Source organism: Centroberyx affinis, unplaced genomic scaffold (assembly GCF_046629955.1).
Source record: "Centroberyx affinis isolate AG114_WGS23_722 - 3 ecotype Tasmania unplaced genomic scaffold, CSIRO-AGI_Caff_v1 ptg006330l_1, whole genome shotgun sequence".
Taxonomy (NCBI): Eukaryota; Metazoa; Chordata; class Actinopteri; order Beryciformes; family Berycidae; genus Centroberyx; species Centroberyx affinis.
The window spans coordinates 15,970-87,504 of NW_027283217.1; the positions used below are offsets into that span (position 1 = coordinate 15,970).

Here is a 71,535-nt window from a genome sequence, read left to right on the forward strand (position 1 = left end):
AAAATATTCTCAGATTCGGATTCGAGACAAAATATCACCAAATTGGGGTCTGTTGTAGCTCTAATGTGGACTAAATTAGGGCTCCATGATATGAAAAAGGTTGAGAATCACTGAATTAAGGCACAGTGAGCGACACCTTACTCAGTATTTTAATCCAAATCTATTGTTGTCATATGCAGGTTCTATTCAGCGTGTGTCCTGCTGGGTTTAGAGTTCCTGCATCTGAATAAAATCATTTATCGGTAAGTTGTGCCTGCGTGTCCGGTGACCTCACACTGCTGCAGACGGTCCCAAATACTAATAACTACATGTCAACCATGTGTGTGTGTCTTATACAGAGATTTGAAGTTGGACAACCTGCTGATGGATGCGGACGGATTCGTGAAAATCACAGACTTTGGACTTTGTAAAGAAGGTAAAATCACATCTCATCACATTTAATTCATGATGTCTAATTATTTTTTGATGTGTGTATATATATATACACATATACACATATACATATAACTTGTTCTTTTTCCCCGTATTGTTTTTCATGTATTTCTTTGTTTTTATTGGATTGTTGTCTACTGATTGGTTAATTTTTCTGCTCAGTTTGTGTGCTTCTTGTTGTCATTTATTTTTTGTTGCATTTTTCTAAATTATGTTAGCTTAGTTTTTTTCTTTCCCCCCCCCCCTTTTTTGTTATTGTTTGTTTTTCTCCTTAAGTTGAGGGGAGGTCTGTTGTATAAGCCTGTGGCTTCTTGACCTCTCCTGTCACATCTTTTATTTTTTTTCATTATCTGGATTTTATGCAGTTTTATGCGTGTGCAAATAAAACAAAATAAAATAAAAATAATAATAATAATACAGCAGATAATACTGGAGAGGGGGTTCTTTTCAAAATACACATAATCACAGTAAAACAATGCTTTCTCACGTACAGTTAATAAGGCGTTTGTATTGTCTTAAAAGTCTTAAAACAGGAGTGAAGAAGTAAATAATGGTTGGAATAGCAGCCAATAAATGGGAATTATCAGCACAACTGGAACACTTTTTGACCTGACAATTTTTTGTCTGAGGCTATTACGATTCTTCATATATAAACTCTATTGAACTCTACTCTCATGTTGATCTGTGAAAGAAACATCAGGTGAATGAACATGTAACGTCAGTGAACATGAAGCAGAGGTTTCGTCTCCTTTCCCTCGGCAGGGATGGGGCACGGAGACCGGACCTCCACTTTCTGCGGCACTCCGGAGTTTCTGGCCCCTGAAGTCCTGACAGATGATAATTACACCCGGGCCGTGGACTGGTGGGGGATGGGGGTCCTCATCTTCGAGATGCTCGTGGGAGAGGTCAGAGACTAGTTAACCTACACTACCAGTCAACACACCTGACTGAATGCATCCCATAACACCCATCTATTACACAAGTATAAAGAATCAGTCATAGTCATAACACACACACACACACACACACACACACACACACACACCAAGAATACTCATTCATAATACATGCAAGTATACACAAACACTATCATTAACAGACTAAGAGACACTCATGTGATATGGCTTAGAGTTTTGATAAGACAAGAAAGATAAAGAAGAATATACACACAAATAATGTTATGACAAGGAAAATATTGGTTGGACCCAGCTTATATAGGCAGCCCATATGGAAAATATTGGTTAGTTAGGAGAAGTGATTTCAGGGCTCTTTTGAACTGCTGTGAAGACAAATTCAAAAAATGTAATGGCATTAACCTAAAAGTGAGAAAATTAGAAGTTGTAGCAGCTCTAAAGCTGTTGGTTCCTTCATTTTAATGACAGGCAAGAAAGTCGGTGTCATCCTTTAACCAGCCACAGTCAAAGTCCCCCAGGCTGCTGGGTGCTGTGCTGGTTTTCCAGAATAAAGAATAAAGAACTTGCCCGCTCAACTCAAATTCAACTCAACTCAACTCAATTACAAATGTTTATTATAACTTGATGAAGGCACTGATGAAGGCCTACGGCTAAAATGCGTTTTCTTCTATGTCTGCTACTATAATAAATATTTGTAACTTATTTGGTAGTGTTAGTTTTCCACCCTGGCTTTAACGCTCCCAAAAAGTGTTTTTACCACATTGATCAGCATTCATTAGATTCCCTAAGTCAATCATCAGTGCAAAACTCATACATAACTACATAACTAACACTGTATCCTTCATCCTGCCGGCTAGTCCCCGTTCCCCGGTGAGGATGAGGAGGAAGTGTTCGACAGCATCGTGAACGACGATGTGCAGTATCCAGGCTCTCTTCCCCCAGACGCCACCGCCATCATCCAGAAGGTGAAGTGCATTGTGAAGAATAGATTGCACGTTATATACTGTATACACGGAATGTACAAAATATTAGGGACACTCACGCTTTTCATGATGTCCACTGATGAGGTGAATGCAGGAAAAAGCCATTATCCCTTATTGATTTCCCTTATTAAATCTGTACCAATCACGAAGGAGGAGATGTAGATAAAGAGAAGCAGACGAGTTGGAGAAGGATTTTTAAAGAGTAACTAAACCCCAAACCCAAATCTGTGGTGAAGCCTGACACCTAATGGTGAAAAGTAGGGTACTGACCTGGCCTTCTCCTATTGGCTGGACTTTGTGCCAGGTGATGTCACCACCTGTTGTACTCTATAGAGGGTCTTGCTTGCGGCTATATTATATATTTACTTTTTATTTAGTTCCAGATTGGTTCTGTTAAGTATAACCCCTTGTGTTTTTGCATTGTGTGTATTGATGCAGCGATAATAACACTCAAGAAGGCATTTTTTTATTGTGATTATGGGTACAACGGTGATGCAACAGATATGAGGATAAACCAAATAGCATTGGCATCTTGGGTGTCAAAGGAAAGGAAATGAAAGGAAAGGAAAGGAAGGGAATCTGATGAATTTTATGGGGAAGTAAGGGAATATCAGGGAATTTTACATGGGAATTTTACTTGAATTACTTGACATTTTACTGGAATTTCACTTGCATTAGATGGTTTTCAGCCCAACAGGAGTGGAAACCAGACTGTTCACCCCTTTAGAACTCCTCTGAGCTGAAAAACAACATTAACAAACCAGGAAGGAAGAGAATTTTTAGGTGGGGAACCCAGAGTCACTGTTTTCTCATGCAGTTCAGCTCTTGAATACTCAGTGTAAACGTCTTTTGGTCATCACTCCGCAGCTGCTGAAGAAGAACCCGGTGAAAAGGCTCGGAGCCGGAGAGAGGGACGCAAACGAGGTCAAAGGAGAGAAATTCTTCGAGGTAGATCGGTTCCCTCGCTTTCTGGAAACATCATATACACTCATCTTGATCCAAATGTAACTTTAAGCCCCAGCAGAGAAAGCTAAAATCGGGGCAGTGGTTAAAAAAATGACAAAATGCATTGATAACAGCTAAGGGCAATAAGTTCAAATAGTCCTGATGCAGATAATGTTAATGAGATCATTGGTAAAGTGAAATGATGGTAGTGAGTGGGAGAGTCTTTTGTGTGTGTGTGTGTGTGTGTGTGTGTGTGTGTGTGTGTGTGTGTGTGTGTGTGTGTGTGTGTGTGTGTGTGTGTCATATAACTTGGACTCGAGTTGCATGAAGAGAAGACTTGAGACTTGACTTGACTTGGGTTCTGGTGACTTGGGACTCGACTCTGACTTGTACTCTGATGACTTGAAAAGGTTTCTAAAGTCTTGACTTGAGATCTTGTGTTTGTGTAAATGACTTAGATTGAAAGTGATGAGATTTGTTCCAGCAGACGACTGAATTTAAATTCTGTTTTCTGAATTTGTATGGAATGATTGAATTTATTGAAGTTGAAACTGATTATAGAAATCAAACTCATGATGCTCTTACCAAGTTTTTATCCAATTAAAACCATATTGCATTCAAAAGTCCTAGATATTTAGTTTTCTTTAAGATATTAAATTGATACTGGACTCTTGATTTGTTCTGACTTGACTTGCTGTTCTACATTTAGACTTGAGACTTGACATTAATGACATGGACTTGACTTGGTAATCTACGTTTAGACCTGAGACTTGACTTGAGACTTGTGCCTCAAGACTTGAGACTGACATGGGACTTGAGCAAAGTTGACTTGGTCACAGCTCTGGGTTTTGGACGTTTGGGAATTGTATAGAAAATTCGGAAAATATGGAAAATATTGCTGTGGTCAGGAGGAGCCTTATCCTTATCCATATGCATGAGACTTGGGACTTGACTTGAGACTGACTCGGGACTTGAGCAAAGTTGACTTGGTCACACACATGGTGGGGATTCAGTTTCACCTTTCTCCCGTGTTCATCTCTCCGCTGGGTGTTTCTCCTGCAGACGATCGACTGGGAAGCCCTGCTGGCCAAGAAAGTGAAGCCGCCGTTCCTGCCGTCCATCAAGGAGTCGGTGGACGTCAGCAACTTCGACAGCGAGTTCACTCGTCTGCAGCCGGTCCTGTCGCCGCCCGCCAAGCCCTTCAGCCTCTCCCCCGAGCAGCAGCAGGCCTTCGCCGACTTCGACTTCTCCGCCTTGCACGGATGAGACGGACTGTGAAAACACCGAAAAGACCCAGGGTGGGAAAACCACAAAACCACCAACCAGACGCTGGTGGATTTGTTCTGTGGCTGGGAGGTTCGTCCGCTCCATCAGACACTTTGGCAGGAAACCAACCAACATTTGGAGATCCTGTTCTGTTCCAAACCTCCTATTGGCTGACATAGTGAAAGTGTTTTTTATTTATTTTTTTATTTACCAGCCACTATGACCGGTGGATAAAGAAGTTAAAGGGGCATTAAGTAATCTATGAGTCGTATTGATCTCTATCAGTGACCAGCAGGAATTGGCAAGTGTCTAGCACAGTGGTTCTCAACCTGAGGGTCGGGACCCCCCCCCCAAGGTCAAGGTCAAGGTCAAGGTTTCTTTATTAGTACCCAAGGGTAAATTTGTTGTGCACACGGGAGATTCAACAATCCAAAGTTAAAAACAAGATTCACAGCAATACAGATTCAGACATCAAAACAAATACTTTAAAACAAGTATCATTATAATTTCAAAATAGTATTAAAATATAAAAACTCCTAAGAAGGTCATGACAAAGTGCTTCTACACACACACACACACACACTCACTCACCCACTCCCTCAAAAGCTTAAAGTGCCATGCATGGGTAAAGTGCATCACAAGAGGGGTCACAAGATAATTTTGGGGGGTCGCAATATGATTTATGGAGTAGGAAAAAAAAAGAAATTCTACTATACAAATGTATTATCATGTCTGTTTTTATCAAATTTTTCTCTAATTTTTGCTTTTTTTTCTTGTGAAATACTGACCAGTTTTCAGATTAATCAAATGAGATCATCGTAGAAAAGGAAAAAATCAGTCTTTGGTTGAACAGTTGAATTGTTTGGATGAACCGCTCTGCATATGCAGCCGGTGATGGGGGTCATGAGTAGACATCACTTTGTTTTAAGGGGTCACAAGCCTAAAAGGTTGAGAACTGCTGATCTAGCACAGCGAGGGTCTGGAAACTCTGGTGGGTCGGGGGGTTTTGGTCCAAAATAGTACGGTTTTCCAGGCCTGGAGAAGTTATGAAAAATGATAAAAGGGAGAAAAGTTTTGGAAAAGAAATGAAATTTTATTTGAAGTTTGGGAATACTGTTAAATGTCACAAAAAGCTGTGACTGGCCCCGAAACAGTCCAGACCGTCCTATTGGAAGAAAATGTTGTTGGTTGCTGACTGTTTTTTTTTGACAGAGATAAAATAATATAATCCTTGATTTTAATGTGAAAAACAAACTAGTACTTAAAGTTAGTTTAGCTGACCGATACTTTTTTAATTTGGTCATGGAAATTTGAAAAGGGGTCCTGGAAAAGTCATGAAAAAGTTTTTGAATTTCATCAGTGAAAAGGTGTGTGAACCCTGCAGTCAGGTCACTGGTCCTGATCAAGGTTATTATAGTTTTGCATTTTTCATTAGTTTTTATTTTTATTTCGTTTTGACTTCTTGTTTTCAATTTCAGCTTAGTTTTAATTAGTTTTTAAAGCAGGTTTGCTAGTTTAGCTTTTTGAAAATGCTTAGTTTTAGTTTAGTTTTTATTGGTTTCAGTGTTAGTTTTAGTCTTTTTTGTAATGTGGGGTATTTGTAAGGGGTGAGATTCAAAAAGGTAAAAGAAATTTAAAAAAAAAAAATTGGAAGATAGATTTCATATCCACCCAAAATACTAGGCTTATGTATGAAATAAATTAAAGACATTTTCTCTATAATTTTAGTTTATTTTAGTTAGCTTTGTAAACACACAATACAGTTTCAGTTATCGTTTTTTTGTAAAAGCTCGTTTTTATTTTTATTTCAGTTAACGAAAATGTTTTTTCACACCTAGTTTCCGTTATTTCGTTAGTTGTCGTTAAAGATAATAACCTTGGTCCTGATCAACCCTCACACATATATTATGGTCATGTTGTGCTAGAGGGCCGTATCTTACTTGACCGCCCCTTTAAGTTTCCCGCCCTGGTCTCCACCTGCAGGACCAGGACCAGGACCAGACAGCTTCCCTGGACGGCTCTGTCGCTCCACCATGTTCCAAACAGACACTGCATATCAATCCATGGCTGATTAACGCTGACTGTTCTCACCGTCATCCTGAAGCCAGTCGTCCGACCACTAACCAGGCAGCGTCTTTTTTCAAGAAGCAGAGAAAAGTGATTGTAGCCCTTTATATTCTCTGTGGAGAGTGGAGCCTTGTTCCAGTATACTGTCCATCCACAGCCACATACAACACTACCTGCTCCTGCTCTCGCAAAATACATTTTATTTAACTTGGTCGGGTGCCATAATGTATAATGATGTGACAGAGCTGATGGAGGCCTGCTGCAGAATGCTTGGAGAGTTTGTAACGTCATCACCTCTTCCTCCCTGATCTTTATCCCTTTTATGTTGTATAATCTGAATAACTTTACCAATGTAAAGGCTTTGCAGTCGTATCACAAATCTCCTGGCAACCACATCTGGAGCCATCATGGAGGTCCGAGAGACACCTGAAACGTGTGTTGTGGTGTGGGTGAAGATACATCTGATAACATTCTCAGTAAAAGTGAATAGTATGATAAGGTGGATTTGTTTCCAAATGTAGGTTACTGTGACACAGTAAACTGTCTTGTCTTTAGCCCTAGTCTACGGTGGCCGAGACGTGTCGAACGAACTGCATATCCAAAACGCTTTGCAAATTCGAAAAACACAAGCGCATTAACGGAAAACACAAATGCAAAAATCACAACACAAATGCAAAAACCACAACATAACAACAGAAGTGAGCAACAACGGATGTTGACAATGAAACGGGCCGACTATTATTGCCGGCGGACTATTATTGCCTGCATATGTGGAAGAGGAAAGTTCTTGCCTGTTTGAGAAGTGAAACGTTGTTCGCTAGCTAACTATGATTACTATCACTATGTGATTGTCACAAATGAGCAATGTTGTTCAATGTGCAGGCAATAACAGTCCGCCAGCAATAACAGTCGGCCCGTTTCATTGTCCGTTGTTGCTCACTTCCGTTGTTATGTTGTGGCTTTTGTATTTGTGTTGTGGCTTTTGCATTTATGTTGTCCGTTAATGCGCTTGTGTTTTTCGAATTTGCAAACCGTTTTGGATATGCAGTTTGTTCGACACGTCTCGGTCTCAGTTGTAGCTTGAGAAGAGTCAGCTCAGTTAACCTGAACAAACTGTTAGCTAGCTAACTAGCCAGCAAAGACACTGATGTTAATGTGAACATGCTAACGCTAGCTGCTACTAGATACGTTAGCTAGTGTGCTAATCAGATGTGTTAACAAGACAGTGATGGTTAGCTGACCAGATACTATGGTTAGCTAGCTAACAAGCTGACATTATCTAAACACTAAATCAATGAGATGGATCAGTGATGAAGTGATCAGTTCAGTCAAAAACAGACAGAAATTAACAATGTTTATTGAATTCTGTTGAAACAGAACAGGTACATATAGAAAAAACAATCAGCTGTTCACAGCCAGTTGCCCACGAGCTGAGGACCTCCAACATGGCCGCCAGAGGGTGCTTACATCACGTGAAAGCCCTCCATATGAAAATTTGCCGTTTTCAGGGAAGAAGAGGCGATAATGTTACAATCTTTTATTTTGTTGTCACTCTTCCAACATGGCGGAGAGTTTCTCCTCCCACCTGTGCTGGAGAGTGTGAGCATGCTTTGTGGCCTTTGCTTATTATGTTGAGGCGTTTATCCTTCAGTACAGTATGTGCTGCCGTTTCTATGCATCACTGTGAGAGGCTTTGCCCACTGCCTTGACCAAACAAACGAAACAAGCTAACCCTATTTCTGACGACAAGCCTTTTTTAAAAGATGTTAAGTCAACATGAAAATGTTAAATGTATTTGTCAAGTCATTCCCTTGTTGCAAAGATGTGCGCATTCACATATCAGTCTCCTGATCACCTGTTTTCTGCTCCGACAGTAGAAGTGCATGGCACTGTGGTGAACTTGTGCACTAGGAACCATGTAATCGCTAGCAGTATAAAAGAAGCCATAGAGAATCCAATATAGCCATAATAGTGAAAAATGTCTGTACTTTGAATTTAGCAAATTGTAACCTGTGGGACTGAGCTCTAATGATGTCAGTGCAATAAGAGAAGTACTGTGAAGGCGGAGTGGCAGGTGGTGTAGTGGATAGAAACACCGTCCTGTAAACGGAAGGTCACAGGGTTCGATCCCCGCAACGACCAGCGTGTCCATCGACACCCGTGTGTCCCGTCAAACACATCGACCCCCGACCTGCTCACTCACTGTGCGTCGCTCTGGAGAAGAGTGCCAGCTAAATTAGTCAAATATAAATGTAATAGGAAAACTAACAGGCGTTGATTTAGCTACTGTAGCACTTTAAGTTTATGCTGCTGAATATTACATGTTACTAATGTGTGAATGTATATGTGGAGCATCCTGACCAGGAATGTCACCTGTACTTATGTACTGTATATTCATGAATATCATTAGTGTTTTAATGTTGTCAATAAATACAAAAAGAAAAGACACAGTACAAAATATTACTTTTGTAAAATAAGTGGCTCTGAAAGTGAATAGAAAATCTAATAACACATACAAGGCAACCAATTCATTTTAGAGTTAACTCACTCTTCAACCATAAAAAAAAATGACTGACATCAAAATGTAATCAACTGTATCAAAACAAAAACACAGTGCATTAATTGCAGCAGATATAAAGGCCACTGGTGTTGTAGTTTAGTGTCTCCACTCTCCCGCTAGGCAACAACAAACAGATTTACAGATGATGGGGAGTGCTGACCAGACCTGGCTGCAAATTATTATTGGTGTTTGTTTAAATTAGGGATGGAGACTCGACTCAAAAAGAATCAAAAGTTACAAGAAAAGTTACGAGAAAATTTAGACCATCACAAGGAAACATTTGAATCAGAATTTTTACGCATTTCTGTGACTGAAAAAAAAAAACCCAAAACTTAATAGACCCTTTTCATAAACATGGCAGACGTGCTTCCTCTTCGTCTTAGCAGGTTATAGATCTATAGAACTTTCTGTCTCCTCCAACTCTGTGTCTCAACAGACAGTCGGATATGGCTATGTTGAGACATACACTGTGTGTTGTCACTGACAGATCTTTCTGTCCCTCGATCAAATAAAAAATTATTTGATCGAGGGTCACAAAATGACAGGAAGTTGTCTTTTTAACATTGGTGCCAATGGTGAGAACCGAAACCTGACGCGCCAGATGGGTTTATCACGGGCTAACTTGAACCAATCAGATCAACGAACCATATAAACAAACTCTTGCCGAAGCCAGTCAGGAGAAGAGCGAAAACATCTTTTCCATCCAGAAAAGCCTTCAGTGCCGTTCTTTGCTCTTCTTTCAATGAAGAAATACTCTCCAGTTCAGAAATAACTGATGTTATAGCAGCATCTACGCTAGCCTCTTTAGGAGCCGCCATTGTTGTGAACGAATAGTCGCTTCTCGCTGTCGTCACACCTAAACCACGCCCCCAGCTGCCCTCAGAGGACACTGATTGGTCCGAACCACTGTGGTTCAGCTACAAACGCATAATTTGAAGCCTGGCGAGATGGATTCTCGCGTGATCGTGATCTCGCGAAGAGAACCGATCTATACCCTGTGGAAGTACATCTGCCATGTTTGTGAAAAAGGTCTATTGACACTGAATAGTGTTGATGGAGCGACCCCATCAGGTCCAAGCAGGGTAAAATAAATAAACAGGAATCATCTGCAAATACTCGGAGTGGGAAATCCCTACCATCACTACGCCTCATGGTCTGTTGGTGTCAGCAGTCAAGAGGAGTCCTGAGTTTGTATGAACCCGGTCTAGAGGCCGCCACGCCGTCTGGTCGGAGGTTAGACGTGGTTGTGGTTGTTTCTGTGGTACGCCTGTTCCCACACCACCGTCCGGCAGAGGCAGAAGAACTCCCGCAGGTTGCAGACGACTCCGCGGTCGAAAGGGTTCTCCTCGTCTCCGCAGTTCTTCAGGTACGAGATCCTGTGGCGCGACATGAACTCCCAGGTGGTGCAGTTGATGGAGACCAGGTAGAGGTGGCAGCCCAGCAGCAGCAGCACCACCGCGGAGAACACGCCGACCACGCCCAGCGCCGCCAGCAGGAACCCGTTCGCTCTGAACCACAGCTGCCACGTGCCGCCAGACGAAACGCCCGACCTGGAAGACACGGAAACAAGGGTTCAGACTCAGTGGGCGGAGCCAAAGAACTGCAGAGTAACATTAAACTGAAGCTCAGTGAAAAAGGCAAGAGGGAAGAGAGGAGGAAGCTAATATTCTGAAGCCTGTGGGTTCATTGGCTCCACCCATTGAGATTATTTCTGCCTCACTTAGTATGCCACATACAACTAGAACAGACTTCCAAATGATCTTACACATGCTCCAACTGTAACCACTTTTAAAACTAGGCTTAAAACTTTTATGTTCTCCATCGCCTATAATTAAACTCTTAGCACTTTAACTCCAAATATATGTAAATATATGTAAATATATGTGCGCGGTTTATGTATGTATTTACTTGTATCAACAGAACTTAGATTTTTATACTGTAACACTCTTACTGATTTTATAATGTTGTCCTTACTCAAACTTTCAGTGTTAAGAAACTCTTTTCTTGTTTTTAATTTTCTTACTTTTACTTATTTACTTTTATCTTGTCCATCTCTGTTTTTATTTCTCTCTTTTAATCATGTAAAGCACTTTGAGTTGCCCTGTGTACGAATTGTGCTATATAAATACACTTGACTTGACTCTAAAAGTTTGCAGGTTTGATCCCTGAAATGTGGCTCCATCAGTGGTCATGTGTACTGTCAAGGTGTAGTGGAACAAGACATGACACCCCTATCAGCGTCAACAAAATATCTAAAATATAAAAATGTAAACAGCAGTAGCTCTCAACTGATTCAGCTCATGACCGCCCAAAACTGAAGAGCTGCCTACTTGCAATCTCATATTCTAGTGAACTTGGTAACACTTTACAATAAGGGTCACTAAGTTAAGGGTTAGCTAATGCTTAATAATGTTAAAGTTAACATTAATGTTAAAGTTAAAGTTAACTGTTAATTAAGGGTTAGTTAATGCTTATTAAGCATTAACTAACCCTTAATTAACAGTTAACTAATGTGTAATTTACTAATGGTGTTCATGTTAACTAAGGTATTCATTTATACATTATTTAATAGTTTATAAAGATGACTATTAAATAATGTATAAATTAATACCTTAGTTAACATGAACACCATTAGTAAATGATTACCAGACACATTAGTTAACTGTTAATTAAGGGTTAGTTATTGTGTATTAAGCATTAACTAACCCTTAACTTATTGTAAAGTGTTACTGTGAACTTTGTTTCCCTTTTCAGGCTGCTTTACTGATTTATTGGAAGACATCTCGAGGCTGCAAAAGAGCATAGACATGATAATGAATTTGTATGTCACTGTAAATCATGTCAGGACCGTCCAAATTCATCATTCATCATGTTGAGAAGAGGGTTCAGCGGACGTACAGAGCGATCTGCAGGGCCCAGAGCAGAGCGACCAGCTGGACCACCAGGTAGACGATGAACCAGCGGTGGTTTCTCTCTCCCACGCAGTTCTCTATCCAGGGGCAGTGATGGTCGAAGCGACGTACGCAGCGTTTACACGTCTGACAGTGCTTCGCTCTCATTGGCTGCTGCTTGACAGACAGAGGAGAGAGGAGAGAGAGAGACACAATGTTTGGTTTAACTGGGGAAGAGTTCAACTGTTAATGCTGTTGTCCCCAGGTCTGGTCTGGTGGAGACAGGAGTCCACAGTGATGACGACAGTGACGACGACGGTGACCGAGCTGCTTGTTTACGTTCCTTTTCTTATCAACATTCAGTCTTTGTTTGCTTTGCATTGCGTGACCGGCCGTCCTGGAGGAGGGGTTCCTCTCTGTGACGCGTGAGGAGGTTTTGTGAATTCATGTGCTATCAAATATATATATAAAAAAAACATATTTCCTACGTGGAAATTTAATATGAACGCCCTCTTCAGTCGGAAACTCTGAGAAAATGAGTTTTTGAGTTATGCTACAATGGTGACATTTAACCTTCTCAATATGGCAAAAAAATAAAGTTTTGTGTCATTCAATTGTAAGAAAACACATGCATATGAACCTTTGTTGGAAGTTTCTAATTAGCCAGACTGACCTAACATTTGTTTGAATGAAGTTCATCTAATTAGCTTGTTAAGCTGCAGGACGTCCGTGTTTGTTTATCGTTTTGATTTTCTGACAAAATATCACATGAATGCAACGCTGCTTTGCAGCCGACTTGGAAGTCCTGGATGTCGGACTTTCCCATCAGCACCTGAACGCACACTGAGTCCTTGTTCTTACTGAGGTTGGGATGAATCGTTTTCACTTATTGCTTCATAATGTTGGCAGTATGAAACCTTGTGAGACTGTAACTGTGATTAGTGGATAAACAAATAAACCTGACTTGACCAGGAGTCTGTTACGCACTAAAACAGGCAGAGTGCAGTTGGGGCAACAAGAGCGTGTCGGTCAGGCATCTGGGTCATTTAGTATTTGCAAATGATTTTTTTTTGGTTGAATGCCCGAATGTTTCAACAATCACAGACTACGTTTACATACACAGAGTCACCCGGCTATTGGTCATTTTTTGGTTAAGATCTTATTCAGGTAAAGCTGTTCACATGAACCTTTGATAGCCTGCGATTGCGTTTCCCTGTTGTTCCCTGCTGTCATGACTAAAGCTAAATCTTCCTCAACACAGTATGAAAAGATGCTACTTCCAGCTAGCGCCTCCAGCTAGCGCCTCCAGCTAGCTGTAGCAGGTTACCTCCAATACAGGGAAAGAAAAGAAATGATGGTCCCAATAGTAATATACTGTAAGTGCCACATGCCGCCATGTTTTTTATTGATATCGAATCGTACCCATGATGCCGTCTGGGTTTGCAACGAAAACACAAAGTGAAAACAAAAGTGAAAGTCTGATGTTTCCATGCTACAGTAAAATGTTTAATATGGGAGTAAGCCAGGCATTCTAACCGGGTTTCTCATAATCGGAGTATGTGCTTGGCATTATTATGATGTTTTTGATGAGCATTGACCCAAAACTGGGTTAGGTTTATCTGAACTGTCCTGATGCAGTAAACCCCACCCATCTGGCACTCCAGGCAGGTTGAAACAAACGTTAAAAGTCATTATCAGCTACTGTTTGACCCAGGTCTGGGTTATGTGGCTCAATCTCCTACCAACAGTATTCAGGGTTTGCACACATCAAACTCAAAAGATTTTCAGAGTCTTATTTGGTGACATTCAAGGACTTAAAGTTGGTGAGGTTTGGGGTAAGACATGACACTGGTCAGAATTAAATATCACAGAGGTTTCATGTTTTACTCATGATCTTAAAGAGTCTATATGGAGTAGTAGTTTGCGCTCTTTATAAATAGGGTTATGCTTCAGGTGCGTAGGTTCCAAAAAGCATATAGGCTGAAAGAGGATGAAAAGAACTCGCACACTGACTATAATAAAAGAAATAATCCAAAATAGAGACTTACTGATGCAAAAAAAAATAGAAAAATATGTATTTACATGATATAAGCCAAGAAAAAAACAGACTATTAACAGGTATAAATATGTGACTGCACAGCCAGAACAAAGCCGTAAAGAAAGTATGCTGTTCATTTTCAGAGCCACATTTGGTTCTGTATTAACTATTTTACTTTATTTTTACTGACATCAAGGACTTATTGCATTTATTATTTCCATGTATTTGCATCATTTGCACTATCTCTATTGTATCTATTGTTCTATATTATGTTCATTACCTTTACTCTATGTTAGTAGCTATTTCCTTTATTTCTTTATTCCCTAGTACTTGACATGTACTTCTTTGGCAGTGTCCATCAATTGCTGCTGTGGCACCTGAATTTCCCCATGGGGATCAATAAAGTGCTGTCTGTCTTATCTTATCTTATCTTATTAAACACAGATGGTGACGAGCAGCGGCTGGTTACCTGCAGCAGACAGTGTCCACAGCGACGCAGCCGGGGGGTCGAGGACTGAGGGATCATCGACTCCAGCTCCTCACTCGACCCCTGAAGGCCCTGAGCAAAACACACTGATGTGGGTCACACTTGTTTTCCATCGTGGTAAATAAAGTCAAAGTTCATTTTCTCTAAGTGGTGAGACCAGACATCTTGTTTGAAAAGTAATTGATGCCATCTTTAAAGCTTTTAAACAAACCGTGTACACAGAATACATGCAGGGGGACTTCACATTGCATTTTGAAAACCTTAGTTGCAGAGGTGTGACCAAGTCAACTTTGCTCGAGTCCCAAGTCAGTCTCAAGTCTTGAAGCACAAGTCTCAAGTCATGTCCCAAGTGTAAATGTAGATTAAGTCAAGTCCGAGTCGAGTATCAATTTAATATCTTAAAGAAAACTAAATATCTAGGACTTTTCAATGCAATATAGTTTTAATAGGATAAAAACTTGGTAAGAGCATCATGAGTTTGATTTCTATAATCGGTTTCAACTTCAATAAATTCAATCATTCCATACAAATTCAGAAAACAGAATTTAAATTCAGTCGTCTGCTGGAACAAATCTCATCACTTTCAATCTAAGTCATTTACACAAACACAAGATCTCAAGTCAAGACTTTAGAAACCTTTTCAAGTCATCAAAGTACAAGTCAGAGTCAAGTCCCAAGTCACCAGAACCCAAGTCAAGTCTCAAGTCTTCTCTTCATGCATCAAGTCAAGTCTCAAGCAATTAAAACTGGGACTCGAGTCCAAGTCATGTGACTCGAGTCCCCTCCTCTGCTGTTAGTTGACCTTTACCTGGACGGTGTCAGACAGGATGAAGCCCGGGTCCATCAGAGACACGGTGAAGTACAACATGACTGACAGCAGAACCAGCAGGGAGAACAGGACCGGCAGCATCAGCTCTCCTTTCTCCTCACACCTCCGCAAATCTGCACATACACACATTTGTTAAAACAACCCAAAGAAGACAGAATACAGGTTAAAAAAAAGAAAGAAGAAAAGAAAGAAAAAAGCAAAATTAATAAAAAATGACATAATAGAGTAGAAAACACTCATAAAAAATGACAGACTAGAGGAAAAAATATAAAGAACAGAATAGAGGGGAAATTCCAAAAAACGACTGGAAAAAATGACAACATATAGGTAAAGTAAAAACAAAAAAAAAATGACAGAATAGAGGAACAAATATATAAAACATAACAAAATACAGTAAAAAACTCAAAAAAAACCCCGACAGAATACAGGGAAAACAAAACCAACAGAATAGAAGGACGACAAACGACAAAATATTGGGGAATAATAAATAAAAAAACGACAGAATATAGGAAGAAATATGAAAAACAACAGAATAGAGGGGGAAAATAAAAATATGACAAAATAGTTGAAATGCTTAGCTAGATCGCCTAGTACTATTGTTTTGCTTTGCTCCTGACTCCTGACATGACTGTAGAGTTTACGAACCAGTACTCCCTTAAAATAACCTTACATTTACATTAATTCATCCCTTAATTCATGCAAAATCCCCTTAAAATTAATTAAGGGAGTTATTAATGGAGGAGATCCCATCGAAACCTCCTTAAACACCTCTGAATCTTAATTTCTAGTGTCTCTGTGAATCAACACGTGAATAAATCCCTTATAAACCCATGATACTAACCTTACTGTTTTAAAGCTGTCAGCTAAATATTTTTAAAAGAAAGCTAAAAACTTATCTCTTCACTTTAGCCTTTAACTAGCTCTGACTTTCCTGATACAGGCCTGAAACTCTTTTTTTGCACTTTGCTTCGCACTTATGCATTCTATGTACTCTATTTTTTCTTTTTACTTTTATTTATTATTATTATTATTATCAAGTGGGTTTTATTCTCCATTTTATTTTACATTAATTATGACATTCTATCCCTGTTTTTATGCTCATTCTATGTCTATTCTAATGTGAAGTTGCATTCTATGTATTCTATTCTCATCTTTATCTTATTTTCGCTATTATTATCAAGTTTTATGTGAAGCACTTGGTGCATGTAATTTCTTTGTTGTAAAGCACTTTGAGCTGCATTTCTTGTATGAAAGGTGCTATACAAATAAAGTTTATTATTATTATTATTATTATTATTATTATTATTAAATAGATAATTAATGTTTATGTAATGGAGGACATTTCAGGGATAAAATGAAGGGGTTTGGATCTTAGTGTAACTCTGGAGTCTGTCATGAGTCTGGAGGACTTACCGGTGTTGTGTAGGAACAGGATCAGAGTTATGACCCAGGTCAGGACGGTGTGGGCGGTTCTGACCAGGAACCCGGAGCGGAACATGTTCTGCAGCATTTTATTCTCCACATCCACTGCTAGCTAGCCAGCTAACTGTTTAGCCTCGTTAGCTTTTCTTAAACAACACAGTCATTATGGGCGGATAACATAATATAAATGCCAAGAAAATTCATAATAGATGTTTAATATACTGGGAAACAAACGTGTAAACAGTTTTGAATCATGTACAATAGTAAATTTGTCTTATTTGTTATCTGGTTCATTTCCTTTTCTCTGTGCAAACCATCCTCGTCGCGTCTTCCTTGTTTTGGTACGGAAGCTGCTTGGGACAAACTGTGCGGACTGACGCTACTGGAATAAGCGCTCGGTGTTTGCAGCCTCCTGTGTGTGTCATTGTTCTCTGCACCCTAAAGAAGGCCTGGTGGGGCCGCAACGCCTTGGTGCATTTTAACATGAAATAGCCAAGGTCAATAAAGGCTTTTTCACTTGAGGAGAGTGCCTTGGATTTTCTCTTCTCTTTCCTTCCTTCACATATGGAGGATGACATGTCCAGTGAGCACCTCCAGTGAACACGTTTAAAGCCCATGGAGCGTTCCTCTTCTGATCAACATTACTGTAGTATATTTATAGCACCCTGCATTCTTAGCAAACTTAATAAGACATTTAACGTTTTACTGACTCATAATCTTAATTTTTTTTTAAATCTGCCAATAATGTGCGATAATTTCACTTGCTGCCAATGCAAAACAATTTGTTTCAAGACTTTTCTTGCTTAATTATTATTATTTTTTGGGCGATGTTCCTTCTTCTGTCTTGTTTCAAGACACAGACACGGAAAAGTCCTGAAACATCCCGAATCTGCATTGTAAACAAATTGACTCATCTCACTCCATTAGACTGGGTAGGCCTATTTTGTTTAAGAAAGACACATTTTAAAACAGAGTATGGCACTAAATGAGTAGGACGGACATGTTTGCACTGCAATCCGTTATTCACCACATGTTATCCATTACTATCTGTACCTCAATGAGGCAAGTTCTTTATAACTGCTGAAAAAAACCCCCCCAAAAACCAAACTAATTTTCCTCTGCTCTTAATGTGGGATATAATTGTTAAAATAACTTGTAATAACTTCTCTCCCCTCCAGTTTGTACATGTGTCTGCCTGCTGGGGGCGCTGTTGCTGCAGCTGTAACTTCATTAATCCTGTTCTGATCAGGTTGTTGATCAGCACCAGTGACCTGGCTGCAGGGTCACACACCTTTTCACTGATGAAATTAAAAAAACTTTTCCATGACTTCTATATTTTAGGCATTTCAAAAACCTGTCTGCTTCATTGCTATCTCCAAGGCTTTGTTTAACGTCTTAACTAGGCTTGTTACGGTTTCTGGTAAATTTTTAGCTCATATTGAGGAACTTTTCCCTCCATATGTGCATAGGCATCGTCTTAGAGCTACAGGTAAATCTCTTTTGACTGGTTTGATCATAGTTTCTCTGTTATCTCTCTACCTACAATACAGATAGTCATGGAATTCTGGACAAAATCATATCTGACAATAAAAATATTCTCAGATTCGGATTTGAGACAAAATCTCACCAAATGGGGGCCTGTAGCTCTAATGTGGACTAAATTAGGGGTCCATGATATGAAAAAGGTTGAGAATCACTGATATAGACTATTGATAAAGACAACTGATCTGCTATCCATCCTGTACTCCATGGGGTTTTGAAGTCCAATATTTTTAAACTCTATTCAGAAAATTTAAATTTGACCATTTTCATGCCCAAAAATTACAAGTATTCAGTGTTTTTCCCAGAATTGTATTATTGTCAAGGTGGAAAAAGCCTCTGGAACGGCATTTAGACCGTCACAGGACACTAAAACTCTCCACTGAATTCAGACTCCATCCTGTATTCATAAGCTTGCATGAGTGTCACCTATAAAACAAACATGCATGTGCCAACCGCAGACCTACAGCTACAGCTACGGTCTAGTTCATCCTATTTATTATTACCCAGACTTGTTTGCTGAACCTTGCACTACTTAATAATGTCTGCAGTCTGTGTACATCGCAGTAGTTTGGCCTCAGGATACAGGCTACACAGCAGTATTTCATGTGATGTTTTTACAGTGTCGATTTCAAAGTTCCAGACCTTAGTTAGTGGTATGTAGATGGGGACAGTACAATGTCCTACTTTTTTGGGTTTTTTTTACTTTTTTACTTTTACTTCTGTCCTCTGGCTCAGTTGTAGTATCTGTGAATCTGTGAAGTCCTGGTTCAAATTCCCCCCTCTCTCTCTCTCTCCTAATCTTCCCTGTCTCTCTCTACTTTCAGCTATAAAGCCAAAATACAAAAAAAAAGCACCTTAAAAAATAAAAAAAACAAGACAAGACAAAAACAAACAAACATGGAAATTACCAAATGTATGTTTTCCATACAGACGTTTCCAGACTTTCCAGATCTGCTGCTCTGTCAACACAAATATCCATCACAGGGTTTTCTTCAGGATGTTAAGTAATGATCCTTGGATAGAGAGCCACATATTAATGGATTTGGGTGCTGTATATTAAAAATATATATATCTTAAAATCAGCTATATATTGAAACCAGCTGCTGTGGTTTTTGGTTGGATAAAAATCAAGTACTTGTTTTCTCAAATCTACAAACTTACAAGATTGTCGGGAAGTGTCACCAACACAAATTATTTTACATTTACTGCTTAAAGTGATTCTGACTCTGTGCTAAATGAACATCTGCAGTTATTGGGGAACACCTAGTGGTCACAGGAAGAACTACAATAACAGATCATTGTATAGCAGTATCACTGTACAGTCTACTCCAGCGTATAAAAGCCTGTCTTACAGCATGGGAGCTCCAACAGTCCGTCTTACTGCTCAGACTGCAGCAGGACGGGGTTTAAAACGTTCAGCCTGGGACCCAAAATCTGACATTCAGTCAGTCAGCCTGAGTCCTGGTTAAATGCAGACTATATTTAGTTATTTAGGGGAAAAGCTATTTAATAACAATTTAAAAACTCTGACAAAATGAGGTATGAAACATGTTAAGGAATATTATTTTAAATCAGTGATTCTCAACCTTTTTCATATCATGGACCACTAGTCCACATTAGCCCACATTAGTCCACATTAGAGCTACAGACCCCCATTTGGTGAGATATTGTCTCGAATCCGAATCTGAGAATATTTTTGTCAGATATGATTTTGTCCAGAATCCCATGAGTATCTGTATCGTAGGTAGAGAGATAACAGAGACACTATGATCAAAACAGTCATTTTTTCTACATTCTCTAATTGTGTTAATTTCTTGTAAATGAAATAATGGTGAAGTTTAACAATAGATCAATTTGCTGGGGACCCCCTGGAACACCCTCAAGGACCCCTGGTGGTCCCCGGACCCTGCATTGAGAACCACTGTTTTAAATGTTCAGTTTTGTTTGGCATCACACCTAACATTACTGCTTGGTTCAATGGGATGATCATTCATTTGATCATTTAACATGGAATTTTGCAGACGTGAGGCATATCGATATTAAAAAAATCCTTACACATCAAGGACTGATTTACACCTGGGACAGCAGATGGAAATGATTAACTGTAATTAACTAGCTGGAGGGACAGAAACCCAGCAGTACTGAACTGAAATCCACTGCTTCAGTGAACTTAGTGAATAACAAAACTGTATGTAACTGAATACAAGCAGCTTCAATTTAATAATTTAAAATACCATCCTGTTACCAGACCTTAATTTCCTGATCTGAAGATTTTGGTCTTCAACAGTTTATGAAGATTATTCTTCTCAGTGACAAATACAAGAACATTTGAGATGACAGCGGTCTAAAACCACAGAAAATGTGCAGTTGCATGTAAATCAGTACATTCTAACATTTACTTTTTTGTGCAATTTCCAAATTTTTCTAGACTAGGCTGTGTCAAAGGGAACTCTTTTGGATACGCACACTAGGCTCCTTATATCCTATGGGTTTAAATGTTGATTTTGACATGAGTGTCATGTTATAATGTGGAGTTTTGTGAGATTTCTCATTTCTGAGTTTATCTGATAACCTCGGGCTTTAAGAACTGCACTTTATGACGGCCTTCCTGATGTCTGTGCAGTTCCTTTACCCCTTAAATATATATGTTAAGTATTTTTTCTTTTCCATTTTCTGGTTGTTTGTCATTTTTTTTGCACTGTGCTTGTTGAGTGTTCGCACTTGTGATGCAGATTATACCTCCTCTTGTGCTCCATCTAGTTAATGTATGTTCTTGTGTGCATCTGGAGAGGACTACACACTAAGTATCTGCTGAACTACACTTCCCATCTGAGCAAGAGCAATACAGCACAGGTGTTATCTATACAGCTGATTGCATTGATGATCATATATGGACCTAGTTCATTGTGAAGGCTGCTTTGCCCTGATGGTCTTGTGACCGAAAGCTTGGCACTAGATTTATTAAAGAAACTAGCAGAACCTTCTTCCTTAATACTTAGACCTGAAAATATAAAATTTTTCCAGACCTGTGTAGGAATCCGGTACAAGTCTGAATGCTAAAATACAAAAATCACATGCTAATAACCATCCATCTCATTCATCCCATTCTCCATTTTGAGTCTATGGAAATGAAGACTTGACACTCAGCTCTACAAGAACTTGCATTTATTTGCATCAAAATGGTCCATTAAAACAATAATACTAAAATCATTCTTTACAAAAGAATTATCTCCTCACCACACCGGGGTTGATATCTGACATTCAGAGTCTTCCTAACAGTGTTGATTAAAGTGCATTATGTCGCTCATCTTTTCAAGCCCTTGTTTCTCAAAGCATAAAATGTTCTGAAAGAAAAAAAAAACACCCCAAGTGCTCTTCACTGAATTATAAGTAAACCTGAGAGGTGGACATTTAGCCTTTGAGGGCAAAAACATCTACTTGCATTACTTCAGTAGACATAATCTAAAAAGGTAGTTCGACAACAAAAATATTTTTTTAAGTATCTCCAACAGATAACATGATAACAGATATAACGAGGGAAGGAAACTTTGTCCAGCAGCCACAGCGACTCACGGATCCAAAATTCACAAGCCCCCTTTTCACTGTTTTACCAGCCGACTACATTTAGAAACACAACAGAACTTCCACATGACGGCTGCTTGGTTGCTAAAGTGTCTGGTGGAGCAGACAGACTTACCAGCCAGCAGCCAAATACTGAGCCGGATCTGGCTGCTGGCTGGTGTAACTTCCCCCCCCCGCCTTGAATGCAATCACACAACAACTCACTGCATTTACAGCTGAACTCTTGCACATTTGGCTCTTCTAAACTGGAAGCAGTGCGACAGGCAACGTGTAGCACGCACGACACCACCACTCCTAAACAATAAAAATAATAAATACACGGTGGATGGAAATAAATACTCATTCAGAAAAACCTTGCATTCATTCGGGACGGGGTGGAGAGCGATCGTAAACTCGCATGTGCAAATACTTTCATTTAGGAACAAAATAACTCGTGGCAGGCAGAACCATTAAAGAATAAAAAATAACTTGACGCTGCATCTGCCACATGAAGGTACTTTGAACGGGCACAATAGAGTTGCTTTAGTAAGAGTTACCTTAAAGGGCTTTGGTGCATGTCTGACTGACGCCGACTCATCACAGTTTACGAGGTGACACCAACGTGAAAATACAAAAAGAACATTTGCTCAGGCACTAAAACACAAAACGGCAGGAAGAGCATGACAACATTTGGTCCTTAGCTTAACAGTCACTCCGTCAGTCCACGTGTTCTGGCTCTCCGCTCTCAAAATAATTTCTCTTTAAAACATAAATAGCAGCGATCCGGACACAGCGTCCCCTTTTCCCTCCGCTTGAGCTCACAGAGTCGATATCCATCCTCTCCCTCCTCGGCATTTTCATGTTTAGTGTCCTTTCTCCTCTTTCGTCAGCTGACATTCACAGAATGAGATGGCTTCCACGAACCTCCAGGCGGGCCTCCAGCGAGGTCCCCGGGATTCTCCAGCCCCGAGCCCTGTGTGTGTGTGTGTGTGTGTGTGTGTGTGTGGGGTGTGTGGGGTCAGGGAGGGTGAGCGGGGGTTAGGGGGGGGGGGGTCACGTCCCAACCTTGAAAAAGTCAAAACCACTCTGGGGGGGGGGAGAGACCTTCAGCGTGAGGTCACTCCCAGCGATGCCTTCAGGTGCTCGTAAACCACGTAGCTGATGCTGACGGCCGGAATGACTTTCATGAAGTTGGGAGCGAGGCCCCTGTAGAGCCCCGTCGGGCCCTCCGTCTGCAGGATCTGCCTGAACAGACCCGTCATCGACACCTGCTGGCCGCCCTCCAGTGTAGCTGCAAGGGGGGGGGGGGGGGGGGAGAACAAACACGGGTTACGCTTAGGAGACACCGGGCCAAGAGTAGTCACGTGCATTTTAATTATTCATTTAAAAAAAGGCAGTAATGTATCCCAGAGTTTCCCCTTCTTTTAAGAAGCTGCCAACCCACCTAAATTAATTTCTGGGTTTCAGTGGAGAGTTTTAGGGGCCATTCCAGAGGCTTTTTCCACTTTGACAATAATAAAATTCTGGGAAAAACACTGAATACTTATAATTTTTGGGCATGAAAATGGTCAAATTTAAATTTCCTGAATAGAGTTTGGAAATAGGGTTCGACTGATATGGGGGTTTTGAAGTCTAATATTTTTAAAGACGTGGAAGTTATCAGATCCAAAAGCGCTGAGATGTTAATAAAAAGGTTTAGTGGTTGTATTTCAGGAGTTTGTGTCTCACCTTGTGCCTGCATGCGGGTTCGGACCAGAGCCAGCGGGTAACTGGCCAGCTGGCCACAGGTGCTGGACACGGTGCCGCAGGCCAGCAGCACGAACACGCCGGGGTCCGTGCTGTTGGTGCCGTACTGCTGCAGCCAGCTGTTCTTCAGAGTCTGAGGAGGAGGGAGAAAGACAAAACGATGAGAACCGGAGACATTAACACAGGCCACAGTTTGCCTTACTCTGCCATTCACTTCTGTGCTTTTGGCTGTTTTCCCCATCATATTGCGGTATTTAGATTCTGTTATGTAACCCTTCACTTTTTATTTGTTCATGTTTCTATAAGCCCCTTTGGCTTTTTAAATATCACCTGCACAAATAATCGTTTTCCATTTCCTGTCACCAGCAGGTCTCTAAGGTCTTCTGATCAGGGTTTGCTGGCTGTTCCTCGATCTCGGCTAAAAACTAAAGGAGACTGTGCTTTTGAGGTTGTGGCTCCTAAACTTTGGAACTCTCTCCCTCTGGACTTAAGATCTGCGGACACTGTGGGCACCTTTAAAAAGCATCTCAAGACCCATTTGTTTAGACTTGCCTTTGTGTCATTTTCTATTTACTTTTGTTTTTATTATGTTTTTTTTGGTCTGTTTTTATTGTGTTTTGTGTCTGTATGTATGTTTATGCTTTATTTCCTCTGTGAAGCACTTTATGATGTCTCTGCTCTCGAAAGGTGCTATATAAATAAAGTTACTTACTTAACATTGGGTTTTATCACTGTGGTTTTAACACTTCTATGTTTTATCACTGTGCAGAGTAAAAACACTGGCAGGTAAAATAGTGTAAATGTGGTGAATTTTGTAATCCGGCCACCACTGGCCGGAAAAGTCAAACTTTCCTTCTCTGATTAGAAGTGAGAAACACAATAAGCAAAAGCCTGTATTGAGTTTAAGTTTGTTGGCACAGTGATAAAACATGGAAGCACAGAGATAAAAATGGATAATACCATGATAAAAAAACAAACAAACAGCAAAAATAAAAGTTAAAGCATCAGAGTTTGCATAATGCGGACTGCTCACCTCGTACACGGCCAGGTCGATGCCTGCGTAGGGGATGATGCCCAGCATGTTCGGGACGTAGCCTTTGTAAAACGCTCCCAGACCTTCTCGCCTGAAGATCTGCTTCGCACAGTCTGAGATACCAGCGTACTGTCCGGTCTTTCTCAGAGCAAGACGTGTTTTCAGGACCTGGGGGGCAGATTAAATAACAAGAAATTAATGCATTGATATTGGAAATACATACAACTTTTTTTTTACACCCCGAAAACTAGGCGATAATGTAATTTTCCCTTAATAAATATCCCTAAAAAACGCTTCATGAAAGTCCCGTCAAGGTATTACAAGGAACCTTCTATGGTTACAATCTGAAGAACTAAAAAGCCGAACCTAAAAGGTTTTTTTGTGTAGATCTAATCATAAAAAGATAATCACCTCCATGGGGTAGATGGAGCTCTGGGCGATGACTCCCGCCATGGAGCCGGCGGCGAAACGCTCCAGGATGCTCAGTGTCTCCTTATCGCTGCCAATCAGACGCTTGATCTGGATAAAATCAAATTGAGAAAAAAGAGGAGAAAGACAGCTGTTAGCAAAAGTGACATCAGGAGCTGAGAGCACAGTTATCAACTATAGAGTTCTGTGTCCTGTCAGTATTGACTGAAAACATTTCTAATATAGAGATATATGTGTACTCTATATCCGTGATTCTCAACCTTTTTCATACCCTAATTTAGTCCATATTAGAGCCATGGACCCCCATTTGATGAGATATGAAAATATTTTTATTGTTACATATGATTTTGTCCAGAATCCCATGACTATCTGGTTTGTAGGTAGAGCGATAACAGAGAAACTATGTTCAGAACAGTCATTCTAATACATTCTCTAATTGTGTTAACTTCTTGTAAATGAAATAATGGTGAAGTTTAACAATTCATCAATTTGCTGGGGACCCCCTGGAACCCTGTCAAGGACCCCTAGTGGTCCCCGGACCCCACATTGAGAACCATTGCTCTATATAGTACTGGTGTCAAAAAGGTAGAGAACCACTGCAGGATGAGGTACAGTTTGGGGGGTGGTGGGGTGGGGTGTAACAGTACCTGCTCATAAGCCATGAACTTCAGGGCCGTCTCGGGGGCGATTTTAATGATGTTGACCCCGTTGCCTCGCCACAGCGACCTCATGCCGCCCTCTTTGACCATCTGCGTCAGTCCGCTCATGATGCACATGTTGTTGCTTCGGGTTCCGTGAACCTGAGGAAAAACAAGACGATTTATATGAATATGATGATAATATTTAACCAAAAAACAGCAAAATGCCAGCTCTGGCTGTGACTGGCGAGTTTGTCCACTCAGCCACTTTGGCAGGTAAAACATTATTTGGAAATCCTGCACCCATTTCAAAACACTAGTCGGCTGGTGAAGTTTGGGACAAACCAGCCATCGTGCCAAAAACATCTTGAATTATACTAGGGCTGCAACTAACGATTATTTTCATTGTCAATTAATCTGTCGATTATTTTCTCGATTAATCGATTAGTTGTTTGATCTATAAAATGTCAGAAAATGGTGAAAAATGTGGATCAGTGTTTCCCAAAGCCCTAGATGACGTCCTCAAATGTCTTGTTTTGTCCACAACCCAAAGATATTCAGTTTACTGTCATAGAGGAGGAAAGAAACCAGAAAATATTCACATTTAAGAAGCTGGAATCAGAGAATTTTGACTTATTCTTCTTACCAAATTACTCAAACCGATTAATCGATTATCAAAATAGTTGGCGATTAATTTAATAGTTGACAACTAATCGATTAATCGTTGCAGCTCTAAATTATACTGCCAACTAGGTTACTACTGTTTAATTAATCGTTAAGAAAATAGACCCTTCAGCCAAAACATATAATCCAAGATCAATAGGGCACACGGGCCAAAGTCAATGGGATGGTCTGTCCGACGCGTTATCGTTTCAAAGTCGACTTTCCACACATCTATTGACGCAAATCGGGGCCATTGACGCCGATCCTCAATCAGCACACGATTAGACCTTCAGTCTATCGATGACTCAGTGGATTCAGTCCAAGATTTCTCAGCAGAGGGTGTGACAGCCGGTTGTGAGCCGCCATTGGTTAGAAAGGTGAACCGAGTTTGAAAGTCCTGGACTCTGGCCCCTCGCTCCCACACACTGTCCCGTACACATTAACCCGTTTATGGCCATTAGAAATTGCTCAAGAGCGAGTTACCTAACTCCTTAATCTTGAGCCAGGGATTGAGCCACCTGTACTTATTACAGCAGCCCAGTCATGGCCTACAAACAACGTTCCTTCACAGTTTCAAGTTCTGGATGTTCTCCAGATTATTTATTAACTGGACTTGAAGATTTTGGTTAATGTTCAATATGATGCATGCCAACATGGCTCAGCAAAACAACTGTCAACTTGGCCATATCACTCCGGCTGAAGACTATTCTTCACTAGAGCAAATAATACAAGAATAACAGCGGGCTCATAAATAAAATGGAGAGTTATTTGTGTTATTGGACTGCAACAACCTTCTCCAAACTTTCTGTCCAATTCCCAAACTCCTGAATGCCTGGAAACTCTCACATTCATTCTCCATACTTTTCCATCTGTGTTGGAACCCTGTACAAATCGACCAGCTATTTAAGCTTCAGGTTAACGTTGATTTAGGGGGAGGGGGGTTTGTCTCTGAAGACTTCTCTTACCTGCATCATCACTTTGAGTCTGTCCAAGGGGGCGGTGCAGGTCCTGGAAACCGCTCCAGCCCCTCCGCCCGCCACCAGATGCCTCCACCACATCCCGGTCAGTTTCTCCTCTGTAGTGAACTCATCAGGCACCATCAGGTTCTCACCCACATCGAATATCTGCAAGGAGCACAGAGATAACCAAGAGTTAGATGCATGCCAATTTGGCGACTATCCCATGTTTGGAAGACCCATTCAACTCTTAAAAAATATTGGTGTACGATACATTTTTGAACCCTTCAGCCACTGTCTAGTGAACAAAAAATGTTTAATGTCCCAACTAAACACTGAGGACGGCTTGACAAAAGGTGACCGATACCACACATTGAATCAAGTGGACAATTTTGGGATTGGGGCACTTAATTTTTATTCCAAGATAAATTGGAAGGGATGGTTTCATGTGGACAATGCTGATCAATTCTGTCCAGTTGTGGACTTTTGCCCTCACCACCAGTCACTTCAACCCTCCAGACCCCTCAGGTCTTCAGGTGCTGGTCTGCTTACTGTTCCCAGGGTCAGAACAAAGTATGGAGAAGCAGCTTTTAGTTTTTATACTCTTTGCACTTTGAATTGCCTCAGTGTATGAAATGTGCTATACAAATAAAGCTGCCTTCAACTGCCTAGATGTCCTATTCTGTTCCAAACATCTCTAGTTAGTTGGCAAAATATCAAAAAGGGGCAGTGATCACTAGAGCGCTGCATGTGGAACCAACATGCTCCTCGTTAGCGCCATGTGAGAACGGCCTCGGTTGGAACAGAACCTGCGTCAGTGGGTTCGTTTTCCCCAAGCGAAGGTCAAGTCACGTGACCATTGTTCAAGTTACATGTCTGTTTGTTTTCTCAGGTCCAGCGGTGTGGCTCGGGATCCGGTTGATTTGATCAGATCAAAGCACGGAGGACTGTTACCGCTGTGTAAATCGAGCCATGCAAATTTTATGACGATGTTCCGTGAGCAAAGGCCGATGGGCGTGACTCCGAAACGAGACAAGACATGCCGTTCTGCAATACTCTTGATCTAGGTCGGGACCAGGGGGCCCCGAGACATACATGGCTTAACCGGTTCCATCTAGACTTTGTGGATTGCTTGTGAGTCAAGTCTGCAGCTCTGTCCCCCCCCCCCACACTCAGAAAAAGAAAACTAACAAGAGCAGTTTTGTATTTCTGGCTTCTAGTTGACGCTTAAGCAAGTTCGGTGTCTTGCTCAAGCTCACTGTGGTGGGACAGATCGGCTGTTGTGGGGATTGAGCCGGTGACCTTTCGGTTACAGAAAGCCTCTTTTACCCTCTTTACTGCAATTTCCTCAGACAGAAGGCCTTAAACATTAGATTTCCCAAGCGATCCAGCACCGAATGTTTCATGAAAATACCATGTGGCATTTTGCTCAGGCTCTGTCTGGCTGTCATTAGTGTGTGAGGGATCCCTGGCTGCTCTATTCTTAGCCTCAGTTCAGCCTGTGGATGCCTTTGCCATCTAGAGCCAAGGTTGCTCGACTCATTAGACCACACAGCATCCAAATTACTTTTTACGGCGCCAAAGATCGCGCCGTTCCCCCTGTGGGACTTCTGAGATATAACGTTAGTCTCCGCCTGCTTTGACTGCCATTCAGCTTTTACATAAGAGCTGAGACAAACTGGTAAATCCTTCCGGCGTAATCCTCCCTGACTGAGACCAATACCTTTCATAGCCTAATAGCGCTTAATTGCTGACGCACGACCTGTGCTGATCGAAAGCTTTTCAAGGGGATTTGCATTTTCAATTGACCCGTTTATTCCAGACAGAAGAAGGCGTGACACTGAACTTCCACCGCTATGAATAGTTTGTTACTGTCGGGTGGTGCAGTGACACCATTATCGGATGCACAGATACGTTATCGGCTCTCAGGCTAAGACGGGGCGAAAATAGGGCGTTGGAAAATTTACGTAACGCTAAATGTCCGATAACAAGAAGTAAGACGTCGGAAATCAAAGAGACTTGTTTTTCTGGCTACTCACATTAATGTTAGACCAGTTAAATGACGCCAAACTAAAGCTTCAAGTCTGTAATGTGGTTCTGGCGCAGGTTGCAAAGCCAAACCTCTGGGTACTTAGGATTGTGCATTAGTGGGAAATTTGGTCAGATTACAGCCAGCCATTTAAATTTCCTAATTTTTCCTGACAGTGGCCATTACTGAATAATATGAAAAACTGATAAGATTTTTTTTTGTCGTGTTCCCTCGCTCACCGTGGAGTGTTTCCAGTAGAGGATGATCTCAGGAATGCTCTCCGTCTTCTCCACCATTGGGTAGTTGCTCCATTCGTTCCAGCTGATCGTCATCGTTCCGTTCTTGTCCATGCTTTGTAAAAAAAACAAGAAATAAAGTCCCATTAGGCAACAATCAAGATGGTCATGAATGAAATGTGGTCAACAGAGGCCTGTCACTGAATGTGTGGTTAAAAAGAGATGTGCCACCGTGTTGGAAGAATGACAAAATAAAAAAAAAAAGATGGCAAGATTTTTGACTCTTCCTCCCCGATAAAGAAAATGAAAATTACCTCTTAAGGACTTTCTCTGCGTGCTGCTGGGAAATGTGCACACCAAGGTCCCGAAGAGACTGCATGAACTCCTTAGAATCAATGCGGCCTTAAAGAGAAAAACAAACAAAAACAAGAGTCACAAGACAAATAAATTCTGAGCTGAAGAAAAGTCAAGACAGCTGACACTGCAGCAGTGTGTGTGAAGTCACTGATATCACAAAGCGAGCATCATCTACATATCTGCAACAACAACAAGTTTCAGTGACAGCGGTATCATACCTGCATTCTTCCTGTCGAGGGTCTTAACTACGAGTTTCAGGTCTTTCTCATAATCTTGCAGATAGTGAACAAATTCCTCAAAGTCCAGTTGTCCATCTGGGCCCTTCTCTTCTCTTTTCAAAGTTTTCTGCAAGAAACAAAAAAAAGAGGGTTGTGAGACAATGATATTCTTGCTGTGAAAATTAGACAATGAACACAATAATATACATCAGTATGTTTTCAGGCCAAAATTCAGTATTCAGTGCTTCCCAGGATTTTATTGTCAGGGTCTGAAACAGCATTCAGACCATCATGGGACCCAGACTGATGAAATTATTTAGTGTCAGAGTGACCCACCACACCTATTCAGTGGTAGAGAAACTCTGGGAGACATTAGGCCTTCAAAACTAATAATTTCCAAATAACATTTTTTAAACAATTAAAATGGTAATGTGCAAAGAAAATACAATTTCATTGCAGGTTTTACAGATTTTTTTATTTTTTATGTAGCTCTGGTCAGGGAGAAATTACCATATCAGCAGTGATATGACAATTGGCCAACATGCAATATTTTTAAGAGCGTAAAAATGACAGACCTCACAGCCTTGTTTTTGAGCTTTTAGACTTATGTAAGCAAACAGTGGTATGCAGAGACGCCAAATAATTAGATGACATATCATCTGTACTGTGCAAACCAAATTAGTACTGTCACTTATAAAACCAGTACGGCCAGTTCTGAAATGAACACTATGTCTGAAACTCAGATCTAAAAGCCAGATGTCTGACCTAGGCTAACCCTTGCTTTGTCGTCTTTCACACAACATTCACTGACATGAACTTATTGAGGGATTTAATTCGAACCGCAAGGCCTTCTGGGCATAAATACAACCAAGATAGTTTACAAATAAGATCCTAGAGTCTTGAATGTGACTGTAGAGATATATCGATGTCCTGGCTTGCGTTTCTTGACCCCACAGGCCTGCATGACCCACTTGCCAAGCCGCGGCGCTCTTGGCATCCTTTAACATCTGAGATCGATGACGTCCGAGTCTCTGGGACCGGGGGGTATTAGCTAGTTAGTAGACACCCGGGTCTATCTTTAACCTCCGGCACAGGCCAACCTGCCAACGGCTTTAATCCCGTCTAAGCTCAAACTACCTGCTCTAAATTAGGACGGGGACACTGGCAGTCTGTCAACCTGCTCAGTGATACCTGACCCGCCGCCTGCAGGCACGACAGTCACACAGTGAACTGTACTCCTCAGGACTCCAGGACATTTCTTCTCTCCTCTGCCAACCAACCTGACCAAGTGCATCCCTGCAGCTTATAGCAAGGTTAAAAGGGGGGATTCCACCCATTATTAAGAATTCACATATGTCATTTCTGTACTGCAGGACAGTTCAGTCAGTGTAATGTGAACTTGCACTATCGCTTCCTAAAGCTAGAGAGACTTTGCGCCTTGACTTTGCAATGTCACTGGGCTGCAAAACCAGCAGCTGCTCCATTGACAATGAATGGGACAGTGACTTTGTGGAGCCATAAGATGCTGAATTGAGCTGTCACACCAAAACAAAAATATACATTCTAGCATTGCTAACAGGTATGCACCAGAATATAAACCTCATTTGGGTGCAAGAACTCACACAAAAAAAAATCTTTGTGCACCATTCTTAAAATGGGTGGCATTGCCCTTTAATGCAGCAAGGACCGCGCCAGTTCATTCAAGTCTATAAAAAGCATTATAAATGGTAGTGAATGAATGAAAAACAAGTCTGCAAAGAAATCCCCTATAGGAACTCCGGCTTTAAAAAAAAAAAAGTCACAGAATCTGATGGGTCACCAAATACGGCAGAACACCGGCTACCGAGCGGCGTGGAGAAGCAGCCGGTTAGCCGGTGTTCTCGAGCGTGGGGCGGGACAGCTGCGAGGCCTAGTCGTAAAGGCTTTTACTATCCTTCCGCTGCCGAAACACACCGGCTTCATTCAAGTACAAAAGTAACGCGAATCATAAAACAGTTACTTGTAAACACAGAGACACTAACACATAAGCAAGTAACAGCGAAAGGCGTTTTAAAAAGTTTCCGTTGGGTTTAATTTTTTTACCTTTCGCCATCTTTGGTAGGTGGAGAACTCCTGGGACGGCAGGAACATGCTCAGCTTGAAGAGAGACTTCAGCTCCGACGGCAGGCCGTTGGACTCGAAGTACTCGACTTCAATCGGGTCCGAGTTGGGAACGGGCACGTAAAGGCACAATCCGAGCATGTTTAGCTCCCAAAATTAATAAAAAAAATAGAATAAATAAATAAATAGTAAACCGCACTCTCGTCTCGTCGAGAGCTAATACTGAAATGCCGGTAAGGAAGCGAGTCCCGGCTAGAAAACTGTGAAGAAACCACTCCCTTCCCGGAACAGGTTTGCGTCATTGGCTCTTGCAGTTTGCTCCCGCATACCACGCTGACGTCAATTTACTACCACCCAATCACATAAGTAGCCCATTGACGGGCTCGCCCTAGTCCCGCCTTCTTCTTGCGTAAAGTACAGTGAATAATCGACCAATCCTGTCCTCCCTTTCTCCCAGTCTGTGAATGATTGCCCAATCTTGTTCTTCCTCTTTTTTCAAACTGTAGTTTATAGGGTTACGTCTCGTTTGGGCAGAGCATGAGCCACGAGACGACCAAAATATCCACCAGACAAAATAAATAAACAAATAAAATAAACAAACTGCAGCCACCTTGAATAATAATAATACTGATGCAAATAATCATACTACCACTACTACTAATAATGATAGATTAGAATATATGAAACCTTTTTTTTTTTTTTTTTAGTTTTTAAAAATTTTAGAATATGAAATTTTAATGATGCCAGTGGGGAAATTGTGCATACTAATAAAGTAATACCACTACTGCTATTACTATTACTACTATAACACTTTCCCTAAAAAAGTTACAATGATCTGTAAAATAAAATGTAAAATAAGTGACTGCAGTACAGACTTTATTCCACAGAGTTGCCTGAAATAAAAAATCAGGTCATCTGTGTATTTCTGTGATCTTTTCCATGTGATTCAGACCGGATTCTTTTAACTGGAAACATTAGAAACGACAAAATAAAGTCAGATTCCTCTTCTCACTGTGAATGGATCCACAGTTTGTCGGTTTACATTGATCCAGTTTCTGCTGCTGATGGAGAGACACACAATTTGTTCTGTAATGGATGGGATGTACAGTTGGGAAGTACAATTACTGACTGCAAGAAATACTCAAAGAAGTACAAGTACACAAAAAAAGCTACTCAATTACAGCAATGTGAGTAAAAGTAATTTGTTTCTTCCATTGTTTTCAGGTCAGCAGTGTGATGTCTGCTAGCTGAAAGGTAAACAGAGTGAATAACCTGCAGGAACCTTGAAGCTCCACCAGTGAACATGAATCAAAAATAACCAAAGGATATTAATATTAATAACCAAAAAATTCAGCTATACTCTTGCAGAACAACTGACAAAGTTTTAATATTAAAAACCAACAAACAACGTGCACAAACAACGTGTTACATTGTAACACGTTGGTAACAACGTGTGTTTCATTTTGTTGCAGACTGTATTACATCAGTTTGTTATGTGACTGACTCTTGATCAGATCGGCTTATTTCTATTGCCCTTCCTCTTGCTGCCCATGGGCAGCGAGAGGAAGGGCAATAGAAATAAACCTGATCTGACTTGACTTGACCCGTCGTGTTACAGAGAAGGAGATGGAAGCCAAACCACTGAAAGAACGCCAAGAACCTGCAGGCAGAACGGAACCACGTGGAGTTAACTGAGACACACACACACACACACATACACACACACACACACACACACACACACACCTTTTATAGTTTTAACACTGACAGTGTTTACAGTAGTTTCATTATTTAAAAAGCAGCAAAAGTGACTTTTTGCCCCTCAGAAAAAAAAAAAAAAAAAAGTCTAAGAGAAGCTCTAATACTGACTGCTGTTACTGTTCTATTCAGGTGTTCGACTGTGTGGCTGATCACACACACAAACACACACACACACACACACACACACACACACAGCGGATAACAGCAAAACAAGTGATTTCTTCCCTTCTGTCTCTGCATTCCACTGATAAACACTGGAGATGATGTACAGTAAAACCACACACACACACACACACACACACACACACACACACACACACACACACACACGCCAAAAATGCAAGTATTCAGTGTTTCCCCCTAAATTTTATTCTGAAAAAGCATTTATTTTATCATGTAACTCAAAAAACTCTCTGCTGAAACACTATAACACTAAATAAGATAAGATAAGACAAGATGCCACTATTATTAATCCCCTTGGGGAAATTCGGGTGCCACAGCAGCAACTGGCAGAACAGTACCAGGGAAAAATAAGTACAGAAGATAATAAAGAGAAGAGGTAATAAGATAAAAAATAAAGGTAATGTACATAATAAAAAACTATAGAGACAGTGCAAACAATAATAATAAGTGCGTATCCATATACATATATGTACTGTATATATACATAATCACTAAATAAGCGCTGAAATAAAAAAAGAAATAAAACGTGCAAAGAAAATCAGATCTGTTTTTCTGTGGCTGTGGTCAGGAGGATCAGAGCTGGACGTCTGGACGATATCTGATATTTCATAAAACATCAGACCAGTACATCAGTGTAGCGCTCGTCCAAAAACACACTGACATGTGATTCTACAAGGAGAGAGGACAGAGTTCAAACTGGATTCTGTTAACTGGAAACATTAGAAACGACAAAATAAAGTGCAGAAACAAAGTAAAGTCAGATTCCTCTTCTCACTGTGAATGGATCCACGGTTTGTCAGTTTACTGTTGATCCAGTTTCTGCTGCTGATGGAGAGACACACAATCTGTTCTGTGATGGATGGGATTTAAAATGGAGTGAAGGACAATACAATACTGCTCAAGTCCAAGTCAGTCTCAAGTCTTGAGCCACAAGTCTCAAGTAAAGTCTCAAGTCTAAATGTATCAATTTAATATCTTAAAGAAAACTAAATATCTAGGACTTTTCAATGCAATATGGTTTTAATAGGATAAAAACTTGGTAAGAGCATCATGAGTTTGATTTCTATAATCAGTTTCAACTGCAATAAATTCAATCATTCCATACAAATTCAGAAAACAGAATTTAAATTCAGTCGTCTGCTGGAACAAATCTCATCACTTTCAATCTGAGTCATTTACACAAACACAAGATCTCAAGTCAAGACTTTAGAAACCTTTTCAAGTCATCAGAGTACAAGTCAGAGTCGAGTCCCAAGTCACCAGAACCCAAGTCAAGTCAAGTCTCAAGTCTTCTCTTCATGCATCAAGTCAAGTCTCAAGCGATTAAGACTGTGACTCAAGTCCAAGTCATGTGACTCGAGTCCCCACCTCTGCTGACTTTAAAAAAAATACTCTAAAAATGTACAAGTACACAAAAAAGCTTCTCAGTCACACACAGTAAAGTGAGTAAATGTAATGAGTTGCTTCCAGCCTTGTTTACTTCTTGTTTTTCCTTGTGAATCCTGAGAATCACACAGTGAGAGATAAAAGGTAAGTGTTACGACAGAGACGCTCAGCTGTGACAAACAGGAAGGAATTACACAGCAGTTAACCTGCAGGATCAGACAAACAGCCTATATCTAGGGAACAACGTGTGTGTGTGTGTGTGTGTATGTGTGTGTGTGTGTGTATGTGTGTGTGTGCATCTTATCACTAACAGAGGAGTGCTGTACAGGTATGTGTCGTCCAGTCTGGTGATAACACTCTGTTGTGTTGTTTTGTTCAGAATGAGGTGAAGTTATACAATCATGTTGTGGTGTTATTGTGCTGCTGCTGCTGCTGGGACCGAACAGGTGAACTTCAGGTGACAGGACACTCCTCCTCACCTGTCGGCCGCTCCGCCAGCCAATCAGAACCTGGATATACACTACCAGTCAAAGGTTTGGACCCACCTGATTGAATGTTCTGTGTTTTTCATTTGGATCTAAAGGCTTCTGCTTAAATGCTTGAAATGAGTTTCTTATAGACAAATATAAATAGTGAAGTTGATCCTATGTATGAATTTCTTTCCAAAGCCTTTTCCTTTCCATCAAGGCAAAGGGCGGCTACTTTAAAGAATCTAAAATATATGATAGTTTTGATTTGTTTAACACTTTTTTGGTCGCTGCATAATTCCATTTGTGTTATTTCATAATTTTGATGTTTTTACTATTCATCTAAAATGTGGAAAATAGTAAAAAAAAAATAAAGAAAAATGTGGTGTGTCCAAACTTTTGACTGGTAGTGTAGATATTCCTGATGAAATACCAAATACTGTGTGATCTGTGGAAGTAGGAGTTTCTTTTTCATATTTACATTTTAGCTGGCAGTCTGATACAGACAGCATTCAGAACGTGTGTGTGTGTGTGTGTGTGTGTGTGTGTTTGTGTGTGTGTGTTTGTGTGTGTGTGTGAGAGAGAGAGAGAGAGAGAGCGAGAGAGAGAGGGGTGGTCCTGAGATGTGTACCACATAAAAACAACCTCCACTCTCATGTCACCCCTCTCTCTCTCTCCTGATCTTTCCTGTCTGTCTCTACTGTCAAACAATCACAATAAAGGCAGAAAGCCCCCCAAAAAAAACAATCTTTAAAAAAAGAAACATTCTACATGTGCAATAGTTGCATGTAGTTTGTATAGTGTGAGTAGTATCCCATTCGGAGCTCGGCCCCAGACTCGGATCCATCAGGAACAAAATGCATCATCCCTCCAAGTTTCATCAAATCTAATCTGAGAAACCCAGAAGCTCTCGTGACACAAAGCGAGAGATCAAGGGTCTGAGAGCGAGACTACATCGACCTTTCAAATTCTAAAATTCTTTAATCACAGCGCCCCCATCAGGCCAATCAGTGTCATTTATAAGGATAATATAAGGATAAGGAGGTGTGTAGTGAGTTTCATGTCAATCAGACTTCACAGTGTGGGAATTTTGACCTTTAATCACAGCGGCCCCATCAGGCCAATCAATGCATTGTTTCAAACAATAAAAGGCAACTGTGACTTTTATCTCATGCAAAATACTGGAATAATACATTTGCTTTGTTATTTGCTTTGTTTTGTCTTGAGAACGAGGCTTTTAAACGTGTTACATGTAATCTATTATAGCCTGATGGTAAATAATAAGGTCCAGCTGGTGATCCTCACGAGACAAACATCCACCAAAATGAATAATAATCACAAAAATCTATTATGTTTTTCAGAAAAGTATTAAATATATGCTTTTTCCACATTAAAAGACACTTTCCTCATACAGCTTCCATCAGTTTGATAAACTTCACATCATAAATAGATGTCAGCCTAACAAAGTGGACAAACTCTATTATGCAGATAAAAAAAATGGGTACAAATGGCTTTACCCTCCATTATATTCCTATTATTCTGCAGTGAAAGAGACTGTTCTCTGCCTGCATGGATCCATACAGTTCGTCCTTTAATCCGGACTCTGCTGCTCTCTGTCGGCAAAACTTCATCTTTCAGTTCACTTCAGATGGGAGAATCTGTTGCATAATTGCATTGGAGATGTACGCCAAGTATTGCATGTCTTGGATTTATTCTATTTATGTCTTGATTATGCAAAACTAAATAATGTTTTACTCTGGCTTTTGCGTCCACTTATGAAAACGAACTATAGTAATCCTATGATACATTTCAGAGAGATATTATAGGATTATTACAGCAAATCGTTAAATATCATACAACTACTAAAGCTCAAAACTGATACCACAACAAAATCCTATAGCCTACTAAAGTACTATAAGGTCACTATATCTCTAAAGGAATATTATAGGAGTATTATAGGAATATTATAGGAATATTATAGGAGTATTATGGGAATATTAGAGGAATATTATAGGGCTTGAAGGCAACATCAATCCACAATGCATTACTGTTGCTAAAACCTGTGAAAACTGCAGAGTTTCATGGAGGAATCCAGTGGATCAAACATATTGAGTTTAAACTGAATATTTGCAAGAAGTTAACACAATAAGAGAATGTCGAAGAATGAGTGTTTTGGTCATAGATTCTCTGTTGCCTCTCTGCCTACAATGCAGACAGTCATGGAAGTCCAAAATCATATCTAACATTAAAAATAATCTCAGATTTGGGTTCCCTAAAAAAAAATATAATCAAATGGGGCTCTGTGGTCCTAATGTGGTCTAAATTAGGGGTCCTTTACATGAAAAAGGTTGAGAATCACTGATGTTGCCTATGTGTCCCTTATGTTTGTTGCTATGTACAGTAGATGGTTAAATAAATGCAGATGATTGAAGTGTTATGGATGCTCATCTCAGCACTAGTTAGTCCTTTGTACAGTTAATTGAAACTATTTATGAATTCTCAGGTTACATGAAACAGACTAACGGGAGATTGTAGTTTGGAATTTAAGTGATTTGTTTCCAGGAGAGTTTTTCCTGCAGCCTGCCTGAGAATAATAAACATTTGTATATTTTGTATATATAACTGTCAGATCAGCACTGATAAGAAATCAAGTCAAGATGCAGTTCTCAGGTTTGTTAGCGATTGCTGGGCTCAGACGCAGTTCAGTGACATCTTTGAGATATTTGAGAATATATTTAGAGAAATGCTTGAAAATATGTTGAGATTTGTCAGATTTGTAGATGACATTAATTCTAAATGTAATTAGATTAGCTCCTGAACCCAGTCTGCAGCAGCGAGGAACATCTGCTGCTCATAGAGGCAGAAGAAAATTTCAAGCTGGTTCTAGGCCTGGACTCTTCTGTCCAGCAGCAGGAACAGACCCAAAAGAAATGGAGCAGGAAGGTATATAAGAAGATGAGGGATGCAGATGTTAGGAAGATTCTGGACCTGGACTCTTCTGCCCAGTTCATGTTCCTGGGCCTAGCCAAACAGGTCCAGACCTAGGAACAGGTCCCGAAGAAATGGAGCAGCCAGGAACATCTGATGATGATAGAGGCAGAAGAACATTTCAAGCTGGTTCTGGGCCTGGACTCCTCTGCTGAGAAGCCCAGGAAAATGCACAGATCCAAGTCGAGGCCCAGGTCCATGCCCGAAAACAGGCCTAGGAACAGGCCCCAGTCCAGGCCCAGGAAAAGGCACAGATCCTGGTCGAGGCCTAGGTCCATGCCCATGAAAAGGCACAGGATAAGCCCAGGACCAGGAACAGGCCCAGAAACAGGTCTATGAAAACTGATATCTAAAACAATGTGCTGCCTGTATAGTTGTATTTCTATAGAGATTTGTAAGTTCCACTACAGTCAATAGTGTATGCGTAACTAGACTATCAATTGTTGGTGTTTTTTTTGTGTGGTTTTTCTATTTAAATGCTGTTTACAACAACAACAAAACAAACAATGTGATGGCTTGATAGTCCGACCTCTAACATGCCCATCAGCCAATCATAACTAAGGATTTGGGGGTGGCACCTTGGGTGGCCAGTCCGATTTCGGGGCTTGCCACCCCAGGCCAACCCCCCCAAGACACGCCCCTGCTTGAATGCCAACAAGTATGTGCAATTTTGGAAGTAGAAAAGTGGAGAGTACCAGGAGACCATGAAGGCAGCATCAGTGTGATCAGTAGTGCACATTATGGCCACATGGGGGCGTTTTATCAACATGGGGAGGCAGCAAATCATCTGGGTCCAAAGAGCGGCGTCAAGCGTGCTCGAGATAGCCAGGATGATACCGGAAGTTAATCGATTTTGCCTTCAAAATAAAATCGCAAAATGTGTTTCAAAATAAGGCAAATTGGCATTTCTGTGGTGCCACGTAATTGTACAGCCTTGTACACGTTTTGTGAGTGACTATATCTTTGTTTATTTTTGGCGTCCCTATATATAATGATATCAAAAGTTTTCACACCTTTTACAATTTCCTCGTTTTTCTTCCATTCAGACCAAGTGAAACCACATGAATTCAGACTTGTTTGTTTCATTCAGATATAGTAAGTGACAAAATACATTGTCAGAAATTAGTAGCCTTTTGTTATTACCTTCATTTTGCTGGTTACTCTGTCCAAATGGAATTGTAAAAAGTCTGAATTAATGCGGTTTCACACAGAATACAATATTTGCAGTGACCAGTCAGTCAGCAGAGAAGTGAATAATAATCTGGCTTTACTTAATTTATACACTTTTATACACGAATTTATACAACGTTTTCCCCAGTCAATAGAATCTGGTATCAACTCTGTCTTTTCATCCTTTTAGAAATGCATAGAAAAAATCACATGTAACCTAACTATGTTCACTTTGGTGGTTAAAAAAAAGTGAGTAACTTTCACTTTACACACTTAAATTTTAAATGAGCTACATTTTTACTTTTACTTAAACTTAGATTTTTACACCGTTATTTTTCTTCTACTAAAGTGTACTTTATTGGCTCTGTGTGAGTGCGACTTTTACTCTGAAAAGAATAAACCGGAAATCGCATGACATATTCCTGGTGAGCTTGACACAGTTGGTCCAAACTTCCCCTCGGCACCGAAAGAAAAGGAGGTGAAGTCTTGTTCTGTCATTTTATGTTGTCGAACCGCTCCTGCTGAAACCTCCAGGCCCCGAAATGTCTCCAGGTAGGCCTTCTCTTACTTTTTAAATCACATACATTCAACATATTCTGAGGTTTAATCCTCTTACAAACCAAAATAACGTTACTTCACTTGTTCGCAGATTTCTGTGCCGAATCATCTGTGAAGAGGAGTTCGGATGAAGATACGCAGTAACAACAACAACAACAACAACAACAACGACAACAACAACAGGGACGTTTCATTTCCACTTTCCGTTACTGCGGTTCCTCCCGTTACTTTCGGCCGTGTTTTATGCTAGAGCAGAGGGCAAACTATGGCTTTCTTCGTGAAAAAGAAGAAATTCAAGTTCCAGACGCAGCTGACCCTGGAGGAGCTGACCGCTGTGCCTTTTGTCAACGGAGTTTTGTTCTGCAAGCTGCGGCTGAGGGACGGGGATTTCGCTGCAACTTCCTCCAGGTAAAACATGACGAGACACTCAGCTAACATCACTTCATACAACGTGTGACGCCTTTAAGAGAAATTTTAAAGGGTTTTTTTTTTTTTTTTTTTTTTTTGCAGTATGCTACATATTAATGTAATCTGGCAATGTTTTCTTATCTAAAAAAGTCACTTAAATATTCCTAAATTATTCCTTTAGGAACTTACAGTGTGTTTGTGTTACTTTATAGTGAATTTAGGTACTTTATAATAGTATATTTCATCTTTTATGGTATCTATAATATTCCTATAGTGACTCTTAGTGTCTGTGGTACTCCATAGTAATATTATAGGACTCTATGGTGTTTTTACTTCTCCTATGGTATCATTATAATATCCCAATAGGGTCTTAAACTGTGTCTGTGGTACTCAATAGTAAGTTTTATGGTATTTTTTCTAGTCTCCTTACAGTGTCACTGTAATAATGCCATTGGGGCTTAGAAGTTTGGTTTTACATTTGTATATTAGCCTTGTAAAATCTGTTATAGGATCACTGTAGTTCATTATCTTTAGGGTTGTAAAGGATTTAAAGCTGTGTTGGTTTACAGTTTTTCAGTTTGGGTGGCATGGCTGTTTAGACATCAAAGTTTCTACAAATGGATACAAAGTGTCGCCCATGGTTAATGAAAGACTGAGTCAGATTTAAATGCAGGGTGTTGTTACACTGCAGCACCAGACGAGACATGACAAAACCTCTCGAGTCATCTCACAGTGATCAAACTATCTTGTTTATCAGCTCATAAACCCACCAATACACCCTTTTTGATTAAGTGCCGTGAAATGCAGTGGCTTTAGTGCCGTTTATCTGCAGAGAGGAAACCTGTAACTTGTGATGAAATGACACTGAGGTGGGATGGAGACAGTGAAGACGGCCTCTTCGTCTCCTGGTTCACGCCACAAAACACCAGTTTCCTCCCAAACCTCCATACGGAAACAAACTTCTTCTCTTCTCTATAGTTCCTCCTTGCAGAGCGAGTCGTCTTCAGTTTACAACATGAGATTATTTCACTCACCTATGACACGTCAGATGTCTCTTGTGCTTTTTGCACTTGTGAGTTGGCATCAGGTTTATAGTTCATATTCATAGTATTCGGTTTTGTCACCGCACAGCCGTATTGGTAGGACAATAACAGGTGATTGTAAGAAATTAACAGGTGATTATAGAGGTGTGATCAAGTCAACTTTGCTCGAGTCCCAAGTCAGTCTCAAGTCTAGAGGCACAAGTCTCAAGTCAAGTCCCAAGTCTAAATCTGATTCTGATTCTGATGTAGATTACCAAGTCAAGTCCAAGTCATTAATGTCAAGTCTCAAGTCTAAATGTAGAACAGCAAGTCAAGTCAGAACAAATCCAGAGTCCAGTATCAATTTAATATCTTAAAGAAAACGAAATATCTAGGACTTTTCAGTGCAATATGGTTTTAATAGGATAAAAACTCAGAAAACAAATTCAGAAAACAGAATTTAAATTCAGTCGTCTGCTGGAACAAATCTCATCACTTTCAATCTGAGTCATTTACACAAACACAAGATCTCAAGTCAAGACTTTAGAAACCTTTTCAAGTCATCAAAGTCAAGTCCAAAGTCAAGTCTCAAGTCTTCTCTTCATGCATCAAGTCAAGTCTCAAGCAATTAAAAACTGTGACTCGAGTCCAAGCCATGTGACTCGAGTCCTCACCTCTGGTTATAATCAGATGACAGCTAGAGCCAGTGAGCTGTGTGTATGGTGAAGCCCAGTATTGGTAAGAAATACATGTGACATTATGGGAATACTATGAATAGGACACAGTGGGTGTGATGAGGCACTGTCACGCTCGTAACCCCGTTATGGGAATAAAAAAAAAACTGCCACAATAAGTTGTTCTTTGTACTAGAAGATGGGTGAGGACTTGTGAACCTGTAACACAGATGTACAAAATGTCCTCCAGTCACAAGTGGCACAACTTTGCAAGTCATGTTACAGCCTCACATGTCTTCTAGTACAAATGAAGCGTATTTTGACAGTTTTTTATTTCCATACGTCAATGCCTCTCCCTTTCTTTTGCCCCTGGCTGGAGCACAAAGACTGCCTTGCTACTCTCTCTCTCTCTCTCTCTCTCCTTGTCTCTTTCTTTCTGTCTCTCTCTCCTTCTGTATTTCTATCTCTCTCTCTCTCTCTCTCTCTCTCTCTCTCTCTCTCTCTCTCTCTCTCTCTCTCTCTCTCCTCTATTTCTATCTCTTTCTCTCTCTCTCTCTCCCTCTCTCTGTCTCTTTCGCTCTGTCTCTCTCTCCTTCTCTATTTCTATCTTTCTCTCTGTCTCTCTCTCTCTCTCCCTGTCCCTGTCTCTCTCACTATCTCTCTCCCTCTCTCTCCCTGTCTCTTTCTCTCTGTCTCTCTCTCCTTCTGTATTTCTATCTCTTTCTCTCTCTCTCTCTCTCTGTCTCTCTCTCTCTCTCTCCCTCTCTGTCTCTTTCGCTCTGTCTCTCTCTCCTTCTCTATTTCTATCTCTTTCTCTCTGTCTCTCTCTCTCTCCCTGTCCCTGTCTCTCTCACTATCTCTCTCCCTGTCTCTCTCTCCCTCTCTATTTCTATCTCTTTCTCTCTCTCTCTCTCTGTCTCTGTGTGTCTCTCCCTGTCTCTTTCGCTCTGTCTCTCTCTCCTTTATTTCTATCTCTTTCTCTTTCTCTCTCTCTCTGTCTCTCTCTCCCTGTCTCTTTCGCTCTGTCTCTCCTCTATTTCTATCTCTTTCTCTCTCCCTGTCTCATTCGCTCTGTCTCTCCCTCGCTCTCCCTGTCTCTTTCTCTCTCTCTCTCTCCCTCTCTCTCCCTGTCTCTTTCTGTCTCTCTCTCTCTCTCTCTCCCTCCCTCCCTCCCTCCCTCTCTCTCTCTCTCTCACTGACCAACTGCACTAACCTCTCAACTTGTAAAACAACACAGGCTATTATTTTGTAGGCTGGCTAAGTGCTTTATTGTCGGGGAATCACTGCTAGCCTTTGCTCAGAGGTTTGTTTAGAGGTTTGGCATTTGATCTGGCCCTGGGGAAGAAAAGGATGCCCTACTTTTTTCAGGCCTTTAGTTTTCTCAGGGTGTGTGGCGTTAAACTCCGACCTCAGGAGGGAAAGCGGCTTCAGACCAGGGAGAGGAATCCGTGTTCTGGCTCAAAAAACCCACTAAAGTCGGCCTGTTTTTTCCCTTTTTATCGGCACTTCACCACACCCCTACGTGTTCAAACGAGCTTGTTGAAGTTCAGGACCCAGAGCTGACGGACGCCTGCGTGGGAGAGCCGTTCCTCTGGGTCTTCACCAGCTGACAGATCTTGTTCTCTGTAGCCGGTCGACCTCCCTGTCGTCCTGACGGAGCGTATCGGCCTTTGAAAGGGAAAGTAAACAAACTGGCAGATCGTGATAATCCTAACCGCGATGGCTTGTCAGCGGATGTTTCCGTTTTAATGCCTGTCATCAGTGAGAAATAGCAGATTGGAGTTTTAGCTGTACAAACATTTCTCAGAGAGGCAGAGCTGCTCCGGAGGCAGAAATAATCTGATTGGTTCAGTTAAGCCTCAGTGGGCGGAGCCTAAGAGAAAGTTTTACAGAGTGCAAGTTGGCTAACTGGCAAACTTAAACAGCAAAGATGGAACTCTGGCCAAAATATAAATAAAGAATATAAATGGTAATGACTTATGTTTTCATTTCTTTATGACCATGACATTCAGCAGCTAGCTAACTAGCTTACCTAGCTAGCTATAGGCTAGTATGGCTAGTTTGAACTTGAAGGTCAGCTAGCTAACTAGCTAACCTAGATAACTTAGTATGGATAGATTGTAGTTTTTTCTGTTAGTAGCAGAGCGCTAGGCTTCATGATATTAGCTTCCTCCTTAGTCTAACATAGGGTGGGGCAATATTGACACAATTACCACGGTAATCCAAGAAATTATTTCAATATTGATATATACCGATATAGATACATAGGCAAAATCGTGTTACATAATCAAATTCATGTTCATCACATTGACTGCATGGGAATAAAAGTACAATGAAACTCTGATTTTGAAATAGTATTCTCTAAGTCGTTTCAGATATCATTTTGTGAGAGATTTCAACAACAGATTTTTGACAACAGAATTGCGTCTCACGAGAACTCAATATCATTATTTCATCATGATATGCTTCTATTGATAGACGATAAGAAATAATAATCGAATATTGCCCAGCTCTAGTCTAACGTTACTTCTATTTTAACCACAGTTCCTCTTTTGTCATTACAGTTTGCCAGTTAGGCAGTTAGCCAGTTTGCCAGTTTGGCTCCGCCCATGTATGTTTAACTCGACCAATGAGATTATTTCTGCCTGCAGAGCAGCTCTTCCTCTGAGAACTATCTGTATATCTAAAGCTCCAATCTGGGGAGGAACAACATGGGAGATTGAAAGGCAGGACAGCGATGTGAAGCTTACATAACGGCTCAGATTCCTCTCTGAGTTATCATCCATATCTCTGTCCGTCTCTGTAAAAAGCGGAACACAAGGGCTTCTCAGAAACGGAGGGACGGGACGGCGCGGGGCGGTCCCTCTGCGGCGGACAGAGGTCAGTGTTATGTCACACAGTCCCGGGACGCTGCACAAACCCCGGCTTTGTCCCCCCGTCTGCCTTGTTGTGGGTCTGGAACAGTCGGGGGAATTAACATGGAGGCTGTCCAGCGGACCGTGCTGCCGAGTCCCACCGGCTCCACGTCTGCATGTAGACGGGATCACATGCTGCAAATGTGACCGTCCGACACTTGTCCTGCACTGATACCGGCCTTCAAAATCCCACATCACTCAAAGCCTGTTCTCCACACCCTGAATAGCTCTCCCTACTAGAGCTCGGTACTGACAAAAATATCATATATATCAGTACCACACTAGTTTTTGGCAGTGGTGGAAGCAATAATCTGATCCTTTACTTAAGTAAAAGTACCAATAGAGCAATGTAAAAAATACTCCATTACAAGTAAAAGTCCTGCATGAAAAATCCTACTTAAGTAAAAGTACATAAATATTAGCAGCAAAGTGTAGTTAAAGTATTAAAGTAAAAGTAGTGGTTTGGTCCCTCTGACTGATATTTTAGCTAGTTTAGTCCAGTGGTTCCCAACCTAGGGGTTGGGCCCCTCCAAAGGGTCACCAGATAAATCTGAGGGGTCGTGAATTTTCTCTAATCTTCAAATTTTTGCTGAAATATTGGATCATTTGAACATTTATTGAAATGAAACCATGTGAGGTTTAGAGGGAAAAATCACTATTTGGTGGAGCTGTTAACAACTCATAGACATCTGAAATGTGACCCGACTACACACTGCTTTTTGTAAGACGTCAAAAGCCAAAAAGGTTGGAAACCACTGGTTTAATCTGTAACAATGTGTTGTATTTTAAAAGCTTGTTATGTTATCCATTGAGTCAAATCTCCATCTGAAAAGTAACTGAAGCTGTCAAATAAATGTAGTGGAGTAGAAAGTACAATATTTCCCTCTGAAATGTGGTGGAGTGGAAGTATAAAGTAGCATCAAATAGAAATACTCAAGTAAAGTACAAGTACTCAAGTACAGTACTTGAGTTAATGTACTTAGTTACTGTCCACCACTGGTTTTTGGTATCAGCATTGATTTTTAAGGCATCAAAATGTACAGAAAGGGATTTAATAACCCTAAAAAAAAATATTGGATTCTTTAAATGAGAAGTCAGGTTGTTTATGGAAACTTGTACTGGGGAAATCAGTAGGAATGCAGATGACGTGTTGCAAATGTTACACAAAGCATCATATGAGAACTGTTATTGAATTTGAAGTATCAGAAACAGTATCGGCATTGGGGGGAAAAAACATCCACCAGTACCCACACAACCCCCTCCAGCCCAGCTCTTTATTTTGCAGCCTTCCTTCCAGATTTGCCGATGGATAATGTGTTTTCCCCTGTGCAGCATTAGGAACCATATGGTCTTTTTAGTGTTTTTGGCAGGGGAAACTGTATCACACTGCTGCGTGAGTTCAGGCTTTATCAGCCACATCTCTTTTTGTTGACATTTATGTATTATACTTTAGGCATTTAGCTGACGTTCTTATCCATACTGCTGCAGTGAGTGGAACAGCCGAATAATCTGAAATTCCTAGATCGCCGATATTACAAGCAGCCAGTGGTAAATGGTGTAAAGAGAGACAGAGCAACCCGACTGTAGATGGAACAAAATATTCCTGTAATCCTATTGTGATCATATGATAGAGAAGTGCTAGGAAAGGAAATAAGAGCTGAGGATTTAAAGGTAGAAAGGACAAAAAGCATATCGGAGGATGATGGGAGAGGAGGATGCGATTCAGGAGGGGATATAAAAATTTTTTTTTTTTTTAAAGACGAGTGTTCAGGTGAAGAGAGAAGACGGAGAGTGGAGTCTGGAGGAGTCGAACGCGAGCGAGCTTTTTGCGAGCGGAGTTGGCTGTTTGATGTGGCAGCGTGGCCAGATTGTGTTCATTTCCTGTTCGGCATCAGATTTGGCCTCGGCGGTGCAGGAACACACACACACACACACACACACACACACACACACACAGTATTTCCACGTGTACAGTGAGAGGGGTTTACACACACAGATGGCTGCGTCAGAAGTGTAACGGGGTCAAATTTATTTCCAAGAGTATATGTATTTTGTGGTGCGACCCCGCTGCACCACAATGGAAAACCGCACTCTACTGCTGGAATCTGCACCTGCACCTACTGACATACAGTCGAGTTCTTCAGAGGTGATTAAGTGCTTGAGACTTGACTTGATGCATGAAGAGAAGACTTGAGACTTGACTTGACTTGGGTTCTGGTGACTCGGGACTCGACTCTGACTTGTACTCTGATGACTTGAAAAGGTTTCTAAAGTCTTGACTTGAGATCTTGTGTTTGTGTAAATGACTCAGATTGAAAGTGATGAGATTTGTTCCAGCAGACGACTGAATTTAAATTCTGTTTTGTGAATTTGTATGGAATGATTGAATTTCCTGAAGTTGAAACTGATTATAGAAATCAAACTCATGATGCTCTTACCAAGTTTTTATCCTATTAAAACCATATTGCATTGAAAAGTCCTAGATATTTAGTTTTCTTTAAGATATTAAATTGATAATGGACTCTTGATTTGTTCTGACTTGACTTGTTGTTCTACATTTAGACTTGAGACTGACTCGGACTTTCTTGGCCAATAAAACAAATTCTGAAAATCAGTACACATGGTTTATCATTCAGTATCAGTAGAATATAGAGGATCCACTCTGTAAAAGTGTCAACATTTTGTCAACCAAGGCCTGAATCTACCTTGGTTGTCCAAATGTACTGCTATTTGTTTTGTGCCATCAGTCTTTTTGTGAGATGAGTCACTTTTTTCAGCTGTTCGATATACAGTATGTCTCCTTATGGAGCCAAGCTCTTCAAAGGTAGGAGCGGCTGAAACTTGGGAGTGTGAATGGAAGAGATGAGTGTAGACGGAGAGAAAAGGAAGGAAGGAGTCCAGAGAGGAATGAGTTTGAGTGTGTGAGGAGAGTGAGAGGTTGACCGGGACGAGCGGCTTCTCAGCAGCTGTTTCCTGTTTTCATCGCACTTTTCCAGGCGTTAGCGTGTGTGTGTGTGTGTGTGAGGCGGGGGTGTAATTTGGCCATTTCTGCTTTAGTCTTTGGCCAGGTACTCCAAAATGAACATCCTCCATACAGGGGAATTCCATTGAAATTGATTTTTGAAGTAGTTTTCTGATGTTTTTATGAGTTTTTGAGCTCCCAAAATGACAGAAATTTCTGTTCTATATGATATCATTGAATTGCACCACCTGAAATGGATGAAAGTAAAGCCATTTTCCTGCACCTAGACTGAGCATTTACAACCATGATAAAACTCTATGCTTCATTTAACAACCTAAAAGTAAATTTTTTGGTTGAATTCCAGTTTAAATGGCTCCGTTCCCAGTGTTTTCCTCTCCTCAGTCATCTTGCGTGTAAAGTGAACTGCTGATTGCTGGGTGTGCATGGCTTGTGCATGGGAGTGCCGCAGTACGCCTGATAAATGAATAACTTGGATTGCAGCACTTTGAGATTAGATTAGAGCGGCTCCCTATGAACACAGAGGCCGAGCCGGGCGTTGAGTTTCATGTAACCATGTTGAGGGAGGAAGACGTTTAGATTTTGGGCATTTTAGCTTTACTTAAAATGAGTTAACAGGTATAGCGTTTTGCTCATGGAGACTTTTACCTGTCCACTTCTGAATGAATGTGAATTAGTTTTTTGTTAGACCGACATTGGTCTTTCATTTAAAAACTAAACTAAACCCCAACCAAATCCGTGGTGAAGCCTAGTTAAAAAGTAAGGTACTGAACTGGCCATCTGCTGATCTTTGGTGCCAGGTGATGTCACCACCACCAGGTGATGATGTACTCCAGAGAAGGTGACATCACCTGGTACCAAAGACCACAACACAGGGAAACAGGGAAACACTGAATACTTTTTTGGCAAATGGTCACATTTAAAGACATTACAAAATATCAGCTTCAATACAAAAATATCAGCCTTCAAACACCTGTATTGTTCAAACCTGTTGTATTTTTTAGCATCTCTGCATCCTCTCTGCATCTTGGTGATGTGGGATTTTGATGGAAAAATTTCAAATTTGATATTTTTGTTCCATCCTACTATAAAATGAGGAAAACTCTGTCTTTCTTTCTTGTCTGTCTGTCTGCTTCCATTTTGCTCCTCAATGGGTTGGCCAATCAATCTGAAACTGCACATGGGCACTGAGCATTGGCATAGGCAGGGACTGACGAAGCTGATTTTTCCATTTTCCCAAATTTACGCTGTTTATGCGCATTTTTGGCAAGTCTGCGCGGAGTTATGGTGCACGCATCCCCGGGTATGGACTAGTTTACTACATTTTAGGGATTTTAGCCAGTGATCCTTTCCAGAGAGATTTTCAATGAATGAGCAGGTAGTGGATTTCAGAGACCGGGCGTTTCAGTGCCTCGCCCAGGGCCTCTACACCATGACACGTGGCTGTTGAGGGACACTGCCGGTTGCGGGGTACGGGACGTCCTCTCTAACCGCCGGGCCGCCCCCGCTGCCCGTGGTGGGCCCGGCTTGACGTCACGGCCCCCCTGGCAGGATCTGGCTGCTTCCTCAGCACTCTGCTCCCAGGCTGTTTATCTGAGCGCTCGCCGCGACCCGGCCAGGCGGCTGTTTGTGTTTCTGCTGCGGCCGCGGCCCCCAGGAGCCGCTCGGCCAGGATGGGAGATAAGGATCCCATACTGCTGCATTGCTGACATGTTGAGTCATCACATGCTGGGGTGCTTTAGGGGGCAACTCAAAGCAGAGAGACAACGAGGAGACTTTACATTTTCATTTCAGACGTTTGGCTGACTGTTAGGGGGCAATTACACACTAAAAGTTGGTTTTCTTTGGTCCGAACCAAGGTGGAAAAGTTCTTTGTTCTTGCATTTTTGCATTTGGTTTGTTTAGGTTCATACTGTCCAATTACAAGCAAACCAGGGCTTGTAAACAAATGTCACGTAACGCACAAGTAGCTTGTTTATTGGACAGAGATTTGGTAACCTGTCATCCTGCAGGTTAGAGATTTTTTTTAGCAGAATCTGATTCAAGTCTCTGTAACTTTATCTAAGCGTGATCCAGATTTTGTTGTGCTCGGCTTTCCAAGCATGAAGAGCTGCTGGCTATCAGATGTCAACATCCGTCTCCTTCTACCCATAATCCCTTGTGTTTTGGGATGGTTTCCTGTAGTTGGTTTGATTATGTTCTCAATCCTAATGAACCGCACCACAGTTCTCTTGTTAGAAGACTGAGAGTCTCGGTGCCGTTATTTGGTGCCACCAGAGTTCAGATGGCATTTTTCTCACCTGGACAAACGAACCGAACTAAAGCAAGAAACGCTCCAGAGTTCAACAAAATCGCTGTAAACACGCTTGGTGTGAACGCGCCCTTACTTGGCCTTTCCCCACAGTAAACCCGGTCAACTCTCCATCCAGCCTTGACTCTTCTCTCTCCTGGCTCTCCAGTGGTAGAATGATCTTGCTTCATCGTTCCCCGTCTTTCTTCGTAACCTGAAAACTCATCTCTTCAAGGAATATTTCATGTCCTCCTCCCTCTCTCATCTGAATCATAGCTTCCTCTCCCAAAACTTCCTCCCTCTGCACACTCCAGTATCGGCTTGTCTGACATATTAATTTGTAGTATTAAATCCTTTCTACCTCACTCCTCAACTCTTACTCACTTTCCTACCACTTCTAAATCTGACATGATTATTATAGGGTCACAGGAATATTTTATTGTATCTCCTGTCGGGGGAAATATGGCTTTGACTCTTGGTCTCCTTACTATTCGGTGCTTGTAATGTCAGTGATGTAGGAATTTAAGCATATTCTACTTTTGCGCTCACTGAACATCAGTAAATGCACATGGATTGCCTTGTTTTCAAAGTCACCCTTCCTAACTCAAGTTGGGTGGAAATCTGTTTCTGCTCTTCTCTCTGTTTTGTTTTGTGTTGTTTTTATGATGTGATGTGTTTTTGGTTTGCTTCAGGGTTTGGGACTGAGCTGATTTTTGGACACAGAATACTCCATCTCTTGGGGGAATTGTATTTCAACACTACTTGGACTGCCTCCCTCCTGATGTTTTTGTTTTTGGTGAAAGGTTTTAACAGGGAATTAGGGGCCTGGTGCTCTATGGCAGTGATTCTCAACCTTTTTCATATAAAGGACCCATAATTTTGTATATATTTGGGACACAGACCCCCATTTGATGAGATTTTGTCTCTCAGACCCAAATCTGAGATTATTTTTATTGTCAGATATGATTTTGTCCAGAATTCCATGACTAATACAGATAGTCATGGAATTCTGGGTAGAGAGATAACAGTGAAACTATGATCAAAACAGTTATTCTTCTACATTCTCTAATTGTGTTAACTTCTTGTAAATATAATACTGAAGTTTAACAATTCATCTATTTGCTGGGGACCCCCTGGAACCCCCCTCAAGGACCCCTGGTAGTCCCCGGACCACACGTTGAGAACCACTGCCCTATGGTACACGTGCATGACGAAGCGTAGTGGTACCAATGTTGCCAGTCCCACTTTTTACCAGTCGTGGAAAATGTACTCAAATCCTTTACTTAAGGAAAAGTTGCAACACTATAATGGAGAACTACTCCATTAAAAGTAAATGTCCTGCATTCAAAATTATACTTGAGTAAAAGTATAGAAGTATTATCAGTAAAATGTACTTAAGTATCAAAAGTTAAAGTCCTAATTCTCTCAGAGAGTTAAATTATTGAAGCATTAACTTGTAAGAAGTATTTTAATGTTGTCGGTCTAACTGCTCCATATACTGTTGGGGAGTTTAAACTCTAACAATGCAACATATTTTATGAGCTTATCGTATGTTTTGCGTGTAAAACCTTATTCTGCAAAGTAACTAGTAACTCCAGCTGGCAGATAAATGTAGTGGAGGAAAAAGTAGAAAGTCTCACAAGATGGAAATACATAAAGTGCCAGTACCTCCAAATTGTAAGTACAGTACTTGAGTAAATGTACTTAATTACTTCCCACCTCTGCTTTTCACTGCATGTTTTCTGAACCATTGCTGCACTTTGGCTCCATCCTGAAGAGGATTTGTTTGGGGAAACGTCTTTGCAGTTTTGCTGCTGCTGTCTTTTCAGCTGTTGGAAGTTTTACAAAGAACGATCCGGTCTCTAGTTGGTTGAGAGACACTATATTAATTTGGATCAATTGTGTAACGTTCATGAAAGAATTGCCTGCAGTACTAACGCAGGATAAATGCATGAAACAGAAGTACAATGACTGCCTTTGTGTGCACTTGACTGTTTCATGTGGGCCTGCAGCAGTCTGTTTATGTGAGCTCTCTGTGTAAAGCCTGAGCTGTGAGTTCGTGCCGCTCCAGTCAGCGTCTGTCTTCTGTCACTTCGGCCTGCTGTAACCCAGAATCCACTGCTGGGCGCTAAGGCTGCGTTCACACCGCAGTGCTAAATTGCTGCTCATATTTGATTTTTTTTTTTGAGGGGGGGGGGGGGGGGGACAAGTCAGGTCAAGTTTATTTGGATAGCCAGCTTGATTGATTGATTGATTTTATTAATGGATATAGAAGACAATGAATCCAAGGGATAACATGTAAAAGTGAGAACACTCATTTCCAACATGGTCCCTGATGTCAGAAAAACAGGACAGACAGTAACACATGATATCTATAGAATCCTCTAAAACAACAAGCAACAAAAATCCAAAGACAACCTTAATATAAAAACAACAGACATGAAACTTCAATCCCTGTCCTAGTATCTTCCCTTTTAGCCAGAACACTGTTACAGCCTCAATCAGCTTCACAATGCCCAAATTATGAAAACAATAAATGAAAATGACGCCCCACAACCTCAGACCCTCAACTTAAGATATAATAAAACTTTCAGAAACTTTCAGAGATCTTAACTTCATAACTTCTTTAACTTCATAACGTCAAAACAACCATTCCTTTCTTCTTTCTTCTGTTTGACATTATGACTATTAAGAAAAAACATGGAAGTTATGTTGGGTAGAGCTACACAGAGAGGGATTCCCCTAGCACAGTGGTTCTCAACCTGAGCCTCGGGACCCCCCAGGGGGTCACAAGATAATTTTGGGGGGTCGCAATATGATTTATGGAGTAGGAAATAACATTTCAACTATACAAATGTATTATCATGTCTATTTTTATCAAATTTCTCTCTGATTTTTGCTTATTTTTCTTGTGAAATACTGACCAGTTTTCAGATTAATCAAATAAGATCATCGTAGAAAAGGAAAAAAATCAGTTTTGGTTGAACAGTTGAATTGTTTGGTTGAACCACTCTGCATTTGCAGCCGGTGATGGGGGTCATGAGTAGACATCACTTTGTTTTAAGGGGTCACAAGCCTAAAAGGCTGATCTAGCAGGACGGTCAGGCTTGGAATGAATGCCGAGAGTTTTGACTCCCCAAATACCAATCAAGTCGGCTGTTTGTCTTTCTTTCCATCGCTGTGTCTTGTCGTCCTCCATGCTAACTCTGCCAGAATTCAGTTATATCAGGTGAATGATGTAGGAGGTTTACTTATTGTCATGGCAACGGGTGTTGAAATACAAGTCGCATGTAGGTCGCATGCCTCAGGATCTGATTTTATACCACATGTCCATGTGCTCCAGATGGGAATTGAATAAATGTGACTCCATGCGGCTTTTTGCTGTTCACACCGATTAGAAAACCTCAGATCTGAGTCACTTGTGAGGGGAAAAAGTCTATCAGCTGCAGTGCGAACGGAGCCAAACAGTTTTCTTCTGATGCCTCTACAAAGGGGATTGCTGTTAGATGTTGCACCCCGGCCTCCTGCCTCCTGCCCAAATGAGTTGGCACAAAGATGAAAACACTACAAGGGAAAAAAAAGGAGGGAAGGAATACTAACTTTGCAGCAGGTGAGATAAAAAAACGACAGAGGGCTTACAAAAACGTCTCGCCCTGAAAAGAGAGAGCGGCGGTCTGACCCGTCTCCTCCTCCTCCTCCTCCTCCTCCTCCTCTGTGCTGCTGGCAGAGTGTGTGTGGATTTGAGGAGTGTGAGGTTTCCATGGAGCCTGAACAAAGCCATCTGGACTGAGGAATGTGGCTGGGGAACGCTGCCTGCTCGCTGCACACTGCAGGGCCAATAGCATGGGAGTCCTGATAAGAACTCTGCGTGTGTGTGTGTGTGTGTGTGTGTGTGTGTGTGTTCTTGTATTTCTATACTTGCTTTGCTTACATGCGTACGAGCCACTCTTTTGCCACACGTGTTGCATTTTGCCGTGTCATCATCTGCCTTCTGGTAATATAACCAAACCAAACCAGATCAGGGGCCGGATTCACCAGTGTGTTCTTAAGATAGTTCTTAAGAAATGACATAAGAGGAAATTTTAGGAAGTTCTTAAGAAGGCTCTTAAGTGCAATTCCTCAATTTTCTAAGTAACAATCTCATTTCTTACGAATTTCTTAAATTTTCCAACTTAAGAACTTCTCAAAATAGAGCCTGAATTAATTCTGGTTAATAAACTTTAGGCTTACTGCCATTGAGGCTAGGAGACAAGGCTAGGAGGCTAGGAGACAAGGCTAGGAGGCAACCCAAAGTGCTTCCATCTACAAAACAATTGGGGAAAAAGCTATTTAGGGCAACTAGAGCAAAGATTTAAACATTGGTTGCTGTTGGTAACTGTAAAATTTGTAAAGCTTATTTTCAACAGACATGAGACAGAGGCCCTACACCAAATAAAGCTTTACAATAAATGTTCATCTTAATGTTAGGTGTAGGGGAACCTATGAAGACTTTGAACTATAACCTACTTGTCTAAAATGTGTTTAAATATATTATATTAGAGGCTTACCTTTTCACTGTAGGAATTTTAAGACAGGTGAAGGGCCGTCTTAAAGTTAAGAAAAAAATCAAGAACAAATTTGAGAACTTTCATTTCAAGAATACCATTTATTCATAAGTTTTTTCTTAGGAAGAAACATAAGAAGAAAGTTAAGAAAATATATAAGAACTGTTTTTGAGAATAGCATTTTTTCCTATTCTTTTTCTAAAGACTAAAGTTAAGAAAAAAATGGCACTTGAGAAGATTTTTTTTCTTAAGAGGATTTTGTGAATCCGGCCCCAGATCCTCAGTACAGCAGTGGGTGTGTTTGTATGCCGGTTGCTTTGGGGATGAGCAGACACATCTATCTTCCGTCTTTTCAGATTAAGAGCGTAGAAGTCAATGCATTGTGTGTGTGTTCGTGATTTAACGTCATTGGAACCGAAAACTGGTACTGAATTTTTCAAAGCCTTTCAGTAATAATTGGTGCCAGTAAAATTCGGTCGGCCTCTCTAATGTGCAGGCACATTATGTGTACTATTAAAGTTTAGGAGTTATTGTTATTGCTTACATAATCTGTAATAGAAATAAAAAACTAGGACCTATAAAAATCATGAATATATTGGGTTTAATTTTACTGAACAACATGACATCTGCAAACATATACAGACATACAGAGCTTTCACAACCAAGCACAACCCAAATGAATGAGAGAATGTGGAAGTAGCTCGGCTTTGACTAATTCTCCTTATTAAAGATGTTTGTCTCGGAGTACTGAGAAAAATAATTAAAATTGGTTTGAGGAAGAGAAAGGAGGGAGGAAATAAAGGTGAAGAAAACATGCAGCACGTTGGGGAGAGATAGAAAATGGTGAATAAGAAGAGGGGGAGGGGAGTGTTGGGAGCAGCTGCCACTAGTTTGCACTATGGTGTGTGTGTGTGTGTGTGTGTGTGTGTGAAAAGTAAGTGTGTGTTCTTGTGTGTTAAACATGTCGTTCACACCCCATGTCTTCTGTGTTACATGAGAACATATATTCAAACTGCCTCATGTACACTGACTGAAATAATGACATTGAGATAATACTTATAGTTATACTGAAATAAAGATGTAGATAATGCTAATAATGATAATGTACTACTACTACTGCTACTAATACTACTACTACTACTACTACTAATACTACTACTACTACTACTACTACTACTACTACTACTACTACTACTACTACTACTACTACTACTACTACTACTACTACTAATAATAATAATAATAATAATAATAATAATAATAATAATAATTAATAAGGCTTTATATATTTGAATATTGTCAAGTATTTTTCTTTGTTTTCATCCTCAGACAGCATGAAAAATGGCCGACATTAGCCAACACCAAAGTACAAGAACAGCTCATCCAATACTAATCAATTTTTGAATACTTTTCTGGTGTGTGTTGTTTTTTTTTTACATTCAGGAAGCCGATTTATTCACGTCAACCTGCTCTACGAACCAGTAATCCCTTAAAATAACCTTACATTTACATTAATTCACCCCTTAATTCATGCAAAATCCCCTTAAAATGAGTCAAGGGAGATATCAGTGTAGGAGAGTGTAGCCTTAGTGTGTAGTGATAGATATATTTGTGTTTTTTTATACTTTATTTTTTCAGTTTTATTACACAGTAAACATGAGGTCACTCAGTTACATTGGATGATGTACATAGGAGTTGTTAGTCATAGAATGGTACACTTTCATTCACATTGGCTTTTGTGTTTCATAATTGCATTTACTATAGTTTCAGTTGTCAGACTCTTTGTTAGACAGGTATGTATCCCATTTAGTCCAGTACTCTTCTCCCCTTTCTTTCTGTAATCTTAAACTGAATGTCATACGTTCCATACTGTATGTGCTGTTTACAATATCTATCCATTGGTTCAGGGTGGGAGGCTCTTTAAGAAGCCAGCGTGTTATGATTGCCTTCTTGCTTGCTACCATGAGAATTTTTAGTAAATATCTGTCTCTGATATCCAGTTCCTTAGATATGTTTCCTAAGTAGAGAGAGAGAGAGACAAGTGAACTCAATAACAAATCCTAATGTACTCTTAGTGGCGGCTTGGACATCAGCCCAGAAAGCCTGCAAGATGGGACAGGACCAGAAGATGTGGGTGTGATCTGCCAATAAGTGACCACATTGTCTCCAGCGTTGGTTCTGAAGTCCAGTTTATTTTGATTTTATTTTTGGGGTTATGAAAATCCTTACACAGTTCTTCCATCAAACGTCTCTCCAACTTTGTGATCTGATCTTTGTGATCTGAGTGTGGACGATGAGAGACCGTTCCTTCGGGGAGATTTCAGTGTTGTTGTACTTTTCTTAAGGAAGTTCCAAAGCAGCTACATGGAAACAACATGCGGATCAGTTCACATTACAAAAAAGTTATCTTTTAATAAAACTTGACGCCTTGTATCTGATACGCTGTCAAACCCCACCATGCAGCGCTGTGCACAGGACGAGCTCACCATGATATATTTAGTGTAATTAAGAAGCGTCACACAGTTTAAGTGACTCCAGACAGAGACATTTGGCTGTGCAGATGACCCACCACTCCCCAGCATGGTATGGGACAGAAACCAATGAAAGAGTTTAGTTCCAAAATGAGCCATCGGGGGGGGAAACACGACTCCTACGCTTTCACAACATGACTGATAGCACATTATAACAAATTATACTGCTCTTTAGAGAATAGCATTTAACTGAAGTCTTTGGTTGACCAAATCATAGCACTTTGCAGACTGGATTCCTCAATACTTAGCGATAATGAATGCTACATTTCATATAATGATTTTGTAATCATTTTTTCCCATAATTGATATGTAGCGCTTTGGAATAGAACTTCAAACAAGGTTCCTACCAATTTTCCTTTTCAAAATTACAGACTTTTCCAGGCCTTCATTTCTTGACTTGGATTTGAAAATTGTAGTCGGTGTTCAAAATCGTTTAAGCTGATTTGACTGTCAACTAGACCTTATTACTCTATCATTGAAGATTATGCTTCACACAAACAAAAATCCCAGTACATGAAATGACTTTGGGTCAGAGCTACATAAAATGTGTATTGTTGTGCGATATCAGATTAAAGAACTCATACTTGGCTTTGAAATGTTGAAAAGAAGAATGGAGAAGTTGCACCAAATGTATACACATTATGCTCTGAAATGGAAAATTAGTGTATGTCTACTTTTATTGATGACACATCGGGCTGCAGAAAAAAAACTTTTATTGTGACGGACATCCTGTGTCTATGCAACACAACACATGTCACAATCGCAGTATTGAGCAAAATGGCCGTTAACGTGCAAACCTTGAGACACGTTCCTCCTCCAGTTTCTATGACATTTCTTGGGAATTTGTGTAACTGCCAGTCACAGACGCTTTTGTTTTCAGGAACAAATAGATCAATGACCCAGTCCTGTTTTTACACCGACTGCTGCCTTCCCACCCAGTTCCCAGGATGCACAGATACTTAACGTTTTCCACTGGCATTTCTGCAACGCAAACTCTGTTTTCACAGAAGCCTGTAGGCCATTGTACACAGTTTCCTCGACAGTCAGTAAAGCTTGAGGTAAAAGTCAGGTTTTGACGTCGGTTATGTCCTTTCATTAGAGGCTGTGAGAAAGCTCGGCCCAGAGGTTCGAGAGACCATCCTGTAGGTTTGGGTATCGTTAGGATTTTACCGATTCCGGTGCCATTTTCGATTGTTCTTATCGATTTGATTCTTTATCGATTCCCTTATTGATTCCCACTGTATACATTTTCAGGGGTAAAAGACATACCGTACATACATACAGCTGTAGTGGAGTTAACTTTGTTTTATTACTCAAGAAAGACATTGCTGTGTAGAGCTACTTTTGTCTCAGAATTACTTCTCAAAACAGCTAAGGCACATTTGGCATAACGCCTTACTTGAGAGAACAACTACGTTCAAAACGCTTAATGACCAATAAGAGGAATCATTAGTGCGGTGTTTTATTGATTCCAGTGAATTAGGCAATTTGGAACTGGGACTAAATTGGAACCGGTGCCCTACCATCCTGTAACCAAAATGTCACCAGTTCTCTCAGCATTGCACTGATGATTTGGGTCCACACTGGACAAATTGATCATGGGGCTGTGAGACAGCGATGACATAACTGGAAAAAATGTGTTATTCATAAGCCAGGAAATATGGCGAATGAATTTGGTATTTTGCCAAGTCTTGATAACTTTGGGACTTGTGTAAAAAAAGGAAAAGTATGGGAAGAGATATTGTTGTTTAGTCCTGGTACACATATAAATACACTTTTTATGTTATTTCTATGTTGTTGTAAACCCGCAGCCATTTCACATATTATGATTGAGAGTGAAGCAACTTCATTGACTTCAACTTCATTGTCTTATTGCCTCAGCCACTATCACCATGAATCATAATTATCATTAACCAAAATCTGCACGTCAACAAATGCGTGTGTGGAAATGGCACAGCGTTTTGAAATGTGTTGGAAGCGTAAGAGTACACCAAGCAAGATGGCATGTACCAAGTATTAAAACTGAGATTAATGTGTTTCTACTGTCTTATCTTTTTGTCCCGACAGAGAGGAGGTTCAGGAAAACTGTGTTCGCTGGAGGAAGAGGTTTAACTTTGTGTGTAAGATGAGCGCCAACCCCCACACCGGAGTCCTGGACCCCTCTGTCTGCAGGGTGTCCGTCAGGAAGGTACAAGACCTTCAGAGATTTCTTCTATGTGTGCTCGATCAAAGGAAATTACTGATTACAAATTACTAATCTAAAAGTAGATTAGTAAAAATCAGATTGAATTTGCTTGGCTGCTGTCTGAACACTGGACATCTGTGTCTGTGAACATCACATCCGTCTGTTTTCTTGCTTGCATCTGCTTGTCTGTATTTCTGCTGATAGCATTAGTCCGTCTCAGCAGAACTGAATAGACATTTCTGTGCTGTTTAAATGGGAATTGATCATTTCATCACTGATCCATCTGACAACTCTTCATGTTTTGGAGTAGAGACTAGGGCTAAAGACAAGACAGTTTAATGTGTCACAGTAACCTACATTTGGAAACAAATCCACCTTATCACACTATTCACTTTTACTGAGAACGTTACTGAATGGATCGACAGCCACACCACAACAAGCTGCGTCAGCTAGCTCTCTGATTCTAGTCTGGTTCTTATATAATTGGACATTATTTGTGCACAGACAATTCTCCAGTGGGCCTCCGTGATGGTGCCAGATGTGGAGATTTGTGATTAAACTGCAAAGCCTCTGTATCTTTCCAAATAATCTATTTTGCGAATGCTTTAATCCAAGTGCCTTACAGTACCATGAGTGCATATTATACTTTTAACCTGGCAGTATTCGGCCTGTTCACATGAGCGTTTGTGATGTGTCAAAAAACTGAAAATATCCCCTGTATTTCAATGAGACCTATTGTTTATTTGGATCCCCATTAGTGTGTTAAAATATCACAAACTCACTTCAGTATGTTGAGCCTTGTTAAACTTTTGACGGAGCGCAGGTAAACTTCATATGCTAATGGACTTTATCAGCCAATGAAATATGTACAAACTGCTTCAAAGGGTTTCTAGACATGTGAACGCCACCTTAGTGCCTCGCTCCACCCGCTGAACTACACAGGGACCATGAGTTTGGTCGTAGTCCTGTAATTTGAGCTGTAATTTGAGCCCTGTACTTGCAGCCCTGTAATTGGAAGCCTCTGTAATATAACGGTGGATCAGTGGGATCTGCCCTGGATTCATAACTCTCTTCCTGTTTTCCCTGCAGGAACTCAAAGGAGGAAAAGCATATACGAAGGTAAGAGCTCGTTAGAACTCACCCCACACGTTCATAAACACATAGAAACAGTTACGGATGTGCTTATGTCAGTACTTGTAAACATGAATGACATGGCGTCTAAACATTAGCATTTCTCACAGCACTTTGACCAGCATGTGACCACGCTGGCACGCACATATATCATAAACCTGTCCGCCTTGCGTTCACATTTGCCGGGAATCTGCAAAACATCCTGCCAACACCTCTCTTCCCCGAACCCTAAGAGTCTGTGATGGATTCGTCAAATTCCTCACGAGTGAATTTACAAGGCCGGTCCCCCCTCCATGAAGATGAAGCTCTGTTGATCCGCTGAGGTTGTTGCCCGACAGGAACCGTTTCCTCCTGTTTTCTCCCATTCTCCATTTAGATTTCCTTCAGCTAAATATATCCCCGCTTCCCTCCTTGGAAGTTGGTTTCCTTAAGTACACACCTCCGAAAACGGTAGCTGCTACAGGAAAGGAAACCCGGAGAACAAAGAATGGGAGCAATTTTCTTTTTGGTCGACAGAGCTGCACAGTTACTCAAAAAAACATCAAAATAGTTATACTGACGACTGCACGTTCTACATCACAAGAGACGGCGAGGTTTGTTTTCGGGGAAAAAGATGTTTCAGACTCCTAGGTCAGTGATTCTCAACCTTTTTCATATCAACTACCCCTAATTTAGTCACATTATGATGTAAAAGTTTTAGGAGACACAAGTGTCTTAGTTCACGTGGGCCGTCCGGCTTCCTGAGTCCTTTTCCGCCCTTCCTCTCCAGTTTTTAATGAATAGGCATAGCTATCCCTCCAGGATCAAGACCCTCTTAATCTTAAATCAATCATTAAACTGAAATAAATGAAAAGATATCTGGCTGGTTATTTGAAGTGGGTTAAAAAAGGCATGCTGGACTGGTAGTTGCAGAGACTTCTCTCTTAACCGCAAGATCACAGATTCAGTCCCCACAACATAACATGCATCTACCAACAGCTGTGTGACCTGTCAGAAGTGTACAAGACACTCTGGATAGGGGCATCAGCTAAATGCTTAAAATGTGAAAGTAAAAATCTACCACCAACGACTTTCGCCCGCCCTGAAAGCCATCAGACCGCGTGCAGACAGCCTCGATTTCTGAACCCCCTGCATTAGGAAGTCTATAATGACTCGAGTCAAACTGCTTGTGTTTTCACCCTCAGCTGGGCTTCACAGACCTCAACATGGCGGAGTTTGCTGGCTCTGGCTCCACCGTGCGCTGCTGTCTGCTGGAGGGATACGACACCAAGAACACACGGCAGGACAACTCCATACTGAAGGCAAGGAGCTGCAGCAGATTACAAAAATCAGCTCAAAAAAACCATAGAGAAAGACAAAGTGGAGAGGGGGTGAAGGGCTTGACAACTTGGGGAGAAAGGCAGAAGAAAGTCAGCTGCTCTTAGAGGCCGATGGATGTTCCAAAAAAAAACATCTTTATTGGTATTTAGAGTATTTCTCTTGGCTTGGCTTGGCTTGATGCAAATGCCATTAGGAGAAGGAGAGAGAGGCATTTCTGACCATTTTCATTTTAAAAGTCTGTGCTCTAATGGTATGAATGAGGATTTTAATGTGAATTTTTTTTTTTATAGGTTCTTAAAGATTGATTGTTGACTCCTAGGCATTGACTGTTTACCTGTGACCTATTTATTGATTGGTCTAAGTCCACTAAGGGTGCCATTTTGGAAAAGTATTTTAGATCTGTTGTCTCTCTGTCTCTGTTCTGATGAAAACTTTCTGCTGAAACACGTCACTTTTTCTCTACCAGTGAAGACGATTTCTTAGAGCAACTCTCAGCCTCCAGAAGTAGCTGAGCTTGTTTTTCCTTTCTACCTTTTTCTAGTTCAGGCTCCTTGGCTGTAAAACGAGGCAGCAACAGTTTTTTTTCTCTTAAACTGGGAGAATAACCAGCTCATAACCAGAAAGAATGAATGAGTTGTGTGTTCGTCCAGCAGTCACGGTCAACATGTTCCTGTTAGACTTGATGCTGATGAATTCAGTTCAGTTTTTATTGTCCTGTAATGAAAAGTTCGGGTTTGAAAGCAGGGTTGATAATAACATCATAACAAATCACTATTAACATACAGTATACCATACAGACAAATATCAGCTGATGAGACACAGGACACAGGATGTCAGCATATACAAATTACTCATCAGTTACTGTAAAGGCAACAAGACTCTACATCATTTCACATGCAAATTAAGCAATCTGTTTCCTTTTGTGGGTTAAAGGAGTTCCTGGTTCTTTCACTGTTTAGTTTAGACGTCCTGCAGCGCCACCCAGAGGCAACAACTCACACTGCGGCTGAAGGGAGCTGAGCCAAGGCAGACAGATTTTGGCCTTTTCTCACTACGTGCCTCTCAGAGATTTAGTTATAGTCATAGTTTTTCCTGGCTCATGTCAGTAACCTTACTGGCTTTTTCCCACCAGTTGGTTTTTATTGCTTAAGCTGATAAATGGGCTGTTTAGCTGAAACATGTTTCATTTCATTTCATTTCATTAGTGATGCACAGATATATCGGTTGAATATCGGAAATGGCTGATTTTTGCACAAAATATCGGCAGGCTATCGGTATCGGCTGATTGTGGTGTTTGAAAAATTGGTATCGGCCCAAAATTTCCATATCGGATTCCTGACAGAATGCAGATATTATGAAAAAAGAGAGGCAATAGTAGACAATAATGAACAACAACAAATGTGTATAAAAGAAACATACAATACAATAAAAAGGCAAAGAATTCAACCCATAAAATCAATTCAAATAGGATGTTTTTTAGAGAGGGATTTAAAAGAGGATAAAAAAGAGGATTGTTTAAAAGAGGACTGTTCATTGTGACTGCTGAATAAAAACAACAAACATTAACTTTTTGAGAGTTAGGGGTATTATTTTTAGGTGTTTGCAAGTCACTTTTTCTTTTTGTGTCATATTGAACCTAGTTGGGCGGGGTAGAGATAATGTTGCATCACGTTTTGATTAGTCATCGCTGATGAGGACAGGAACAATGCTTCTGTATACATTATATAACCACCGTACAGGAGTGCAGTCAGGTGTGCAGGAAAGCAGGAACATGGTAGGCAGTAACTGCACAATTTGGGGAAAAAATGAGACTTCATCACATTGTTCAGAGGAGTATAAGAGGATGAAGAAGCATGTTTTCAAAGATCTTACAAGTCATTTGTCTGGGCAGTAAAAAGCCATTTTGCTCACTGTCAGACTCTGAGCTGTTACTGCAATTTGCATTTGGAGGGCAGAGAAAGTGTTGCATGTGTCTGTGAGGCCAGATGAGCCTGATATCCTTACTAGTCTGGTTGACTGTGTCTCAGCCATTAACAAATGGATGAATAACAACTTTTTAAAGCTAAACGAAGGGAAGACAGACGTTCTTTTAGTTGGTCCTGAATAAAAAAGGGATTTTATTCAAGCCAAACTGGGAAAATTGGCCATACAAACAAAAACAGAAGTGAAAAACCTGGGTGTTATTTTAGACTCAGATCTTAATTTTAAAGCTCATTTTAATTCCTGGACTAGAACTGCCTTTTTCCACTTGAGAATCATAGCCAAGGTGAGACCCTTTTTAAGACAGCAGGATGCCGAAAAGCTTGTGCATGCTTTTGTTTCCAGCCGCCTTGATTACTGCAATGCTCTATATACTGGTCTCCCAAAGGCAGCAATTACTAGACTACAAACTGTACAAAACGCTGCTGCCAGGGTCTTAACTAAGACCAAAAAAAGCGATTACATAACTCCTGTATTACGTGATCTGCACTGGCTACCCATATCTTTTAGAATAGATTTTAAAATACTTCTTGAAGTCTTTAGCACCTTCTTATATTTCACACAGTTTATCGTTCTATGTCCCTACACGAGCCCTCAGGTCCTCAGATGCCTGTCTCTTAAACATTCCCAAGGTCAGCAAGAAAATTGGAGAGGCTGCTTTCTCCCACTATGCCCCGAAACTGTGGAATAGCTTACCTTTAGGTATTAAAGTGGCAGACTCACTCCATATTTAGGTTTTTGTTCTTGCGTTTCTTACAGGTGATCATCGGGATGACCCTCCTGTCTGGAGATCCGTGTTTTAAAACGTGAGTCACAAATTAGTGTTCTTTTCACTTTTTGTGTTTTGTCATTTGGTTTTATCACTTCACTGCTTTGTGAATTTGTATCTACACCCTGCAGATATCCTGTACATGTGTAAATCTGTCAGTAACCATCATGGCGAGAATTCCTCATCAGTTGAACTCTTTACTAGCATCATAAAGACGCTCACTCCTTTAAGTTTTTGTGAAATTGGGTCGAGGACTATGGACTGGACTCAAGTCGATTTGTTTGTTTGTTCATTTGTTTGTTCCTCCATCACACATGATATCTCACTGCTGACTGGATTTTGACAAAACTTTGAGGAAATATCCATCTCACCGCTGTGCTACATCATTCATTTGAGATATCACACAACATGACACATGAACAAATGAACAAACACTACTGAGTGGATTTTGAAGAAACTTTGGAGAAGTGATGGATCGTACTACTACTTTCCACTTTTCAATATATTTTCAATATTACTCTGATTGGCCTGAGGGGGGTGCTATGATTACAGATCAAAACAAGGTGACATATTTGTTTCTGATTGTTCCTGATGATTTCTGATTATTTTATTGTATTTTATTTAAATCCTTTATTACCTTCTTAACCATATCCTTTAGCAGCTTTACTCTTTGCAAACCTCTGGTCTTTGCTGCTGCAGTGACCCAGTTTCCCCGCAGCAGTCGATAAATAAATCAAGCAATCAATAAATCAATCAATCAATCAAACTTTTATTTATATAGCACCTTTCAAACAAATCAAAAGCAATTCAAAGTGCTTTACAAGCGATTGACAAAACGTAGGATGTTAAAAATGGATTTAGAGACTAATGCGCACCAAAACAACCAAAAACCCAAAAATGTTAATTGAATAAGACAACAATAAAAGATGGGTAGTTAAGATAATAAAAGATAAATAATAAAAAATAATACAAGCAATATAAATAACAATAAAAATAAAATTATAAAATACTACACAAAATAAATTGATTATAGTAAAACAGTAAAATGTTAATAAAATAAATAATAATGATCAACAGTAAAATGTTGATAAAACAAAATAGAATAAAATAAATAATAATGATAATAAATAAAATAAGTATAAATACTAAAACCATAAATTTATAAAACACTACATAAAAGCCAGACTGAATAGATGGGTTTTTAGTTTACGTTTAAACTAAAAGTTGAAGTTCATTTTATCTAAACATGCCAAGCTAAGCCAAACTGCGGCTCCCTGCTCATTTAATCTTCCAGCCTGATGAGTTGTTTTGTTGTGTTCCCGCAGCCCGCCCAGCACAGCCAAGTGCATCTCGATCCCGGGCCAGGAGCACGCCCTGCAGCTGGACTGTAAGGGGGAGGGGACCGCCGAGCCCGGGCCCGTCGGGGGGGTCTCTCTGGGCAGAACCAGCAAGCCGAGACCCTCCATCGTCAGCTCAGGTACAGTCAAGACCATCTGAGTTTAGTCAATTCAAAGACCGGGTCCAGTCAAGTTTGAGTCAAGACTAGTTTAGTTTAGTTTAGTTTACTTTATTTATATACCACTTCTCAAAACAGCAGTCACAAAGTGCCTCACAGTTGATAATAAAAATGCATAATAGTACACAGGATGAAAACAGCAAGTAAAAATACAATTTATAAACGGAAACAAACACTCAACAATAAAAGCAATATAAACAACTAAACAAAATTAAAAGACAAATAAAACCAATAGGAATTGCAAAGCAACAAACTTATAAAAACGCCAGCCTATACAAGTGGGTTTTTAAACGTTTTTTAAAATGTGGTACCGACTCAGCTGACCTGACAGTGAGGGGGAGGTGATTCCATAGTGCTGGAGCTAAAACGGTAAAAGCACGGTCCCCCTTTGTTATGAGCCTGGACCGTGGGACACTTCAGAGCACTTGGTCAGAAGATCTGAGTAATCTTGGCGCAGAGTATTGGGTTATAAGTTCAGAAATATAAGAGGGTGCCATGCCATGGAGGGCTTTGAATGTGATCAGGAGGATCTTGAACTGGATTCTGAAGCGTGCAGGAAGCCAACGTAAGTGGGTCAGAATGGGGGTTATATGCTCTCTTCGTTTAGTGTTTGTCAAAAGCCTGGCTGCCGCGTTCTGAACCAGTTGAAGTCAAGCAATTGCAGACTTGCCTAAACAAGAAAATATGGAGTTACAGTAATCCAGGCGGGGAGAGATAAAAGCATGGATGATTTGCTCTACGATGTAGGTCCAAAGAGGGTCGAGACAAAGTCAAGACCTAAGCGAATCGGGTCCTATGTAAGACAAAGACCAAAATGGGCAATAAACAGTGTATATTTCTTTCCAAATGCTAAAATAACAACAAAGGATCTGTCTTAAAGGATGAACGGGAGTAGGCAACGCTTCATTTTAATGGGTCATGAGACAAAAAGTTTGAGAACCGCTGTGTTAGAAGACCGTGCCTCGTCTCCAGCGGCCTGGTTTCAGCCGTTCAGCTCTGCCAGCCGCTCTGCTGTCTTTAAATCCTGTCCAGACTCTCCACTGCTCGGCCACATGTGTTTCTCAACCTAGCCAAAACCCCTGGAAGAAGTTCTAAAAAAAAAAAAAAAAAAAAAAAGTGTTTTTGACTGGATTTTCCTGCCATGGAAAATGAGCTGGTAATGCTTAGGATTTGTCAGTTTGAATTAAATTGAAAATTGAAAGATTTTTTTTATTGCAACATGCAACGTGATTTGAAAAGTGGGGATTTTGTACAGAGCTTGAGTGTCCGTCTGAAACACCGAGAAAAAGTGTTTGCTCTTGTGCAGTGATTCTCAGCCATCATGGTCTGCAGGTTTTCATTTCAACCAAACACAACAGCAGTCGGATTCAAGATTCAATACTTTATTGACAGACTAACCTAGTTGTTAGGAATTTGTCTAACAGAACGGATAACAGAACAACATTAACAACAAGGACCTCAAGCATAATATAACATAGAAGACACATGATAAAGTACATGACAAAAACACATGACCCCCTCCCACCCCACCACATAAATTAAAAAAGTGCCTAAATCCATGAATGTAGGACTTAAAAAACCCCAAAAGAATAAGAATAAAGTCCAAGTAGCAGATCGTCTTAGAGGTATAATAAGAGATCTGGTACAATGATAGGGTAAAGTGATGGGTGCTTTAAACTTTTGTCTAACACACAACAAACCCACTGATTGGAATGAAAACCTGAAAACTGTTGGACCTCGTAGGCACACGGCTGAGAAGCTCTGCTCTGGTGATTTCAAAATGTATTTTCGTTTTAATTTATTTATTTACTTTTAATTATAATTTGTTCTCTTTTTTCCCCTTTTTTCCTTTTTTCTCTCCAGATGTTTAGTTGTTGCATCACTGTCGATTGTAATGGACTGAGCGTTTCCTTATACTTATACATACATAGATGCTATGACATTTTTCACGACATATATTTATGTGATTGTGTGCAATCATTTCTTCGAGTATATTGCGTGCTATATGTGTCATGTGTCAGGGATCTAAGTCAAATGTTTAGTTCTTGTGGCCACTGTGTATTGTTGAATTTGTCTGTGTTTGTGTTTAAAAGCATAATAATAATATTGTTTAAAAAATAAATAAATAATTTTTCGGTGAATTGTGCATTCCTGGTGTGAAAGTAAACAAATGCTTTTTTTTTGCCATCAAGTCTTCCAGTAGAATCTGGAAAAATAAGTTCAGAATAGAACATTTTTTGACAGGATTTCCCTCAAAATAAACCTGTGGTGTTTTGTGTTTTGTGTTTTTTTTTTTTTGCCGTCAGGTCTTCTGGAAGAGTCTGAGCTGAACCAGTCCGGTCCTGTAGAAGTCTTCCAGTCAGGTCACTCTCGTAACTCGAGCTACGCCAGCCAGCACAGCCGGATCTCAGGTACAGGCTTCACTCACACTGAACACTTGGTTCTTCCAGCCACAAGCTCCCTAAATGTCTTTTTTTTAAATTCTTTATTTAGGGATAACAGGGATTTAAATTAGACTGGTTATCATCTTATTTGTCTAATAGGAAGTTTTGTGTCTCTGTTAACAACTTCTTGTTGTCATTTTCCAGTATCAAGTATGGTGTGCGTCAAGGGTCAATTCTAGGACCAATTTTGTTCTCCCTATATATGCTCCCCTTGGGTGATGTCATCCGTAGACATGGTATTTCTTTTCATTGTTATGCGGATGACACACAGTTGTACCTCCCTGTTAAGCCCACTGACCTCAGTATGCTGAGTTCACTACAGGATTGCCTGAGTGATATAAAAAACTGGATGTCGATAAATCTTCTTCAGCTCAATTCTAATAAAACAGAAATCCTTGTTATTCACAAAACAAATACTGCCATCGTCTTGGTTACCTGTCACAACATATCAAGCCTGTTGCAAGAAATCTTGGTGTCCTGTTTGATAGCATTTTATGCTTTGAGCAACACATCACAAAGCTTGTCCAATCATGTTTTTATCACCTCAGTAATATTGCAAAAATAAGATCTAGTTTAAATTTTAGAGATGCAGAAACTGTTGTACATGCTTTTATCTCCTCGAGCCTTGATTACTGCAACAGCCTTTTCTCCTGTCTTAGTCAAAAAACTTTGAAATGACTACACGCCAGGCTTTTAACCGGAACTAAGAGGCACGATGACATCACACCTGTTTTAGCCTCTTTACATTGGCTCCCCGTTTGTTTTAGGATTGATTTTAAAATTGCTTATTGATTACCTTTAAGGCTCTTCATGACCTGGCTCCCGATTATATTTTAGACCTTTTAATCCCTTGTGAACCTTTGCGTAGTTTGAGATCCTCGGGCAGAGGCCTTCTGTCCCTTCCAGTGTCCAGGCTGAAAACTCAAGTAAAATAAGGAGGCAGCTCAGCTAAAATCAGGAAATGCTTTCCGATAAAAGTACGTTTTAAGAAGAGACTTGAAAGAAGACGCTGACTCAGCCTCAGGGCTCTGGACCGAGCCTTTTTAATTTCATGTTTATTATTTAAATTTTTTAATTTTGTGTTTTCCCTTTGTGTTTATATTGTGTCTATTTTTATGGCTTTTAGTTCATTCTAATCTCTCTGTGCTTCTAATGTGTTCTGTTTTTATTGTAGAGCACCTTGTAACTGTCTTTTGAAAGGTGCTATATAAATAAAGTTGTTTATTATTATTATTACAGATACAATGTTCTGGTAAACAAGTTCTCAGGATTCAGTCATTTCCACTCTGCAACTAGATCCACACCAAAGAAAGAATTATATACTTAATGCATATAAATTATTAAAGCTTAATTTCCCCCTCTCTCTCGTCTCCAGGCTACAGCACCGAACACTCCTGCTCCTCCAGCCTGTCCGACCTCACGCACCGCAGGAACACCTCCACGGGCAGCAGCACCTCGGGGGGCCTGGGTGTCACCGCCGATACCCCCCCCGCAGAGGGCGACAGGGACAGCTGTCGCCCGGAACGACCCCCCCGCCCCCCCCGGCCCGTCTTACCCCTCAACAGGCCCCCCAGGTACAGAGAGAGACGTCGTCTGATGTGTTAAACCTGACGCTTTACAGAAAACACTCTCTCTCTCCTCCTGCGTACTGTTAGTAAGGAGTTTAGCACCGGCCACCAGCCAAATGTCTTGTACATTATGCCAGTGGCTGGTAAGTGTCAAGTTCAGTAGCCAATTTGGCACGTAACCAGTGTTTTGGAGGTCCTTTTCCTTTCACCTGGTTGGTAAAAATAGTGAAAGTGGCTGATGGTTCTCACTGTGGCTGGGTGATATAAATTAGATGAAATTAATATCATGATAATCATAAGAAATGAAATGTCAGAAAATGGTGTAAAATGTGGATCAGTGTTTCCCAAAGCCCAAGATGACGTCCTCAAATGTCTTGTTTTGTCCACAACCCAAAGATATTCA

General features: G+C 40.6%; 4 protein-coding genes across 6 annotated transcripts in view; 2 read left to right on the plus strand and 2 right to left on the minus strand.

The window, feature by feature from the left end:
• The window catches only part of LOC139638393 (serine/threonine-protein kinase N2-like), a gene marked incomplete at its 5' end in the record, with an annotated part of 19,641 nt that extends 15,101 nt beyond the window's left edge, over positions 1-4,540 (plus strand). The window contains 6 exons of the mRNA XM_071512521.1: positions 180-242; positions 339-415; positions 1,195-1,337; positions 2,204-2,311; positions 3,197-3,277; positions 4,337-4,540. Coding sequence (XP_071368622.1) covers positions 180-242; positions 339-415; positions 1,195-1,337; positions 2,204-2,311; positions 3,197-3,277; positions 4,337-4,540 — 676 coding nt within the window. The remainder of the gene's footprint in view (positions 1-179; positions 243-338; positions 416-1,194; positions 1,338-2,203; positions 2,312-3,196; positions 3,278-4,336) is intronic.
• A 3,426-nt stretch (positions 4,541-7,966) lies between these two features.
• Positions 7,967-17,160, minus strand: LOC139638396 (palmitoyltransferase ZDHHC12-B-like). Of its 3 annotated transcripts, XR_011694768.1 has the most exons (6): positions 16,826-17,160; positions 15,392-15,525; positions 14,566-14,655; positions 12,066-12,232; positions 10,304-10,717; positions 7,967-8,821 (listed from the first exon to the last, which is right to left on the minus strand). XR_011694768.1 is itself a non-coding variant. In XM_071512523.1 (5 exons), the coding sequence occupies exons 1-5, from the start codon at positions 16,920-16,922 to the stop codon at positions 10,402-10,404; spliced, it is 804 nt and encodes a 267-aa protein (XP_071368624.1). In that variant the 5' UTR covers positions 16,923-17,160; the 3' UTR covers positions 7,967-10,401. The 3 variants fall into 3 exon arrangements, 2 of the variants coding, with proteins under 2 accessions (XP_071368624.1, XP_071368625.1); XM_071512523.1 differs by having other exon boundaries at positions 7,967-10,717; XM_071512524.1 differs by having other exon boundaries at positions 7,967-10,717; positions 15,386-15,525.
• Positions 17,161-21,540: 4,380 nt separating this feature from the next.
• slc25a25a (solute carrier family 25 member 25a) lies at positions 21,541-32,548 on the minus strand. Its single transcript, XM_071512520.1, has 10 exons — positions 32,325-32,548; positions 30,243-30,369; positions 29,982-30,069; positions 29,671-29,782; positions 27,412-27,570; positions 25,793-25,945; positions 25,128-25,235; positions 24,717-24,884; positions 23,666-23,816; positions 21,541-23,228 (listed from the first exon to the last, which is right to left on the minus strand). Exons 1-10 carry the CDS (start codon positions 32,481-32,483, stop codon positions 23,044-23,046), a joined length of 1,410 nt encoding a protein of 469 aa, XP_071368621.1. The 5' UTR covers positions 32,484-32,548; the 3' UTR covers positions 21,541-23,043.
• An 8,212-nt stretch (positions 32,549-40,760) lies between these two features.
• Positions 40,761-71,535, plus strand: part of LOC139638394 (early estrogen-induced gene 1 protein-like) — a 38,421-nt gene continuing 7,646 nt past the window's right edge. Inside the window, exons 1-9 of the mRNA XM_071512522.1 lie at positions 40,761-40,849; positions 40,947-41,263; positions 60,287-60,407; positions 61,494-61,523; positions 62,720-62,836; positions 65,595-65,641; positions 66,930-67,081; positions 69,427-69,531; positions 70,940-71,138. Of these exons, the coding sequence (XP_071368623.1) occupies positions 41,121-41,263; positions 60,287-60,407; positions 61,494-61,523; positions 62,720-62,836; positions 65,595-65,641; positions 66,930-67,081; positions 69,427-69,531; positions 70,940-71,138 (914 nt within the window). The 5' untranslated portion in view covers positions 40,761-40,849; positions 40,947-41,120. The remainder of the gene's footprint in view (positions 40,850-40,946; positions 41,264-60,286; positions 60,408-61,493; positions 61,524-62,719; positions 62,837-65,594; positions 65,642-66,929; positions 67,082-69,426; positions 69,532-70,939; positions 71,139-71,535) is intronic.

Coding starts and splice junctions, on each gene's coding strand:
- LOC139638396 (XM_071512524.1), bottom strand. CDS start 16,922: ATGCTGCAGAACATGTTCCGCTCCGGGTTCCTGGTCAGAACCGCCCAC. Junction 15,526..16,825: donor CCTGTTCCTACACAACACCG/GTAAGTCCTCCA, acceptor GTGTATGTGCAG/ATTTGCGGAGGTGTGAGGAG. Junction 14,656..15,385: donor CTGACACCGTCCAGGTAAAG/GTCAACTAACAG, acceptor TGTTTTGCTCAG/GGCCTTCAGGGGTCGAGTGA.
- slc25a25a (XM_071512520.1), bottom strand. CDS start 32,483: ATGCTCGGATTGTGCCTTTACGTGCCCGTTCCCAACTCGGACCCGATT. Junction 27,571..29,670: donor TCTACTGGAAACACTCCACG/GTGAGCGAGGGA, acceptor TGCTCCTTGCAG/ATATTCGATGTGGGTGAGAA. Junction 23,817..24,716: donor TCGACCTGGCCGTGTACGAG/GTGAGCAGTCCG, acceptor CCTCCTCCTCAG/ACTCTGAAGAACAGCTGGCT.